At 40.9% G+C, this 60,961-nt stretch overlaps 2 protein-coding genes across 7 annotated transcripts; both read right to left on the bottom strand.

Annotated features, from left to right (window-relative positions):
• Nucleotides 1-16,986: 16,986 nt before the first annotated feature.
• Nucleotides 16,987-33,696, bottom strand: LOC139539008 (major histocompatibility complex class I-related gene protein-like). Of its 2 annotated transcripts, XR_011667848.1 has the most exons (14): nucleotides 33,461-33,696; nucleotides 30,123-30,374; nucleotides 29,744-30,022; nucleotides 29,103-29,408; nucleotides 28,680-28,754; nucleotides 28,423-28,452; nucleotides 24,816-24,848; nucleotides 24,619-24,657; nucleotides 24,375-24,404; nucleotides 23,968-24,013; nucleotides 23,460-23,545; nucleotides 23,192-23,268; nucleotides 23,001-23,020; nucleotides 16,987-22,864 (listed from the first exon to the last, which is right to left on the bottom strand). XR_011667848.1 is itself a non-coding variant. In XM_071341659.1 (13 exons), exons 1-11 carry the CDS (start codon nucleotides 33,516-33,518, stop codon nucleotides 23,208-23,210), a joined length of 1,209 nt encoding a protein of 402 aa, XP_071197760.1. In that variant the 5' UTR covers nucleotides 33,519-33,695; the 3' UTR covers nucleotides 16,987-22,864; nucleotides 23,001-23,020; nucleotides 23,192-23,207. The 2 variants fall into 2 exon arrangements, 1 of the variants encoding a protein (XP_071197760.1); XM_071341659.1 differs by lacking the exon at nucleotides 23,460-23,545 and having other exon boundaries at nucleotides 33,461-33,695.
• A 3,151-nt stretch (nucleotides 33,697-36,847) lies between these two features.
• Nucleotides 36,848-57,492, bottom strand: LOC139539007 (major histocompatibility complex class I-related gene protein-like). Of its 5 annotated transcripts, none has more exons than XM_071341656.1 (13): nucleotides 57,163-57,492; nucleotides 53,368-53,625; nucleotides 52,995-53,267; nucleotides 52,414-52,719; nucleotides 51,999-52,067; nucleotides 51,742-51,771; nucleotides 51,462-51,494; nucleotides 51,265-51,303; nucleotides 51,007-51,036; nucleotides 50,598-50,645; nucleotides 49,509-49,575; nucleotides 49,303-49,322; nucleotides 41,439-49,206 (listed from the first exon to the last, which is right to left on the bottom strand). In XM_071341656.1, exons 1-13 carry the CDS (start codon nucleotides 57,218-57,220, stop codon nucleotides 49,202-49,204), a joined length of 1,236 nt encoding a protein of 411 aa, XP_071197757.1. In that variant the 5' UTR covers nucleotides 57,221-57,492; the 3' UTR covers nucleotides 41,439-49,201. The 5 variants fall into 5 exon arrangements, 3 of the variants coding, with proteins under 3 accessions (XP_071197758.1, XP_071197757.1, XP_071197756.1); XM_071341655.1 differs by lacking the exon at nucleotides 57,163-57,492 and adding an exon at nucleotides 56,394-57,123; XR_011667847.1 differs by lacking the exons at nucleotides 41,439-49,206; nucleotides 49,303-49,322; nucleotides 49,509-49,575; nucleotides 57,163-57,492 and adding exons at nucleotides 36,848-38,392; nucleotides 56,394-57,131 and having other exon boundaries at nucleotides 52,509-52,719.
• Between the last annotated feature and the right edge of the window lie 3,469 nt (nucleotides 57,493-60,961).

Here is a 60,961-nt window from a genome sequence, read left to right as displayed (position 1 = left end):
CCCCCAGGTTAGTGGCTAAACAACATTCAATAATACTCCTACCCCCAGGTTAGTGACTAAACAACATTCCATAATACACCTACCCCCAGGTTAGTGACTAAGCAACATTCCATAATACTCCTACTCCCAGGTTAGTGACTAAGCAACATTCCATAATACTCCTACCCCCAGGTTAGTGGCTAAACAACATTCCATAATACTCCTTCCCCCAGGTTAGTGGCTAAACAACATTCCATAATACATCTACCCCCAGGTTAGTGGCTAAGCAACACTCCATAATACTCCTACCCCCAGGTTAGTGGCTAAGCAACATTCCATAATACTCCTACCCCCAGGTTAGTGGCTAAACAACATTCCATAATACTCCTTCCCCCAGGTTAGTGGCTAAACAACATTCCATAATACATCTACCCCCAGGTTAGTGGCTAAGCAACACTCCATAATACTCCTACCCCCAGGTTAGTGACTAAGCAACATTCCATAATACTCCTTCCCCCAGGTTAGTGACTAAACAACATTCCATAATACACCTACCCCCAGGTTAGTGACTAAACAACATTCCATAATACTCCTACCCCCAGGTTAGTGGCTAAGCAACATTCCATAATACCTCTACCCCCAGGTTAGTAGCTAAACAGCATTCCATAATACTCCTTCCCCCAGGTTAGTGGCTAAACAACATTCCATAATACTCCAACCCCCAGGTTAGTGACTAAGCAACATTCCATAATACTCCTACCCCCAGGTTAGTGACTAAACAGCATTCCATAATACTCCTTCCCCCAGGTTAGTGGCTAAACAACATTCCATAATACACCTACCCCCAGGTTAGTGACTAAGCAACATTCCATAATACTCCTTCCCCCAGGTTAGTGACTAAGCAACATTCCATAATACTCCTTCCCCCAGGTTAGTGACTAAGCAACATTCCATAATACTCCTACCCCCAGGTTAGTGACTAAACAACATTCCATAATACTCCTTCCCCCAGGTTAGTGGCTAAACAACATTCCATATTACACCTACCCCAGGTTAGTGACTAAACAACATTCCATAATACTCCTACCCCCAGGTTAGTGACTAAGCAACATTCCATAATACTCCTTCCCCCAGGTTAGTGACTAAGCAACATTCCATAATACTCCTACCCCCAGGTTAGTGACTAAACAACATTCCATAATACTCCTTCCTCCAGGTTAGTGGCTAAACAACATTCCATATTACACCTACCCCAGGTTAGTGACTAAACAACATTCCATAATACTCCTACCCCCAGGTTAGTGACTAAACAACATTCCATAATACACCTACCCCCAGGTTAGTGACTAAGAAACATTCCATAATACTCCTTCCCCCAGGTTAGTGACTAAGCAACATTCCATATTACTCTTTTCCCCCAGGTTAATGGCTAAACAACATTCCATAATACTCCTACCCCCAGGTTAGTGGCTAAGCAACATTCCATAATACTCCTTCCCCGAGATTAGTGGCTAAGCAACATTCCATAATACTCCTTCCCCCAGGTTAGTGACTAAACAACATTCCATAATACTCCTACCCCCAGGTTAGTGACTAAACAACATTCCATAATACTCCTTCCTCCAGGTTAGTGGCTAAACAACATTCCATATTACACCTACCCCAGGTTAGTGACTAAACAACATTCCATAATACTCCTACCCCCAGGTTAGTGACTAAACAACATTCCATAATACACCTACCCCCAGGTTAGTGACTAAGAAACATTCCATAATACTCCTTCCCCCAGGTTAGTGACTAAGCAACATTCCATATTACTCTTTTCCCCCAGGTTAATGGCTAAACAACATTCCATAATACACCTACCCCGAGGTTAGTGACTAAACAACATTCCATAATACTCCTACCCCCAGGTTAGTGGCTAAACAACATTCCATAATACTCCTACCCCCCCCCCAGGTTAGTGACTAAACAACATTCCATAATACTCCTACCCCCAGGTTAGTGACTAAACAACATTCCATAAAACTCCTACCCCCAGGTTAGTGACTAAGCAACATTCCATAATACTCCTTCCCCCAGGTTAGTGGCTAAACAACATTCCATAATACACCTACCCCGAGGTTAGTGACTAAACAACATTCCATAATACTCCTACCCCCAGGTTAGTGACTAAACAACATTGCATAATACTCCTACCCCCAGGTTAGTGGCTAAACAACATTCCATAATACACCTACCCCGAGGTTAGTGGCTAAGCAACATTCCATAACACTCCTACCCCCAGGTTAGTGACTAAACAGCATTCCATAATACACCTACCCCCAGGTTAGTGACTAAACAACATTCCATAATACTCCTACCCCCAGGTTAGTGGCTAAGCAACATTCCATAATACTCCTACCCCCAGGTTAGTAGCTAAACAGCATTCCATAATACTCCTTCCCCCAGGTTAGTGGCTAAACAACATTCCATAATACACCTACCCCCAGGTTAGTGACTAAGCAACATTCCATAATACTCCTTCCCCCAGGTTAGTGACTAAGCAACATTCCATAATACTCCTTCCCCCAGGTTAGTGACTAAGCAACATTCCATAATACTCCTACCCCCAGGTTAGTGACTAAACAACATTCCATAATACTCCTTCCCCCAGGTTAGTGGCTAAACAACATTCCATATTACACCTACCCCCAGATTAGTGACTAAGCAACATTCCATAATACTCCTACCCCCAGGTTAGTGACTAAACAACATTCCATAATACACCTACCCCCAGGTTAGTGACTAAATAACATTCCATAATACACCTAGCCCCAGGTTAGTGGCTAAACAACATTCCATATTACTCCTTCCCCCAGGTTAGTGACTAAGCAACATTCCATAATACTCCTTCCCCCAGGTTAGTGACTAAGCAACATTCCATAATACTCCTACCCCCAGGTTAGTGGCTAAACAACATTCCATAATACACCTACCCCCAGGTTAGTGGCTAAACAACATTCCATATTACTCCTTCCCCCAGGTTAGTGACTAAGCAACATTCCATAATACTCCTTCCCCCAGGTTAGTGACTAAGCAACATTCCATAATACTCTTTTCCCCCAGGTTAATGGCTAAACAACATTCCATAATACTCTTACCCCCAGGTCAGTGGCTAAGCAACATTCCATAATACTCCTACCCCCAGGTTAGTGGCTAAACAACATTCCATAATACTCCTACCCCCAGGTTAGTGGCTAAACAACATTCCATAATACTCCTACCCCCAGGTTAGTGACTAAACAACATTCCATAATACACCTACCCCCAGGTTAGTGACTAAGCAACATTCCATAATACACCTACCCCCAGGTTAGTGGCTAAACAACATTCCATATTACTCCTTCCCCCAGGTTAGTGACTAAGCAACATTCCATAATACTCCTTCCCCCAGGTTAGTGACTAAGCAACATTCCATAATACTCCTACCCCCAGGTTAGTGGCTAAACAACATTCCATAATACACCTACCCCCAGGTTAGTGGCTAAACAACATTCCATATTACTCCTTCCCCCAGGTTAGTGACTAAGCAACATTCCATAATACTCCTTCCCCCAGGTTAGTGACTAAGCAACATTCCATAATACACCTACCCCCAGGTTAGTGGCTAAACAACATTCCATATTACTCCTTCCCCCAGGTTAGTGACTAAGCAACATTCCATAATACTCCTTCCCCCAGGTTAGTGACTAAGCAACATTCCATAATACTCTTTTCCCCCAGGTTAATGGCTAAACAACATTCCATAATACTCTTACCCCCAGGTCAGTGGCTAAGCAACATTCCATAATACTCCTACCCCCAGGTTAGTGGCTAAACAACATTCCATAATACTCCTACCCCCAGGTTAGTGGCTAAACAACATTCAATAATACTCCTACCCCCAGGTTAGTGACTAAACAACATTCCATAATACACCTACCCCCAGGTTAGTGACTAAGCAACATTCCATAATACTCCTACTCCCAGGTTAGTGACAAAGCAACATTCCATAATACTCCTACCCCCAGGTTAGTGGCTAAACAACATTCCATAATACTCCTTCCCCCAGGTTAGTGGCTAAACAACATTCCATAATACATCTACCCCCAGGTTAGTGGCTAAGCAACACTCCATAATACTCCTACCCCCAGGTTAGTGGCTAAGCAACATTCCATAATACTCCTACCCCCAGGTTAGTGGCTAAACAACATTCCATAATACTCCTTCCCCCAGGTTAGTGGCTAAACAACATTCCATAATACATCTACCCCCAGGTTAGTGGCTAAGCAACACTCCATAATACTCCTACCCCCAGGTTAGTGACTAAGCAACATTCCATAATACTCCTTCCCCCAGGTTAGTGACTAAACAACATTCCATAATACACCTACCCCCAGGTTAGTGACTAAACAACATTCCATAATACTCCTACCCCCAGGTTAGTGGCTAAGCAACATTCCATAATACCTCTACCCCCAGGTTAGTAGCTAAACAGCATTCCATAATACTCCTACCCCCAGGTTAGTGGCTAAACAACATTCCATAATACACCTACCCCCAGGTTAGTGGCTAAACAACATTCCATATTACTCCTTCCCCCAGGTTAGTGACTAAGCAACATTCCATAATACTCCTTCCCCCAGGTTAGTGACTAAGCAACATTCCATAATACTCTTTTCCCCCAGGTTAATGGCTAAACAACATTCCATAATACTCTTACCCCCAGGTCAGTGGCTAAGCAACATTCCATAATACTCCTACCCCCAGGTTAGTGGCTAAACAACATTCCATAATACTCCTACCCCCAGGTTAGTGGCTAAACAACATTCCATAATACTCCTACCCCCAGGTTAGTGACTAAACAACATTCCATAATACACCTACCCCCAGGTTAGTGACTAAGCAACATTCCATAATACACCTACCCCCAGGTTAGTGGCTAAACAACATTCCATATTACTCCTTCCCCCAGGTTAGTGACTAAGCAACATTCCATAATACTCCTTCCCCCAGGTTAGTGACTAAGCAACATTCCATAATACTCCTACCCCCAGGTTAGTGGCTAAACAACATTCCATAATACACCTACCCCCAGGTTAGTGGCTAAACAACATTCCATATTACTCCTTCCCCCAGGTTAGTGACTAAGCAACATTCCATAATACTCCTTCCCCCAGGTTAGTGACTAAGCAACATTCCATAATACACCTACCCCCAGGTTAGTGGCTAAACAACATTCCATATTACTCCTTCCCCCAGGTTAGTGACTAAGCAACATTCCATAATACTCCTTCCCCCAGGTTAGTGACTAAGCAACATTCCATAATACTCTTTTCCCCCAGGTTAATGGCTAAACAACATTCCATAATACTCTTACCCCCAGGTCAGTGGCTAAGCAACATTCCATAATACTCCTACCCCCAGGTTAGTGGCTAAACAACATTCCATAATACTCCTACCCCCAGGTTAGTGGCTAAACAACATTCAATAATACTCCTACCCCCAGGTTAGTGACTAAACAACATTCCATAATACACCTACCCCCAGGTTAGTGACTAAGCAACATTCCATAATACTCCTACTCCCAGGTTAGTGACTAAGCAACATTCCATAATACTCCTACCCCCAGGTTAGTGGCTAAACAACATTCCATAATACTCCTTCCCCCAGGTTAGTGGCTAAACAACATTCCATAATACATCTACCCCCAGGTTAGTGGCTAAGCAACACTCCATAATACTCCTACCCCCAGGTTAGTGGCTAAGCAACATTCCATAATACTCCTACCCCCAGGTTAGTGGCTAAACAACATTCCATAATACTCCTTCCCCCAGGTTAGTGGCTAAACAACATTCCATAATACATCTACCCCCAGGTTAGTGGCTAAGCAACACTCCATAATACTCCTACCCCCAGGTTAGTGACTAAGCAACATTCCATAATACTCCTTCCCCCAGGTTAGTGACTAAACAACATTCCATAATACACCTACCCCCAGGTTAGTGACTAAACAACATTCCATAATACTCCTACCCCCAGGTTAGTGGCTAAGCAACATTCCATAATACCTCTACCCCCAGGTTAGTAGCTAAACAGCATTCCATAATACTCCTTCCCCCAGGTTAGTGGCTAAACAACATTCCATAATACTCCAACCCCCAGGTTAGTGACTAAGCAACATTCCATAATACTCCTACCCCCAGGTTAGTGACTAAACAGCATTCCATAATACTCCTTCCCCCAGGTTAGTGGCTAAACAACATTCCATAATACACCTACCCCCAGGTTAGTGACTAAGCAACATTCCATAATACTCCTTCCCCCAGGTTAGTGACTAAGCAACATTCCATAATACTCCTTCCCCCAGGTTAGTGACTAAGCAACATTCCATAATACTCCTACCCCCAGGTTAGTGACTAAACAACATTCCATAATACTCCTTCCCCCAGGTTAGTGGCTAAACAACATTCCATATTACACCTACCCCAGGTTAGTGACTAAACAACATTCCATAATACTCCTACCCCCAGGTTAGTGACTAAGCAACATTCCATAATACTCCTTCCCCCAGGTTAGTGACTAAGCAACATTCCATAATACTCCTACCCCCAGGTTAGTGACTAAACAACATTCCATAATACTCCTTCCTCCAGGTTAGTGGCTAAACAACATTCCATATTACACCTACCCCAGGTTAGTGACTAAACAACATTCCATAATACTCCTACCCCCAGGTTAGTGACTAAACAACATTCCATAATACACCTACCCCCAGGTTAGTGACTAAGAAACATTCCATAATACTCCTTCCCCCAGGTTAGTGACTAAGCAACATTCCATATTACTCTTTTCCCCCAGGTTAATGGCTAAACAACATTCCATAATACTCCTACCCCCAGGTTAGTGGCTAAGCAACATTCCATAATACTCCTTCCCCGAGATTAGTGGCTAAGCAACATTCCATAATACTCCTTCCCCCAGGTTAGTGGCTAAACAACATTCCATAATACTCCTACCCCCAGGTTAGTGGCTAAACAACATTCCATAATACTCCTACCCCCAGGTTAGTGACTAAACAACATTCCATAATACACCTACCCCCAGGTTAGTGACTAAGCAACATTCCATAATACACCTACCCCCAGGTTAGTGGCTAAACAACATTCCATATTACTCCTTCCCCCAGGTTAGTGACTAAGCAACATTCCATAATACTCCTTCCCCCAGGTTAGTGACTAAGCAACATTCCATAATACTCCTACCCCCAGGTTAGTGGCTAAACAACATTCCATAATACACCTACCCCCAGGTTAGTGGCTAAACAACATTCCATATTACTCCTTCCCCCAGGTTAGTGACTAAGCAACATTCCATAATACTCCTTCCCCCAGGTTAGTGACTAAGCAACATTCCATAATACACCTACCCCCAGGTTAGTGGCTAAACAACATTCCATATTACTCCTTCCCCCAGGTTAGTGACTAAGCAACATTCCATAATACTCCTTCCCCCAGGTTAGTGACTAAGCAACATTCCATAATACTCTTTTCCCCCAGGTTAATGGCTAAACAACATTCCATAATACTCTTACCCCCAGGTCAGTGGCTAAGCAACATTCCATAATACTCCTACCCCCAGGTTAGTGGCTAAACAACATTCCATAATACTCCTACCCCCAGGTTAGTGGCTAAACAACATTCAATAATACTCCTACCCCCAGGTTAGTGACTAAACAACATTCCATAATACACCTACCCCCAGGTTAGTGACTAAGCAACATTCCATAATACTCCTACTCCCAGGTTAGTGACTAAGCAACATTCCATAATACTCCTACCCCCAGGTTAGTGGCTAAACAACATTCCATAATACTCCTTCCCCCAGGTTAGTGGCTAAACAACATTCCATAATACATCTACCCCCAGGTTAGTGGCTAAGCAACACTCCATAATACTCCTACCCCCAGGTTAGTGGCTAAGCAACATTCCATAATACTCCTACCCCCAGGTTAGTGGCTAAACAACATTCCATAATACTCCTTCCCCCAGGTTAGTGGCTAAACAACATTCCATAATACATCTACCCCCAGGTTAGTGGCTAAGCAACACTCCATAATACTCCTACCCCCAGGTTAGTGACTAAGCAACATTCCATAATACTCCTTCCCCCAGGTTAGTGACTAAACAACATTCCATAATACACCTACCCCCAGGTTAGTGACTAAACAACATTCCATAATACTCCTACCCCCAGGTTAGTGGCTAAGCAACATTCCATAATACCTCTACCCCCAGGTTAGTAGCTAAACAGCATTCCATAATACTCCTACCCCCAGGTTAGTGGCTAAACAACATTCCATAATACACCTACCCCCAGGTTAGTGGCTAAACAACATTCCATATTACTCCTTCCCCCAGGTTAGTGACTAAGCAACATTCCATAATACTCCTTCCCCCAGGTTAGTGACTAAGCAACATTCCATAATACTCTTTTCCCCCAGGTTAATGGCTAAACAACATTCCATAATACTCTTACCCCCAGGTCAGTGGCTAAGCAACATTCCATAATACTCCTACCCCCAGGTTAGTGGCTAAACAACATTCCATAATACTCCTACCCCCAGGTTAGTGGCTAAACAACATTCCATAATACTCCTACCCCCAGGTTAGTGACTAAACAACATTCCATAATACACCTACCCCCAGGTTAGTGACTAAGCAACATTCCATAATACACCTACCCCCAGGTTAGTGGCTAAACAACATTCCATATTACTCCTTCCCCCAGGTTAGTGACTAAGCAACATTCCATAATACTCCTTCCCCCAGGTTAGTGACTAAGCAACATTCCATAATACTCCTACCCCCAGGTTAGTGGCTAAACAACATTCCATAATACACCTACCCCCAGGTTAGTGGCTAAACAACATTCCATATTACTCCTTCCCCCAGGTTAGTGACTAAGCAACATTCCATAATACTCCTTCCCCCAGGTTAGTGACTAAGCAACATTCCATAATACACCTACCCCCAGGTTAGTGGCTAAACAACATTCCATATTACTCCTTCCCCCAGGTTAGTGACTAAGCAACATTCCATAATACTCCTTCCCCCAGGTTAGTGACTAAGCAACATTCCATAATACTCTTTTCCCCCAGGTTAATGGCTAAACAACATTCCATAATACTCTTACCCCCAGGTCAGTGGCTAAGCAACATTCCATAATACTCCTACCCCCAGGTTAGTGGCTAAACAACATTCCATAATACTCCTACCCCCAGGTTAGTGGCTAAACAACATTCAATAATACTCCTACCCCCAGGTTAGTGACTAAACAACATTCCATAATACACCTACCCCCAGGTTAGTGACTAAGCAACATTCCATAATACTCCTACTCCCAGGTTAGTGACTAAGCAACATTCCATAATACTCCTACCCCCAGGTTAGTGGCTAAACAACATTCCATAATACTCCTTCCCCCAGGTTAGTGGCTAAACAACATTCCATAATACATCTACCCCCAGGTTAGTGGCTAAGCAACACTCCATAATACTCCTACCCCCAGGTTAGTGGCTAAGCAACATTCCATAATACTCCTACCCCCAGGTTAGTGGCTAAACAACATTCCATAATACTCCTTCCCCCAGGTTAGTGGCTAAACAACATTCCATAATACATCTACCCCCAGGTTAGTGGCTAAGCAACACTCCATAATACTCCTACCCCCAGGTTAGTGACTAAGCAACATTCCATAATACTCCTTCCCCCAGGTTAGTGACTAAACAACATTCCATAATACACCTACCCCCAGGTTAGTGACTAAACAACATTCCATAATACTCCTACCCCCAGGTTAGTGGCTAAGCAACATTCCATAATACCTCTACCCCCAGGTTAGTAGCTAAACAGCATTCCATAATACTCCTTCCCCCAGGTTAGTGGCTAAACAACATTCCATAATACTCCAACCCCCAGGTTAGTGACTAAGCAACATTCCATAATACTCCTACCCCCAGGTTAGTGACTAAACAGCATTCCATAATACTCCTTCCCCCAGGTTAGTGGCTAAACAACATTCCATAATACACCTACCCCCAGGTTAGTGACTAAGCAACATTCCATAATACTCCTTCCCCCAGGTTAGTGACTAAGCAACATTCCATAATACTCCTTCCCCCAGGTTAGTGACTAAGCAACATTCCATAATACTCCTACCCCCAGGTTAGTGACTAAACAACATTCCATAATACTCCTTCCCCCAGGTTAGTGGCTAAACAACATTCCATATTACACCTACCCCAGGTTAGTGACTAAACAACATTCCATAATACTCCTACCCCCAGGTTAGTGACTAAGCAACATTCCATAATACTCCTTCCCCCAGGTTAGTGACTAAGCAACATTCCATAATACTCCTACCCCCAGGTTAGTGACTAAACAACATTCCATAATACTCCTTCCTCCAGGTTAGTGGCTAAACAACATTCCATATTACACCTACCCCAGGTTAGTGACTAAACAACATTCCATAATACTCCTACCCCCAGGTTAGTGACTAAACAACATTCCATAATACACCTACCCCCAGGTTAGTGACTAAGAAACATTCCATAATACTCCTTCCCCCAGGTTAGTGACTAAGCAACATTCCATATTACTCTTTTCCCCCAGGTTAATGGCTAAACAACATTCCATAATACTCCTACCCCCAGGTTAGTGGCTAAGCAACATTCCATAATACTCCTTCCCCGAGATTAGTGGCTAAGCAACATTCCATAATACTCCTTCCCCCAGGTTAGTGGCTAAACAACATTCCATAATACTCCTACCCCCAGGTTAGTGGCTAAACAACATTCCATAATACTCCTACCCCCAGGTTAGTGACTAAACAACATTCCATAATACACCTACCCCCAGGTTAGTGACTAAGCAACATTCCATAATACACCTACCCCCAGGTTAGTGGCTAAACAACATTCCATATTACTCCTTCCCCCAGGTTAGTGACTAAGCAACATTCCATAATACTCCTTCCCCCAGGTTAGTGACTAAGCAACATTCCATAATACTCCTACCCCCAGGTTAGTGGCTAAACAACATTCCATAATACACCTACCCCCAGGTTAGTGGCTAAACAACATTCCATATTACTCCTTCCCCCAGGTTAGTGACTAAGCAACATTCCATAATACTCCTTCCCCCAGGTTAGTGACTAAGCAACATTCCATAATACACCTACCCCCAGGTTAGTGGCTAAACAACATTCCATATTACTCCTTCCCCCAGGTTAGTGACTAAGCAACATTCCATAATACTCCTTCCCCCAGGTTAGTGACTAAGCAACATTCCATAATACTCTTTTCCCCCAGGTTAATGGCTAAACAACATTCCATAATACTCTTACCCCCAGGTCAGTGGCTAAGCAACATTCCATAATACTCCTACCCCCAGGTTAGTGGCTAAACAACATTCCATAATACTCCTACCCCCAGGTTAGTGGCTAAACAACATTCAATAATACTCCTACCCCCAGGTTAGTGACTAAACAACATTCCATAATACACCTACCCCCAGGTTAGTGACTAAGCAACATTCCATAATACTCCTACTCCCAGGTTAGTGACTAAGCAACATTCCATAATACTCCTACCCCCAGGTTAGTGGCTAAACAACATTCCATAATACTCCTTCCCCCAGGTTAGTGGCTAAACAACATTCCATAATACATCTACCCCCAGGTTAGTGGCTAAGCAACACTCCATAATACTCCTACCCCCAGGTTAGTGGCTAAGCAACATTCCATAATACTCCTACCCCCAGGTTAGTGGCTAAACAACATTCCATAATACTCCTTCCCCCAGGTTAGTGGCTAAACAACATTCCATAATACATCTACCCCCAGGTTAGTGGCTAAGCAACACTCCATAATACTCCTACCCCCAGGTTAGTGACTAAGCAACATTCCATAATACTCCTTCCCCCAGGTTAGTGACTAAACAACATTCCATAATACACCTACCCCCAGGTTAGTGACTAAACAACATTCCATAATACTCCTACCCCCAGGTTAGTGGCTAAGCAACATTCCATAATACTCTTTTCCCCCAGGTTAATGGCTAAACAACATTCCATAATACTCTTACCCCCAGGTCAGTGGCTAAGCAACATTCCATAATACTCCTACCCCCAGGTTAGTGGCTAAACAACATTCCATAATACTCCTACCCCCAGGTTAGTGGCTAAACAACATTCCATAATACTCCTACCCCCAGGTTAGTGACTAAACAACATTCCATAATACACCTACCCCCAGGTTAGTGACTAAGCAACATTCCATAATACACCTACCCCCAGGTTAGTGGCTAAACAACATTCCATATTACTCCTTCCCCCAGGTTAGTGACTAAGCAACATTCCATAATACTCCTTCCCCCAGGTTAGTGACTAAGCAACATTCCATAATACTCCTACCCCCAGGTTAGTGGCTAAACAACATTCCATAATACACCTACCCCCAGGTTAGTGGCTAAACAACATTCCATATTACTCCTTCCCCCAGGTTAGTGACTAAGCAACATTCCATAATACTCCTTCCCCCAGGTTAGTGACTAAGCAACATTCCATAATACACCTACCCCCAGGTTAGTGGCTAAACAACATTCCATATTACTCCTTCCCCCAGGTTAGTGACTAAGCAACATTCCATAATACTCCTTCCCCCAGGTTAGTGACTAAGCAACATTCCATAATACTCTTTTCCCCCAGGTTAATGGCTAAACAACATTCCATAATACTCTTACCCCCAGGTCAGTGGCTAAGCAACATTCCATAATACTCCTACCCCCAGGTTAGTGGCTAAACAACATTCCATAATACTCCTACCCCCAGGTTAGTGGCTAAACAACATTCAATAATACTCCTACCCCCAGGTTAGTGACTAAACAACATTCCATAATACACCTACCCCCAGGTTAGTGACTAAGCAACATTCCATAATACTCCTACTCCCAGGTTAGTGACTAAGCAACATTCCATAATACTCCTACCCCCAGGTTAGTGGCTAAACAACATTCCATAATACTCCTTCCCCCAGGTTAGTGGCTAAACAACATTCCATAATACATCTACCCCCAGGTTAGTGGCTAAGCAACACTCCATAATACTCCTACCCCCAGGTTAGTGGCTAAGCAACATTCCATAATACTCCTACCCCCAGGTTAGTGGCTAAACAACATTCCATAATACTCCTTCCCCCAGGTTAGTGGCTAAACAACATTCCATAATACATCTACCCCCAGGTTAGTGGCTAAGCAACACTCCATAATACTCCTACCCCCAGGTTAGTGACTAAGCAACATTCCATAATACTCCTTCCCCCAGGTTAGTGACTAAACAACATTCCATAATACACCTACCCCCAGGTTAGTGACTAAACAACATTCCATAATACTCCTACCCCCAGGTTAGTGGCTAAGCAACATTCCATAATACCTCTACCCCCAGGTTAGTAGCTAAACAGCATTCCATAATACTCCTTCCCCCAGGTTAGTGGCTAAACAACATTCCATAATACTCCAACCCCCAGGTTAGTGACTAAGCAACATTCCATAATACTCCTACCCCCAGGTTAGTGACTAAACAGCATTCCATAATACTCCTTCCCCCAGGTTAGTGGCTAAACAACATTCCATAATACACCTACCCCCAGGTTAGTGACTAAGCAACATTCCATAATACTCCTTCCCCCAGGTTAGTGACTAAGCAACATTCCATAATACTCCTTCCCCCAGGTTAGTGACTAAGCAACATTCCATAATACTCCTACCCCCAGGTTAGTGACTAAACAACATTCCATAATACTCCTTCCCCCAGGTTAGTGGCTAAACAACATTCCATATTACACCTACCCCAGGTTAGTGACTAAACAACATTCCATAATACTCCTACCCCCAGGTTAGTGACTAAGCAACATTCCATAATACTCCTTCCCCCAGGTTAGTGACTAAGCAACATTCCATAATACTCCTACCCCCAGGTTAGTGACTAAACAACATTCCATAATACTCCTTCCTCCAGGTTAGTGGCTAAACAACATTCCATATTACACCTACCCCAGGTTAGTGACTAAACAACATTCCATAATACTCCTACCCCCAGGTTAGTGACTAAACAACATTCCATAATACACCTACCCCCAGGTTAGTGACTAAGAAACATTCCATAATACTCCTTCCCCCAGGTTAGTGACTAAGCAACATTCCATATTACTCTTTTCCCCCAGGTTAATGGCTAAACAACATTCCATAATACTCCTACCCCCAGGTTAGTGGCTAAGCAACATTCCATAATACTCCTTCCCCGAGATTAGTGGCTAAGCAACATTCCATAATACTCCTTCCCCCAGGTTAGTGACTAAACAACATTCCATAATACTCCTACCCCCAGGTTAGTGACTAAACAACATTCCATAATACTCCTTCCTCCAGGTTAGTGGCTAAACAACATTCCATATTACACCTACCCCAGGTTAGTGACTAAACAACATTCCATAATACTCCTACCCCCAGGTTAGTGACTAAACAACATTCCATAATACACCTACCCCCAGGTTAGTGACTAAGAAACATTCCATAATACTCCTTCCCCCAGGTTAGTGACTAAGCAACATTCCATATTACTCTTTTCCCCCAGGTTAATGGCTAAACAACATTCCATAATACTCCTACCCCCAGGTTAGTGGCTAAGCAACATTCCATAATACTCCTTCCCCGAGATTAGTGGCTAAGCAACATTCCATAATACTCCTTCCCCCAGGTTAGTGACTAAACAACATTCCATAATACTCCTACCCCCAGGTTAGTGACTAAACAACATTCCATAATACTCCTACCCCCAGGTTAGTGACTAAGCAACATTCCATAATACTCCTACCCCCAGGTTAGTAGCTAAACAGCATTCCATAATACTCCTACCCCCAGGTTAGTGACTAAGCAACATTCCATAATACTCCTACCCCCAGGTTAGTGACTAAGCAACATTCCATAATACTCCTACCCCCAGGTTAGTGGCTAAACAACATTCCATAATACACCTACCCCCAGGTTAGTGACTAAACAACATTCCATAATACTCCTACCCCCAGGTTAGTGACTAAGCAACATTCCATAATACTCCTACCCCCAGGTTAGTGCCTAAACAACATTCCATAATACTCCTTCCCCCAGGTTACTGGCTAAACAACATTCCATAATACACCTACCCCCAGGTTAGTGACTAAACAACATTCCATAATACTCCTACCCCCAGGTTAGTGGCTAAGCAACATTCCATAATACTCCTACCCCCAGGTTAGTAGCTAAACGGCATTCCATAATACTCCTTCCCCCAGGTTAGTGACTAAGCAACACTCCATAATACGATTTTTCCCCAAGTTAGTGCACTTCCTAAGGCTTCCACTAGATGTCAACAGTCTTTATAACGTTGTTTCAGGCGTCTACTGTGAAGGGGGGCTGAATGAGAGGGGAATGAGTCAGAGGTCTGCGAGCAGCCACGGGCTCGTGATGCGCGGTCATGAGAAAGTTACCTCTCGTTCCATTGCTTTTCTACAGACAAATGAATTCTCCAGTTGAGACATTATTGAACATTTATGATAAAAACATCCTAAAGATTGATTCTATACACCGTTTGATATGTGTCTACGACCAGTAATATAACTTTTGGGAATTTTTGTCCGACATTTCCGCTGGACTTGCCCGCGCCTCGTGTGTTTCGATTTGTTTACTAAACGCCCTAACAAAAGGAGGAATTTGGACATAAATGATAGCCTTTATGGAACAAATCAAACATTTATTGTGGAACTGGGATTCCTGGGAGTGCATTCTGACGAAGATCATCAAAGGTAAGTGAATATTTATAATGCTATTTCTGACTTATGTTGACTCCAACATGGCGGATATCTATCTGTATGTCTGAGCGCCGTACTCAGATTATTGCATGGTTTGCATTTTCCGTAATAAAAAATAAATAATCTGACAGCGGTTGCATTAAGGAGAAGTACATCTTTAAATCACACTTGTATCTTTTATTAATGTTTATTACGAGTATTTCTGTGATTTGATGTGGCTCTGTGCAAATTCACGGGATGTTTTGGAGGCAAAGCCAAATGTAAACTGACGTTTTTGGATATAAATATGAACTTGATCGAACAAAACATACATGTATTGTGTAACATGTTGTCCCGGGAGTGTCATCTGATGAAGAATATCAAAGGTTAGTGATTCATTTTATCAATATTTCTGCATTTTGTGACTGCTCTCTTTGCTTGGAAAATCGCTGTATGCTTTCTGTGACTAGTTGCTGACCTAACATAAAGATATGTTCTGCTTTCGCCTAAAAGCTTTTTTGAAATCGGACACTGTGGTTGGATTAACGAGAATGTTATCTTAAAAAATGGTGCCTAATACTTGTATGTTTGAGAAAATTGAATTATGAGATTTCTGTTGATTGAATTTGGCGCCCTGCAATTTCATTGGCTGTTGGCGAGGGGTTCTGCTAGTGGAACCCAAGTCCTAGACAGGTTAACTGACTTGCCTAGTTGAATAAAGGTTATACACACACACCAAAATGTTACTATGTTGGCATTTACGTATGTCCCCATTACTAGTAAAACATAATCAAAACCTATTTCTTTCACTTACTTGCTGTGCTGTTTCATTGTTGAATTGTCCAGTCGTTTCATTCTCAACCAGGATTTCTATGGAACGCCGTTACGGTCTTTGCATGTCATCAAATAAGCTTGTTGACCAATCAGGACCTGAATATGACTGCACATCACATAAAAATTGAACGCATTCATTATTTTTTACGTTACACATTGATTACACCATCACTCGTATTTCATATGTCACAACGATTCATCGATACGCATGTTATGATGCTGGTAAGGTTGTTCCGCGCAACTACAGTGCTGGTATAAAAAAAAAAAAGCAAGCTACATCATGGACGCAAGCAATGCTCTTCCCCAAAAACATAGCAAAACGACATAATCTGTTTCAGTAGCTATAGTTAGCTAGCTAACTATATAGCTAGGTGTCATCATCTAAAATAACCCTAATTTATAAGACAGTTCTTATTTGATTAATGGTGCTCGAACCAATCTATGTGAAGCTAGCCACAATAAGGATTAGCCACAATAGTGGACTTTGCGTTTAGCCTTCAAAATGAAAGTCTGTCATTGACAGCGATTATTTTTTACGTTACACATTTACACGTTACACCTAAATGAATACAAATAGTAGAACTATGCAATAATTGAAAAACATCATGCTAAACAAGGTAGGAATGTTGTTATATAAAATCAACAAAAGACAATAATTTGTTAATTTGACAAAAATCTGTTGAAACCACACCGGATGTATTATACGCCAAGTCTAGACCCAAAAGCCTCCTCAACAGCTTCTACCCCCAAGCCATACGACTGCTGAACAATTAATAAAATCTCCAACGGACAATTTACACTGCCCCCCCACACACACTTTTATTTTTTTAAATATTTTATTTTTGCATTTTCCAATTAAGAACATTCAAGACAAAAGTGAAAAGATATTAGATAACAATAGGACAAAGTGACAGTAACAGACGAGCGTAACAAAGAAAAAATACAACTAATTATATATACAAACATACAATAAAAAGAATTATGAGACATTGGATCATATTATATAATGTTTCACACGTAATGTATAATATGTAGCCTACCTGCCGTAGGCTACATATTATACATTACGTGTGAAACATTATATAAGTATTATATAGAGATTCAATCAATGTGATGTTTGAGTTTGAGTTTATTTTATTTTTACAGGGACAGTGCACATTAATCAACGTTTCAGTAAAAGTGCCGGTTTTAGCCAGCCGGCTAATTTTCAACCGCAGTCCCTGGGCAGGTTATTAAAAACAATTACAATATGGACAATAGCAACATAGAACAAGACATAGCATACAGACATAGCAACATAGGACAAGCAAGACGTAGCATACAGACAGAGCAACATAGAAGAAAAAGCAGCAAGACAAAATTCATAAAAGCAACAAAGTGTTTCCACACCTCACAAGTTAGACAACAGACATGGAAAACGGCAACACACAGCTAGGGACCATGTTCACAAATCTGATTGACCTTAAAACTTCTTCAGGCTGCAAGCCCGACATCGGGATCAATATGACAACAGCCACTGCAAGTGCAGGGCGCGAAATTCAAAATCTATTTTTGTAAAATATTTAACTTTCACACATTAACAAGTCCAATACAGCATTTGAAAGATAAACATCTTGTCAATCCAGCCAACATGTCCGATTTTTTAAATGTTTTACAGAGAAAACACCACATATATTTATGTTAGCTCACCACCAAATAAAAAAGAGGACAGACATTTTTCACAGCACAAGTAGGATGAAGTAGCATGCACAAGCCAACCTAACTAACCTAAAACCAACCTAAATAACCTAGAAAAAACTACCTCAGATGACAGTCCTATAACATGTTACACAATAAATCTATGTTTTGTTCAAAAAAAATTCATATTTTAGCTATAAATCAGTTTTACATTACTGCTACCATCTTAGCCACCATCATAGCTACAGTCAGAAATCGCACGGCAGTAGCCAGAGAAAACAGACACCAACGTCAACTACTAATTTCACATCAGAAAAGATTTCAGAGAAATATATGGTGGATAGCTAATGAAAGAGAAAGATCTTGTGAATACAGACAATATTTCAGATTCTTTAAATGTTTTACAGCGAAAACACCACATATATTCATGTTAGCTCACCACCAAATACAAAAAGAGAGACAGATATTTTTCACAGCACCGGTAGCATGCAGCTAGCATGCAGCTAGCATGCAAAGCCAACCTAACTAACCTAGAACTAACCTAAATAACCTAGAAAAAACTCCCTCAGATGACAGTCCTATAACATGTTACACAATAAATCTATGTTTTGTTCGAAAAAGTTGAATATTTTAGCTATAAATCAGTTTTACATTACTGCTACCATCTTAGCCACCATCATAGCTACAGTCAGAAATCGCACGGCAGTAGCCAGAGAAAACAGACACCAACGTCAACTACTAATTTCACATCAGAAAAGATTTCAGAAAAATATATGGTGGATAGCTAATGAAAGAGAAAGATCTTGTGAATACAGACAATATTTCCGATTTCTGAAGTGTTTTACAGCGAAAACACAATATATCGTTATATTAGCTTACTACAATAGCTAACACACAGCAGCATTGATTCTAGTCAAACGCTAGCGATAGCACAGTTCGACAGATATATGAAAAAGCATCCCAAATTGGGTCCTTATCTTTGTTGATTTTCCATCAGAATGTTCTCCAAAGGGTCCTTTGTTCAGAACCGTGTTCATTTGGACCTAGAACGAACGATGTCCCTGTTGAATTAGCATGGCACACTGGCCATGCCGTGCTAACCTCTCCGTCTTGACAAAATTCTTGCGTCGCATCACGTCTAAAGTCCAGAATAAATTTCAATAATATAATTAAAGTATATTCAAAAAACATACTTTAGGATGAGATTGTGACATGTATCAAAGAAAATCGAAGCTGGAGGTCATATTCACCTATAACGAGTGTTTTCCAGGAGCGCGGTCCAGTTCCTACTTCGCGCCCAGAAAAAAATATAAAGTGCGCACTTATCACTCAAAGAGGTTCCTTTCAGTCCCTGACAGAGATAATCAAGTCATTTTTTCTCTCACTTCCGCATGACAACCAGGGGAAGATGTGTGACGTGTTTGTACAGTCCTAAGTGCCAAGGCCTTTTATAGAGAGTATCTTGAAGAGAGACATAGCTTCTTGGAAATAAAATGCAAATTAATTACTTAAAAATCATACAATGTGATTTTCTGGATTTTTGTTTTAGATTCCGTCTCTCATAGTTGAAGTGTACCTATGATAAAAATTACAGACCTCTACATGCTTTGTAAGTAGGAAAACCTGCAAAATCGGCAGTGTATCAAATACTTGTTCTCCCCACTGTATGTCAGGGCACGTTCTAATAGCCTCAGCCAACGGTTCGATGGCGAGGGCAAAGAAGTGGGGGCTAATTGGGCAACCTTGTCTGTTCCCCCTATAGAGGGAAAGAGGAGGAAGTAATCCCGTTGGTAGCAATTCTAGCTTTAGGAGATTTGTAGAGTGATTTAATCAAATACCTAAACCAAACTTTTCCAAGACGTGAAAGAGGTATGGCCATTCAACCCTATCAAAGGCCTTTTCAGCGTCGAGGGAGACTGCGACACTAGGTATTTTGTTTTTGTTAGCAAGGTGAATTATATCAAAGAACCTTCTGGAGATTATTGGAGGACAATCTATTAATTATGAAGCCAGTCTGATCTGGGTTGACCAACAGGGGAAGACATGACTCCAGTCTCTTAGATAGCATCTTGGTGACCAGTTTACAATCTGTGTTAAGGAGAGAGATTGGTCTATAGGAGGCGCACTTTAGCGGGTTTTTCCCTTTCTTGTGGATTACAGTAATCACTGCTTGAGAAAAAGACTCTGGAAAGCAGTTGTCTTCCCTGGCTTTTTTAAGTACCTCCATAAGGTAGGGGACCAACAGCTCCCTAAATTCTTTATAGAACTCTGGAGGGAAGCCATCCTCCCCAGGAGATGTATTAGAAGGTAACGATTTAATGGCCTCCAACAATTCAGGAACTGAGAAGTGTTCACTCAGGCGCTCGCTGTCTTCCCCTGACAGGCATGGGAGGTTGAGAGAAGAGAAAGGAGTCGATCTCTGATAAATCATCGCTTGATTGGGAAGTGTAGAGGTCTTCATAGTATTTCTTGAAAGTATTATTAATTTCAGTAGGGTCGAAAGATCTTATTAGTAAGAGTTTCTATAGCATTAATTGTCCTTACTTTCCTCTGCTTTCAGTTGCCATGCCAATACTTTGTGAGCTTTCTCTCCAAGCTCATAATAACGCAGTTTTGATTTAGTGATGGCCCTCTCAGCTTGATATGTGTTCAGAATATATTTCAATTTTTTATTTACCAAAAGCCTGTATAGATTTTTAGTCGGGCCTCTTTGGTAGGTTTTCTCTAGCTCGGAGATTTCAGATTCAAGGGTACTCAGTTCCGCACCGTGTTTTCTCTTCAGCCCTTTAGTATAGGAAATGATCTGTCCCCTCAGATAGGCCTTCAATGTGTCCCAAAGAATGAAACTGTCAGGAGCGGAGGGTTTGTTTGTCAAAGTAAAAATATTGATCTGCTCTTTGATGACTGCACAAAATTCAGGTTGTTTTAGGAGTGTAGAATTTAGTCTCCATCTATATGCTCCATTTACCTTGTTAGGAATGGAGATTGATAATACCAGAGGAGAATGGTCACTAAGCAATATGGGGAGATACTCGACATCTAACACTCTATGAAACAGTTGTGTCGATAGTAAAAAGTTATCTATGCGTGTGTGTGTCTTGTGTGGGTGTGAATAAAAAGAGTAGTCCCTATCCTGTGGGTGCAACTGTCTCCAGATGTCTAGTAAATTGAGATCTTTCATGAATGACATGGTGAGCTTGCCGGCTTTGGTAAGAAGTGAGGGTTTATCAGAGGACCTATCAAGAACTGTATCTAAACAAAAATTTAAATCTCCTCCAACCAGTAGCCATCCTGGTGGTGCTTGAGCGACCTGAAGGAAGACATTCTGAATAAACATATGGTCATCGAAGTTATGAGCATAAATATTCAATAGGGTCCAAGACTCTGAAAACATATGCCCCTGCACCAAAACAAACCTGCCAGAGGGATCAGAGATGGTGTTGTTGATGCAGAAGGGGATGTGTCTACTTATCAAAATTGCAGTTCCTCTTGCTTTGGAGTTAAAAGAGGACGCAAAAACTTGTCCTACCCATTCCCTCTTCAATTTCTTGTGTTCACTGGCTTCACTGGGTCAGTCCGGATAAGAGAAAACAAACAAACTGCATCTTATCCCCCAGAGAGACCGTCCTGGCTCAGACGTTGTTCAGTTCTTTGAGAAAAGTGTACACTTCTCCCGGTGTGTTGAAGAGATGGCTTCGGCCTTTGTACTGAACTTTCCTCCACGCAGGGTGGATGAGGTAGCCGGTGAGATCTTCTCCTTCAGTGCTTTGGCGGCAGGTCTGGACTGCTTGCGACGTCTGGCGAGATCCGCTCTCATATCCGGGAAAAGGCTGACCCTCTTGCCATCGATGGTGATGTCGCCTTTGGCTCTTGCGAGTTGCAGTATCTTCTCTCTGTCTTGGAAACGGAGGAACCTGATCAGGACGGCCCGTGGGGGCTCATCTGGACGGGGTTTCGGCGCTGATGTTCTGTGGGCGCGTTCGATTTCCAGTGGCTTGGTGAAGTTGATTATGCCTAGGACATCCGGAATCCATTGAGTGAAGAAACGGACCGGGTCACGGCCCTCGCTGTCCTCTTTCAATCCCACCACACGGATATTACTACGTCTGCTCTGGTTCTCCATCTGATCTACCTTGTTTTTGAGGTAGGCATTGTCCTTTTGCAGTTGTATCAAGACCTGGTCATGTTGAGCGATGGTATCTTCAACTGTGCTAATGCGCGACTCTGCCTCAGTCGTTCTCAAAAGGAGATCATTCATGGAGGATTTCAGGTCGTCAATGGAAGAATGGAGTTCAGCCGATTTCTTATTAATTTTCATAGAAATACCTTTGTTACCATCCTGAATTTCCCGGAGGAGAGTAGCCAGCATGTCGGCAGGCTCGCAAGAGGCTTTTGTAACTCCACGGATAATTCAGGTGTCCAAGATCACAAAAGAAGACACCCCTCCAACTGCAGTCAACTTAAACTAAAAACATAGGAAAGAGAACATACTATCAGCACTATTAGCAGATATGTTATTAAAGCAGATTCATGTAATTAAAGAATATTAAAACTATTCAAGAACATACAGCAAATAAGATGTTAAACCGATCCCAACTTACGTGTCTTGACAAGAGGAGTTCTAGGGGGAAAGCAAAGATACAATAAAAAAAAAATTATATCATAACAAAGCACAGCACTTCGAAAGTTATATCCATGTACAAAATCAATGCACAAGTTCATCTGTCACACAGGATCCAAAACATGTACTTTACATGCTGATATTATTCAACACAATATAATGGATACTTACGTATAGTCTCCAGTCATCAGAGACCTTTGAAGAGCTTGAGGAAATTGTACCGCTTCTGTTGGACGATCTGTCGTAACCTTAAATATGAAAACATTCATCCTGAACTTTCCTGAACAAAATTCACCTTAAAACAACAGAAGATTATTTTTTTCAAAAATGGATTGCACTACAATATTAGCGGGAATAATATTTTTCATGGCATATAAAATGCATACCCCATAAATGACCATAATCTATTGACAATAATCACAGTATTATGTGCACGTACATTTGAATAAGATCCCTGCCACAAGCTATCAGATTTTTTCTCCCTCTGCATTCTAGTCCTGTAGCAGACACTCTTCTCCAGACCACCTAAAAGTAGTGAGTACATTCATTTTCATAATTTTTCCCCTACTAGTCCCCTGTGGGAAACAAACCCACAACAGTGGCGTTGCAACCGCCATGCTCTACCAACGGAGCTACATTTGTACATGTGACGTGTGGATAAATAAACAACAAACTGAAAATAATTTATGGGGAAGGAGAGGCCACCATCCAGACATGGGTTTGTTTAAGAACCTATAAGAGGTCTGGATGACTAATAAACTCATAACTTGACAGTGTCTTCAGGTCCACAAAATACCTTGAAGGAGAGTCTGCGTCAAGTCATTGGTGCATTTAAAGTGACATTTAGATTCATTTGCATTCATTGACTGGTTTCAGATTGTTCATTGAAGAACCTGTTTTCAACTCCAAATATGAAGCTATACAAATACAGGAATAAATATTCTTACCAGTCGTCTTGATTCGGGCACTGGAGAGTATCAGCTGGATGGCTCACTGAAAAGCAGCATATTTCTTTATTTTAACATGTCAACATTAAACTGTGAAAATCACGTCGTTTTCTACTTTCCGTACTGATACCGGGGACATTTAAACAAAAATGCATTAATGTAAGACTTAGCGATAGGACATCACCAGAATAGTTGGGGGACTTATGAAGTCTCTCCACCACAGACCATCTAGGCTCCCCACCGTGTATGGCGATGTCATATTGCTGAGTCTGGACTTCAAACATCCCTACTTCAATTTCCCAGGTTTCAGTACGGAAAGTACATTGAAGACATACAATTGAGTGGGGTCACTTATCAATATGAAATGTACTATCACTGACAATAACTCTCCACGTGGCAGTACTCACTTTTTGGTTTCTCCATTTCAGCAGGTTTTGCTAGGGGGAAATACATGTTGTTTTTATTTCAATTAGTAATGGAGGAAATGCCTTGACGGATTATATACATAATTTTTTGCAAAGATCTTTAATCTTCAACTCCTCAAATTATACTCTGAATGAAAAGGAAAACAACTACCAGACTGAATTCCTTTATTGCCGAAGGGTCATATTTGAGTCCAAGTTTGAGTAAAATAGAAATCTGAATACTCACCATCGTTGAGCAGAAGAACATTCTTCTCCGGGAGACTTGCTGAGAATTGGGAAAAAGGAACATTTCACAATAACTTCCACCTCAACTTTTCAGTAAGGAAAGTTGAGTATAGTTGAGTATGTTACTGATTGATATGAAATCCTTCATAAAGGATTCACTCCTCTATTGCATACAGCACATTACAGTTCAGTACTCACTTGGACACTGTTTTTCCTTTCCAGCTGTTGGATCTAGAAGGAAACAGTAGAAAGATTAACGCTATAATAGCCTCCAGAATTTCAAAACCGACTAATCTTTCCCTGTGTAATACTGAAAATGAATGCTATTCCAATAAACAAAGAGTTCAAATGTCAGAATATTTGTTAAACACAATATAATGTTTAGTAGACACTGCAGCAATTGAGTGTAGTTAGAACTGTAGCCAGCGACACTCTCAAACAAAGTCAACAACGCAGCCACTGCTAGCTAGCCCACTTCCGCAGTACTGTATCATTTTAATAATTTTGGTCAATAAGATTTCTGCAACGCAAGCTTAACTTTCTGAACATTCGAAACGTGTAGTTCACTTGTCATTCCAATCTCCTTTGTCATTCCAATCTCCTTTGCATTAGCGTAGCCTCTTCTGTAGCCTGTCAACTATGTGTCTGTCTATCCCTGTTCTCTCCTCTCTGCACAGACCATACAAACGCTTCACACCGCGTGGCCGCGGCCACCCTAACCTGGTGGTCCCAGCGCGCACCACCCACGTGGAGTCCCAGGTCTCCGGCAGCCTCTGGAACTGCCGATCTGCGGCCAACAAGGCAGAGTTCATCTCAGCCTATGCTTCCCTCCAGTCCCTCGACTTCTTGGCACTGACGGAAACATGGATCACCACAGATAACACTGCTACTCCTACTGCTCTCTCCTCGTCTGCCCACGTGTTCTCGCACACCCCGAGAGCTTCTGGTCAGCGGGGTGGCGGCACCGGGATCCTCATCTCTCCCAAGTGGTCTTTCTCCCTTTCTCCCCTTACCCATCTGTCTATCGCCTCCTTTGAATTCCATGCTGTCACAGTTACCAGCCCTTTCAAGCTTAACATCCTTATCATTTATCGCCCTCCAGGTTCCCTTGGAGAGTTCATCAATGAGCTTGATGCCCTGATAAGCTCCTTTCCTGAGGACGGCTCACCTCTCACAGTTCTGGGTGACTTTAACCTCCCCACGTCTACCTTTGACTCATTCCTCTCTGCCTCCTTCTTTCCACTCCTCTCCTCTTTTGACCTCACCCTCTCACCTTCCCCCCCTACTCACAAGGCAGGCAATACGCTTGACCTCATCTTTACTAGATGCTGTTCTTCCACTAACCTCATTGCAACTCCCCTCCAAGTCTCCGACCACTACCTTGTATCCTTTTCCCTCTCGCTCTCATCCATCACTTCCCACACTGCCCCTACGCGGATGGTATCGCGCCGTCCCAACCTTCGCTCTCTCTCCCCCGCTACTCTCTCCTCTTCCATCCTATCATCTCTTCCCTCTGCTCAAACCTTCTCCAACCTATCTCCTGATTCTGCCTCCTCAACCCTCCTCTCCTCCCTTTCTGCATCCTTTGACTCTCTATGTCCCCTATCCTCCAGGCCGGCTCGGTCCTCCCCTCCTGCTCCGTGGCTCGACGACTCATTGCGAGCTCACAGAACAGGGCTCCGGGCAGCCGAGCGGAAATGGAGGAAAACTCGCCTCCCTGCGGACCTGGCATCCTTTCACTCCCTCCTCTCTACATTTTCCTCTTCTGTCTCTGCTGCTAAAGCCACTTTCTACCACTCTAAATTCCAAGCATCTGCCTCTAACCCTAGGAAGCTCTTTGCCACCTTCTCCTCCCTCCTGAATCCTCCTCCCCCTCCTCCCCCCTCCTCCCTCTCTGCAGATGACTTCGTCAACCATTTTGAAAAGAAGGTCGACGACATCCGATCCTCGTTTGCTAAGTCAAACGACACCGCTGGTTCTGCTCACACTGCCCTACCCTGTGCTCTGACCTCTTTCTCCCCTCTCTCTCCAGATGAAATCTCGCGTCTTGTGACGGCCGGCCGCCCAACAACCTGCCCGCTTGACCCTATCCCCTCCTCTCTTCTCCAGACCATTTCCGGAGACCTTCTCCCTTACCTCACCTCGCTCATCAACTCATCCTTGACCGCTGGCTACGTCCCTTCCGTCTTCAAGAGAGCGAGAGTTGCACCCCTGCTGAAAAAACCTACACTCGATCCCTCCGATGTCAACAACTACAGACCAGTATCCCTTCTTTCTTTTCTCTCCAAAACTCTCGAACGTGCCGTCCTTGGCCAGCTCTCCCGCTATCTCTCTCAGAATGACCTTCTTGATCCAAATCAGTCAGGTTTCAAGACTAGTCATTCAACTGAGACTGCTCTTCTCTGTATCACGGAGGCGCTCCGCACTGCTAAAGCTAACTCTCTCTCCTCTGCTCTCATCCTCCTAGACCTATCGGCTGCCTTCGATACTGTGAACCATCAGATCCTCCTCTCCACCCTCTCCGAGTTGGGCATCTCCGGCGCGGCCCACGCTTGGATTGCGTCCTACCTGACAGGTCGCTCCTACCAGGTGGCGTGGCGAGAATCTGTCTCCTCACCACGTGCTCTCACCACTGGTGTCCCCCAGGGCTCTGTTCTAGGCCCTCTCCTATTCTCGCTATACACCAAGTCACTTGGCTCTGTCATAACCTCACATGGTCTCTCCTATCATTGCTATGCAGACGACACACAATTAATCTTCTCCTTTCCCCCTTCTGATGACCAGGTGGCGAATCGCATCTCTGCATGTCTGGCAGACATATCAGTGTGGATGACGGACCACCACCTCAAGCTGAACCTCGGCAAGACGGAGCTGCTCTTCCTCCCGGGGAAGGACTGCCCGTTCCATGATCTCGCCATCACGGTTGACAACTCCATTGTGTCCTCCTCCCAGAGCGCTAAGAACCTTGGCGTGATCCTGGACAACACCCTGTCGTTCTCAACTAACATCAAGGCGGTGGCCCGTTCCTGTAGGTTCATGCTCTACAACATCCGCAGAGTACGACCCTGCCTCACACAGGAAGCGGCGCAGGTCCTAATCCAGGCACTTGTCATCTCCCGTCTGGATTACTGCAACTCGCTGTTGGCTGGGCTCCCTGCCTGTGCCATTAAACCCCTACAACTCATCCAGAACGCCGCAGCCCGTCTGGTGTTCAACCTTCCCAAGTTCTCTCACGTCACCCCGCTCCTCCGCTCTCTCCACTGGCTTCCAGTTGAAGCTCGCATCCGCTACAAGACCATGGTGCATGCCTACGGAGCTGTGAGGGGAACGGCACCTCAGTACCTTCAGGCTCTGATCAGGCCCTACACCCAAACAAGGGCACTGCGTTCATCCACCTCTGGCCTGCTCGCCTCCCTACCACTGAGGAAGTACAGTTCCCGCTCAGCCCAGTCAAAACTGTTCGCTGCTCTGGCACCCCAATGGTGGAACAAACTCCCTCACGACGCCAGGACAGCGGAGTCAATCACCACCTTCCGGAGACACCTGAAACCCCACCTCTTCAAGGAATACCTAGGATAGGATAAAGTAATCCTTCTGACCCCCCCCCCCCCCTTAAAAGATTTAGATGCACTATTGTAAAGTGGTTGTTCCACTGGATGTCATAAGGTGAATGCACCAATTTGTAAGTCGCTCTGGATAAGAGCGTCTGCTAAATGACTTAAATGTAAATGTAAATGTTAGAAACCTCTCATTTTGCAGTATTATCAACAGGGACATAGTGGCTAAAAGAATAGGTGGAACTTACCTCTTCCTTTCCAGACCTTTCTCTTTATTACTTGGATAAATGGAGAAAAAGATGTGGCAATTAGTTTTCCTTCTCTCATCATCATTGGTAATCTAAATCAAACTGTTTCAATCATTTCAATGACAAAACAAAATACATGTAACACTATGGTGTTGTGTATTATTGACGTTCACATGTACATGATGCACTGGATGTTTTAAATCGTTGACACATTTGTGTCTGTTGGTGTCTATAGTGGTGAAGAGGGCTTGACGTACCAATAACACCGAAGGCCAATGTGACCAATACAAAGACCATGGACATGAACATGGTGGTAATGATGATGGCGAGCCCTGAGATCAAAGAAGAATTGCTCAATGTGAATTCATTTGATTTCATTACAAACATAACTCTATAAGTTAAGACATTAACTAGACATTGATTAGATAATGAATCATGTTTAGTGTTAAATCGTGATCAAAACTGATCAGACTCTAGGGGCAAAGGATCACAACATCACTTTTCACAGTGGCCAATAAGAATGCACGTTTGAAAAGAGGCTGCCATACACAACTGGTTTGCTAATAGATGAATGACATATAGAAGTCGAGAACAAAACATTTAGATGTAATATTTAGAAACAAAAACGTGAATTCCGAGGGTCCTTGAGAACTGATTTGGATAATAGGAGAACTACTAACCCTGACGATTCCTGCTGTTGCTGTAAATGCTGTCCCTGTTAGCATACAGAACCACATCACCTCTAATGTGTTGGACAGTGCATGTGTAGTCGTACTTCTGTAGGTCTTCAGGGGACACAGTGAGATGGGTTCTCTTCTGATACGTCCCATCCCCGTTAGGCAGGGTCTCTTCATGCACCACATCATCATGGATCTCTACTCCATCTCTTCTCCAAAATATCATGATTGCTTTCGGGTAGAAGCCTGTTGCATGGCAGGTCACAGGATAGGAGGGTTCTTTCTGAAGCAAAGTTACCTGCGGTGGGACTGTGTAAAGCAAATACACAAACATCAGGATATTGTTAAAATATACAAACATCAAGATATTGATTAAATATAAAGACATCAGAATATTGATCAAATGTACAAACATCAGGATATTGATCAAATATATACATCTCTATAGTGTTTATGTTGTTCTTCAGATGACAGCATCTGGCTGTACACTATTCCAGAGGAAGGCTACTGGACAAGTCAACAAAAAGGACTACTTGTTTGAAAAATCTAACTGTATGTACACATGTAATTAGAATCTCCAAGACAGAAATAGTAAAGCTACTTAAATTGTGTAAAAACGAATTAAGTCTTAATAATAATAATACCTGTCCTCTCCAGCATGCTTCTCTGATAGAAAACATATTTTTTCAGCCATTCAATACACGTATGGGTTAGATAGTGAATTTTGGCTTCAAGTTTAGGAACATTAGCATCCCACTTTATTTTGGTGACGAGTCCCTGCCGAACAGGTGCAATCCATCTTTCATTCTTCATATCAAATAACAGGAAGTCCTCTCCTCCATATCCATACTGTTCATGTCCATCTGTAGCACCGGTTTCCTCATCCCACTCACACTTGTACAGTTTCTGCAATACTAGGGCACCTAAAAGGGAACAACACATTGTAACATCGATCCTTCAATCTTCAATGAGTGTTTACGGTTAGCTATCTATCAAAACATGCTCTGATGACGGCTTACTAACTTGTCTGGTTGAAGCGAGCTCTTGCAGTGTCCATGTTGTCTTTGAACACGTTCTCAGTCTCCATAAGAATGTGTGTACTTCTTCCCCAGAAGTCTGGATCCACAGCTCCTTTAACCCACTCCTGTCGAGCTACCACTTCCTTTGTAGAACTGTCATAGAAATATATTGGTTCCTCATCCAAATACGCAACAGCGCTGAACTCTGGAAGGCCAGTAGATTGTGAGAGCGCTCTGTAAAAATACCTCAGGGCAACTAGAAAAAAATCACATGTACCGGTATAAATTAATGGATGGAAACAGAAGCAATACTGTCACATAAACAGGCACAATTACTTACTGAAATCATGGTAGCACTAGCATCATAATAGTATAATAATCTTGGTAGCACTAGTAACATAACAGTATAATAATCATGGTAGCACTAGCATCATAACAGTATAATAATCATGGTAGCACTAGTAGCATAACAGTATAATAATCATGCTAGCACTAGTAGCGTAACAGTATAATAATCATGGTAGCAATAGTAACATAACAGTATAACACTTATGGTAGCACTAGTAACATAACAGTGAAATGGCCATTTATGACATAACTGTTCAACTGTTAAAACCTTGGACATTGATATCAGGTATACATTGTAGAGGTCGACCGATTATGATTTTTTTAACGCCGATACCGATTATTGGAGGACCAAAAAAGCCGATGCCGATAAATCGGACGATTTTTTAAATTTAATTTATTTATTTGTAATAATGACAATTACAACAATACTGAATGAACACTTTTATTTTAACTTAATATAATACATCAATAAATCAATTTAGCCTCAAATAAATAATGAAACATGTTCAATTTGGTTTAAATAATGCAAAAACAAAGTGTAGGAGAAGAAAGTAAAAGTGCAATATGTGCCATGTAAAAAAGCCTTTAAGTTCCTTGCTCAGAACATATGAAATCTGGTGATTCCTTTTAACAAGAGTCTTCAATATTCCCAGGTAAGAAGTTTTAGGTTGTAGTTATTATAGGAATTATAGGACTATTTCTCTCTATACCATTTGTATTTCATATACCTTTGACTATTGGATGTTCTTAAAGGCACTTTAGTATTGCCAGTGTAACAGTATAGCTTCCGTCCCTCTCCTCGCCCCAACCTGTGCTCGAACCAGGAACACATCGACAACAGCCATCCTCGAAGCATCGTTACCCATTGCTCCACAAAAGCCGCGGCCCTTGCAGAGCAAGGGGAACAACTGCTTCAAGGTCTCAGAGCGAGTGACATCACCGATTGAAACGCTATTAGTGCGCACCCCGCTAACTAGCTAGCCATTTCACATCGGTTACACCAGCCTAATCTCGGGAGTTGATAGGCTTGAAGTCATAAACAGCTCAATGCTTGAAGCACAGCGAAGAGCTGCTGGCAAACGCACAAAAGTGCTGTTTGAATGAATGCTTACGAGCCAACTGCTGCCTATCACCGCTCAGTCAGACTGCTCTATCCAATATCAAATCATAGACTTAATTATAACATAATCACACAGAAATACGAGCCTTAGGTCATTAATATGGTCAAATCCGGAAACTATCATTTCGAAAACAAAACGTTTATTCTTTCAGTGAAATACAGAACCGTTCCGTATTTTATCTAACGGGTGGCATCCCTAAGTCTAAATATTGCTGTTACATTGTACAACTTGCAATGTTATGTCATAATTACGTACAATTCTGGCAAATTAATTACGGTCTTTATTTGGAAGAAATGGTCCTCACACAGTTCGCAACGAGCCAGGCGGCCCAAACTGCTGCATATACCCTGACTGCTTGCACAGAACGCAAGAGAAGTGACACAATTTCCCTAGTTAAAAGACATTCATGTTAGCAGGCAATATTAACTAAATATGCAGGTTTAAAATTATATACTTGTGTATTGATTTTAAAGAAAGGCATTGATGTTTATGGTTAGGTACACATTGGTGCAACGACAGTGCTTTTTTCGCAAATGCACTTGTTAATTCATCACCCGTTCGGCGAAGTATGCTGTGATTCGATGAGAAATTAACAGGCACCGCATCGATTATATGCAACGCAGGACAAGCTAGATAAACTAGTAATATCATCAACCATGTGTAGTTAACTAGTGATTATGTTAAGATTGATTGTTTTTTATAAGATAAGTTTAATGCTAGCTAGCAACTTACCTTGGCTTCTTGCTGCATTCGCGTAACAAGTAGTCAACCTGCCGCGCAGGCTCCTCGTGGAGTGCAATGTAATCGGCCACAATCGTGTCGAAAAACGCAGATTATCGATTGCTATGAAAACTTGAAATCAGCCCTAATTAATCCTCCATTCCGATTAATTGGTCGACCTCTAATACATTGACTGACTCTCTTACACACACTCACACCCACCACTTATGCTGCTGATTTAGCAGTGTGATGTGTTCCCCTAGATTATGCACCAAATTGCACACAAGGACCAGTTCAAATAGGCCAGGTCAAGAGGGGATGTTAATCATTTGATGATAATAATAATAATAATTATTATTATTATTCTCCAGTAATTTAGTAAGATATCCATGGCAGGTGATTGTAGCCTAGTGTAAGAGATTAGCTATAACTCCCATAGGGCGGTGCACAATTGGCCCAGGTTAGGGTTTGGCCAGGGGTAGGCCGTCGTTGTAAATAAGAATTTGTTCATAACTGACTTGCCTAGTTAAATAAAGGTTAAATAAAAAAATAAAACAAGATGAAGTAATTGTCTTTAAAACACTGAGTGTGCTTGCCTTAGAAGTCTAAAGTAGCCTGTTTTGTGTACGTGTAACAGTATAACTTTAAACCGTCCCCTCGCCCAGACACGGGCGCGAACCAGGGACCCTCTGCACACATCGACAACAGTCACCCACGAAGCGTCGTTACCCATCGCTCCACAAAAGCCACGGCCCTTGGAGAGCAAGGAGCAACACTACTTCTAGGTTTCAGAGCAAGTGACGTAACTGATTGAAACGCTACTAGCGCGTACCCGCTAACTAGCTAGCCATTTCACATCCGTTACATACGCTCCACAATTGTTTTGCCTCCTAGAAAATATAAATAATGCCAAATCTGTTTCTCTATTTGGGACAGAAGATATAACGTTAGGCTATACAATCAACCCTTCCCAGGCCGCTGAGACAGACACTCAGTTTGGGCAATAATTTCAGAACTCAACCTACATTACCATATTCAAGTCTATAAGAAATTGCGTTGTTGGATTGTTGTTATTTTACTTCAAAAACAGCATTTGAGTTAAGGCAATGAACGAACCGCTTTAAGCCTAAGCAAACAACAGAAAGGTTCTCACCTGAGGATACTGTAGGCAGACTGAGACACACCCATAACACAAGGATTTGGCCTAACATGTTGATTAACGGTAGCCGATTTCTGTCAATTTCGATCAATTTGAAATAACAGAAAACGGATAATGAGTGGTGAAATCATTATCCATCATCCTGGTTAATGTAGTCATTACCAATAACTATCTTGGTACTCGAGGCAGGCTCTTCTGCACTAAAACCAGGAAGAAGAGTAGACCAGTTTCTCGTGTTTTCTAAATGATATTTGAGCGCATACACATTTAGCGAATGATTAATACGGGATAAGACGGTCACGTGTAACTAAGCAGAAATCAGAAGGCAAGTCTTTGCCATGCCTATACACATTAGCTTCATCGCCGCCTACAAGCATAAAATCAAATCCTGATGGATTTATTTTTCAACTCCTTTACTAGAAACGAAACACAGTTTCCAACTGCTTACTTGAAATGAAACTATTTTTTCAAGTAATTAATAAAAATGAAACATGTTTTGAATTGTTTTAATTGAAAGTAATTAATGGCTTGACTTACTTTTTATATTACCCTAATAAAGTTTAGAAATGTTTGGTATGGTATGGTGTGGCTATTATTAAGCTTTAGCTACTGCAGGCCTATGATATGAAGGCAGTGCGCCCCCGGCTCTCCAACAGTTGAACTTGAGGTGAGGAAGACTGTTTCAGATCTACCAGACGTAGTCCTATAATCTAACAATATAATGCTCATCTTTATATGAAATATTCAGCTAGAAAATGTACAAATTACCCTCCTTTTCTGCACGTCTATATCTGTGTATAGCAGACGCAGTAACCATCTAACATAAAGAGATGCATGTCGGTGTCGTAGCATGTCGGTGTCGTAGCATGCCACCGACATATCTCTATCTTTCTGGGGTTAGGCCTAAACGTCTATATATATCTTCCTTTATATATATATAGATATATTGAACCAAAATATAAATGCAACATGTAAATTGTTGGTTCCATGTTTCATGAGCTGAAATAAAAGATCCCAGAAATTTCCATAAGCACAAAAAGCGTATTTCTCTCAAATTGTGTGCACAAATGTGTTTACATCCCTGGTGAGTGAGCGTTTCTCCTTTGCCAAGATAATCCATCCCACCTGACAGGTGTGGCATATCAAGAAGCTGATTAAACAGCATGATCGTTACACTGGTGCACCTTGTGCTGTGGACAATAAAAGGCCACTCTAAAATGTGCAGTTTTGTCACACGACACAATGCCACACAGATGTCTCAAGTTTTGAGGGCGTGTGCAATTGACATGCTGACTGCAGAAATGTCCACCAGAGCTGTTTCCAGAGAATTGAATGTTAATTTCTCTACCATAAGCCACCTCCAACATTGTTTAAGAGAATTTGTCAGTACGTCCTCCCGGAAAACTGATGAAACTGAGGAGTATTTCTGTCTGTAATGAAGTCCTTTTGTGCTGAAAAAACGAATTCTGATTGGCTGGGCATGGCTCCCCAGTGGGTGGACTGGGCTCCCAAGTGGGTGGGCCTATGCCTTCCTAGGCCCATTCATGTGAAATCCATAGATTAGGGCCTAATGAATTCATTGAAAATTGACTGATTTCCCTATATGATGTAACTCTGATTTTTTTTTGAAATTGTTGTATGTTGCGTTTCTATTTTTGCTCAGAATACAGTACCAGTCAAAAGTTTGGACACACCGAAACATTCAAGGGTTTTTCTTTATTTAAAAAAAAATCTACATTGTAGAATAATAATGAAGACATCAAAACTATGAAAAAACACATATGGAATCATGTAGTAACCAAAAAAGCATTAAACAAATCAAAATACATTTTATATTTTAGATTATTCAAAGTAGCGACCCTTTGCCTTGATAACAGCTTTGCACACTCTTATCATTCTCTCAAGCAGCTTCATGAGGAATGCTTTTCCAACAGTCTTGAAAGAGTTCCCACATATGCTGAGCTGCTTTTCCTTCACTCTGTGATCGAGTGATTGTGGAGGCCAGGTCATCTGATGCAGCACTCCATCACTCTCCTTGGTCAAATAGCCCTTACACAGCCTGGAGTTGTGTTTTGGGTCATTGTCCTGTTGAAAAAGAAATGATAGTCCCACTAAGCACAAACCAGATGGGTTGGAGTATCGCTGCAGAATGCTGTGGTAGCCATGCTGGTTAAGCGTACCTTGAATTCTAAATAAATCACAATGTCACCAGCCAAGCACCCCCACACCATCACACCTCCTCCTCCATATTTCACAGTGGGAACCACACATGCGGAGATCATCCGTTCACCTACTCTACGTCTCATAAATACACGGAGGTTAGAACAAAAAATCTCAAATTTGGAATCATCAGACCAAAGGACAGATTTCCACCAGTCTAATTTCCATTGCTCGTGTTTCTTGGCCCAAGCAAGTCTCTTATTATTATTGGTGTCCTTTAGTAGTGGATTCTTTGCAGCAATTCGACCATGAAGGCCTGATTCACACAGTCTCTGAACAGTTGATGTTGTGATGTGTCTGTTACTTGAACTCTGTGAAGTATTTATTTGGGCTGCAATTTCTGAGGCTGGTAACTCTAATGAACTTATTCTCTGCAGCAGAGTTAACTCTGGGTTTTCCTTTCCTGTGGCGGTCCTCATGAGAGACAGTTTCATCATAGCGATTGATGGTTTTTGCGACTACACTTGAAGAAACTTTCAAAGTTCTGGAAATTTTCCGGACTGACCTTCATGTCTTAAAGTAATGTTGGACGGTCTTATTTGAGCTGTTCTTGCCATAATATGGACTTGGTCTTTTACCAAATAGGGCTATCTTCTGTATACCACCCATACCTTGTCACAACACAACTGATTGTCTCAAACACATTAAGAAAAAAAAAACACTTTCAACAAAGCACACCTGTTAATTGAAATACATTCCAGGTGCCTACCTCATGAAGATGGTTGAGAGAATACCAAGTGCGCAAAGCTGTCATCAAGGTAAAGGGTGGCTACTTTGAAGAATCTCAAATATATTTTGGTTACTGCATGATTCCATGTGTTATTTTATAGTTTTGATGTCTTCACTATTATTCTACCAGGTAGAAAATAGTAAACATAAGAAAAAACCCTGGAATGAGTAGGTGTGTCCAAACTTCTGACTGGTATATGTAAAGGTGATTTTTCAAACCTGTTTTTACTGTCATTATGGGTTATTGTGTGTAGATTGACGAGGAAAAATAACAATTTAGTCCATTTTAGAATAAGGCTGTACAGTATGTGGAAAAAGTCAAGGGGTCTGAATACTTTCCAAATACACTGTACATGTACTCTCTCATGTCACAAAAAAGGTTGGACTCTTCTGATATTCCAAATTGGTGCCATACTACTGAAATTCAATTAATTTAACATATTGAGAACTTTATTTTGATCTTTTACTCAGTCACATTGAGTTTCATTAACATGCCAACAGGAACAGATGTAGTTATGAGATACATTTTGACCCATGGCCTTTGACTGCTTGTTTCAAATGTATTATTTTGGTCCTTTGAAATAAAGCATTTTTGCAATCACATTGATACTTTAATATTATTTGACAAATGTGTTCAAGCCAGTTTTGTCTTTAATAAAGGTTTTTGGCATACAGATATAGGATCTTCATTTGACCAGTTACTCACAGCAGGAAAATATTCCTGCAGCAACAGGAAATGTTAATTATTGTGGATTATAATTGATACATTTTTTTAGGCCAAATCAAGTCTGACATTTTAAAGTTTGAATACAAGTTTGCATGGTAGGCGTCTTTGGGTCCATGAAAAGCGCTATATAAATCCCATGTATTATTATAATATTCAGTGAGTCATCTGAAAGATAACTACTGTGTCCAATGGAGACAAATATGAAAAGCATGAATCACATGAAATAGGTAGACTAAATATCTCTTTATGATGGTTTGAACTTTGGCCCTTGCTCTACTGCAGCAGTACTTTAGAAGTATTCAGACAGGCTTTTAAAGGCATGGCCTGTTCAGTGTCCTCTTCCCTCCATACTCATACTGCTATTTGGGATTTCAGAGTTGGCCAGGGCTGCTTTTTTCCCATCATATCCCTGCCTAAAACCAGACATGGTAAGGCTGAGTAAACCCCTTCTTATTTGAGAAGAACGGCTCTAGTCCTCTTTAATTATTTTGGTAAAATAAGAGTTTTTACTAGATGTCACCGACAGAGGGAAAACTGACTACAGTATTTGAGCATGATGCTTTCTGTTGTGTGTTTGTTGCATCTTTCTGTGCCCAGTAGCCCTTGGCTTGGTCGGGGCTTTTCAAAAGACAAAAGATACATTTGGGTTCGCTGACGAGGCTTCTTTTGTCGTTGTCGTTTCAGCTTTAATAGTGACCCAGACTGAGGAGCCTCGTCTCGGCCCACAGTACTCACCATGATGCTTTGTGATCAGCGGGCCGCCAGAGGGGAACAAAGGCCATGTGGGTGGAGTGGGAAGGAGTTTTAGTTTAGAGTTTGTTAGTCACATGCACAGGGTCACAGATGTAATTGCAAGATACAGTGAATTTCTTAAGCTCCGAGCTCCACCTGTGCAGGTCAAGAGAAGTGAATGGGACAATAATAAAAATAATAATATATACATATTTACAACTGTAACAATGATAAATGTTCACTGGGGGGTGGGAGCAGGGGAAATGTCCGCTGAGGGGGAGGGGAGTAAAATGTCCATATGGGGAGCAGCGTCAGGTAGTTTGGGGAGCCGGAGGGAGACGGGGAACAGATTGCTGACTAGTGGTGGCTATTCAGCAGCCTGATGGTCTGGGGGAAGAAGCTATTGATCTGACAGTTTTTGCCATGATGCTCCTATATTGCCCCCGTCTGAGTGATGGAGGCGGGGAGAACAGGCCATGGATCGGGTTGCTGGGGTTCCTGATGATCTTATTGCCTTCCTGCGACAAGAAGGGGGCGGAAGAGCAGTCACAATATTGTGATGGTCCATACACCATGGTTACGCTTCTGGCTATCTCCATAATAATCCTACCCCCAGGTTAGTGACTAAGCAACATTCCATAATACTCCTACCTCCAGGTTAGTGACTAAACAACATTCCATAATACTCCTACCTCCAGGTTAGTGACTAAACAACATTCCATAATACTCTTTTCCCCAGATGAGTGACTAAGCAACATTCCATAATACTCCTACCCCCAGGTTAGTGACTAAACAACATTCCATAATACTCCTTCCCCCAGGTTAGTGACTAAGCAACATTCCATAATACTCCTACCCCCAGGTTAGTGACTAAGCAACATTCCATAATACACCTACCTCCAGGTTAGTGACTAAACAACATTCCATAATACTCCTTCCCCCAGGTTAGTGACTAAGCAACATTCCATAATACTCCTACCCCCAGGTTAGTGACTAAACAACATTCCATAATACTCCTACCTCCAGGTTAGTGACTAAACAACATTCCATAATACACCTACCTCCAGGTTAGTGACTAAACAACATTCCATAATACTCCTTCCCCCAGGTTAGTGACTAAGCAACATTCCATAATACTCCTACCCCCAGGTTAGTGACTAAACAACATTTCATAATACTCCTACCCCCAGGTTAGTGGCTCAGCAACACTCCATAATACTATTTTCCCCCAAGTTAGTGGCTAAGCAGAGACCATATGGGGCTCATGACCCATTACAGCCTTGAGTGGCGATTACAGCCTTGAGTCTTCCTGGGTATGACGCAACAAGCTTGGCACACCTGTATTTGGTGAGTTTCTCCCATTCTGCTCTGCAGATCCTCTCAAGCTCTGTCAGGTTGGATGGGGAGAGTAGCTGCACAGCTATTTTCAGTTCTCTCCAGAGATGTTCGATCAGGTTCATGTCCGGGCTTTGGCTGGGCCACTCAAGGACATTCAGAGACTTCTGCGTTGTCTTGGCTGTGTGCTTAGGGTTGTTGTCCTGTTGGAAGGTGAACCTTCGCCCCAGTCTGAGGTCCTCTGAGTGCTCTGGAGCAGGTTTTCATCAAGGATCTCTTGGTACTTTGCTCCGTTCATCTTTCGATTCTGACTAGTCTGCTGAAAAACATCCCCACAGCACAATGCTACCACCACCATGCTTCACCGTAGGGATGGTGCCAGGTTTCCTCCAGTCATGACGCTTGGCATTTAGGCCAAAGAGTTCAATCTTGGTTTCATCAGACCAAAGAATCTTGTTTCTCATGGTCAGAGAGTCCTTTAGGTGCCTTTTGGCAAACTCCAAGTGGGCTGTCATGTGCCTTTACTGAGGAGTGGCTTCCGTCTGGCCACTCTACCATAAAGGCCTGATTGGTGGAGTGCTGCAGAGATGGTTGTCCTTCTGGAAGGTTCTCCCATCCCCACAGAGGAACTCTGGAGCTCTGTCAGAGTGACCATCAGGTTCTTGGTCACCTCCCTGACCAAGGCACTTCTCCCCCGTTTGCTCAGGTTGGCCCGGGCGGCCAGCTCTAGGAAGAGACTTGGTGGTTCCAAACTTCTTCCATTTAAGAATGATGGATGCAACTGTGTTCTTGGGGACCTTCAATGCTGCAGAAACATTTTGGTACCCTTCCCCAGATCTGTCCTTAGACACAATCTTGTCTCCCAGCTCTACGTACAATTCCATTGACCTCATGGCTTGGTTACATGTCAACTGTGGGATCTTATGGGATGTTATATAGACAGGTGTGTGCCTTTCCAAATCATATCCAATCACTTGAATTTACATCAGGTGGACTCCAATAAAGGTTGTAGAAACATCCCAAGGATGATCAATGGAAACAGGATGCACCTGAGCTCAATTTCGAGTCTCATAGCAAAGGGTCTGAATACTTATGTAAATAAGGTATTTCTGTATTTATTGAATTTTTTTATACATATATATAATTTATATATATGTCATTTATAATATATATATATGTATATATATATATAATTTCTAAAAACCTGTTTTCGCTTTGTCACTATGGGGTATTGTGTGTAGATTGATGAGAGGAAAAAAGTATTTAATACATTTTAGAAAAAGGCTGTAACGTACAGTAACAAAATGTGGAAAAGGGGTCTGAATACTTTCAGAATGTACTGTATGTCAACGAGAGGTGGAGTGGACCTCACTTTGGATCTGATGACGACTAGGGGAGGGGAGATGGGTCTTTCTGCTCTTGACCTACAAGACAGGAATCATTCAGACATCACCCATCTCAACCTATACTGAAATAACAAGGGAAAAAAGCAGCCAACAACACCAAGTGTGCCCAAGGGACATTGTTATGGATATAATGCTCCATTTAGAGACGTGATCTTCGTCTCAGCTTTATGAGATAATGACCGCCCAATTAGCTGTGTGTCCTACAGACTGGAGGGGGAAAGCAGAGGGGGCTGGGACGAGTGAATCATCACCCAAATACATCCCGTTCTCTGTTCTGTTCCCACTCACTACTGGGCTGGAGACTGTCGTTCTGGTGGGATTATTACGCCATTGATTCCCATTCCCATTATTGATTCCCATTGATTCCCAGCACGAGAAGACAAACGGGGCCTTAGAACTGGAACATGATGCACTGTAACGTAGATATCATGGAATCAACTTGATGTCATTGGAGGGTATTCAACAGATATTTATCATGGAATCAACTTGATGTCTTTGGAGGGTATTCAACAGATATTTATCATGGAATCAACTTGATGTCATTGGAGGGTATTCAACAGATATTTATCATGGAATCAACTTGATGTCATTGGAGGGTATTCAACAGATATTTATCATGGAATCAACTTGATGTCATTGGAGGGTATTCAACAGATATTTATCATGGAATCAACTTGATGTCATTGGAGGGTATTCAACAGATATTTATCATGGAATCAACTTGATGTCATTGGAGGGTATTCAACAGATATTTATCATGGAATCAACTTGATGTCATTGGAGGGTATTCAACAGATATTTATCATGGAATCAACTTGCTTTCTTTTCTTAGTCAGAAAATCCCTTGAAGGGTTCGAGTTTTTCCCCAGAACTGCCCACGTAGTCTGTATTCAATTACAGCGGTGTTGTTGTGGCTGCGTTGACGTCGCCAATGTAAATATATAGTCATCCAGTCATCATCGTGACCTTTCATCATAGTTGACCTCTGGCGGTTGTCTCCCTCATTCCTTCTTTTCCTCCAGTAGGCCATCTACTCCTCCTGCACTGAATCATGGGTCTCGTTACTCATTCAGAGCTGCTATTCCTCGAGTGAGACCCAGTACAGTTAAAATTAATCAACCATTCACGTCCTATTCACTTAGCTCTCACAGTCTGTTGAAACCGAGATGATAATTCTTCCCTCTCCATCTGAAATGGTTCACTTCACTGTAGCTATAGATGTATTGCTATGCACTGTGCACCCGACACCTCTAACAAAACAACTGCTAATACATCACAAGTCATGCATCTTTCTGATATTGGCTTGTAAATATCTTCCTCATCCCTACGAGCTGAGTTGACCTACCCTCAAGACACAGAGAAGAGTTGATGGGTATCAAACAGTTACAGAGCCATCTGGTGGGCAAAGTGGAGTTTCTATTTATAGAAAAAAATACTTTTGTATAGGTTACATACACTGCACAAAAATATAAACACAACATGTAAAGTGTTGGTCCCATGTTTCATGAGCTGAAATAAAAGATTGCAGAAATGTTTCATATGTACAAAAAGCTAATTTCTCTCAAATTTTGTGAACAAATCTGTTTACATCCCTGTTGGGATAAATGCAGAAGACACATTTCAGTTGAATGCATTCAGTTGTACAACTGACTAGATATCCCCGTCCCTTGTGAGAATTTTTCATTTGCCAAGATAATCCATCCACCTGACAGGTGTGACATATCAAGAAGCTGATTAAACGCCATGATTATTACACAGGTACACCTTGTGCTGGGGAAAATAAAATGCCATTAAAATGTGCAGTTATCACACAACACAATGTCACAGATGTCTCAAGTTGAGGGAGCATGCAATTGGCATGTTGACTGCAGGAATGTCCACCAAACCTCTTCCAACCTCGTTTTAGAGAATTTGGCAGTACATACAACCTCACAACAGCAGACCACGTTTATGGCATCTTGTGTGCTAGTGGTTTGCTGATGTCAACGTTGTAAACAGAGTGCCCCATGGTGGCAGTGGGGTTATGGTATGCGCAGAAACACAATTGCATTTTATCGATGGCAATTTAAATGCAGATACTGTGACGAGATCTGAGGCCCATTGTTGTGCCATTCATCTGCCACCATCACTTCATGTTTCAGCATGATTATGCACGGCCCCATGTCGCAAGAATCACTACACAATTCTTAAAAGCTGAAAATGTCCCAGTTCTTCCATGGCCTGCATACTCACCAGACATGTCACTCATTGAGCATGTTTGAGATGCCCTGGATCGATGTGTGCGGCAGCGTGTTCCAGTTCCCGCTAACATCCAGCAACTTCACACAGCCATTGTGTTCTTAACTGACTTGTTAAAAGGTTAAAAAAAATGTAAAATGTAAAGGCTGTGGAAAGGTATGCCTTTCTCCATTCAAATCAAAATGTCATATTAAACAATTTTTATGAAATAATGCACATTAATTTAGTTCTGAGATTCTCATATAATCACTTGTAATCATTAACCATGCGTAGTGTCCCTATTTTAATTTGGTTCTCATTCCAATATGTTGGTGGAAATGTGTTAGGGAAATCCTGCAGTGTAGAGGGCTCATCACTCCCCAAATAAGAACACTCAGGCAATCCCCTAGTTTGCCCTAAACAGCCATCTAATGTAACATCCATATTGGTGCAGTGTGGTGACAGTGCAGACAATCCCACATCATTGCCCATAAATCAAAAGGAGTCAGTGCAGATAGAAAGTCACAATCAAAAATGAGAAAAGTTAATTTCCTGAAGAAAATGTGGTGTGCATGCTATCTTGTGAAGGATTGATTCATTGATAGGATAGCCTGACTGATAACACAGTACACTCTATTTTACCTATACAGGCATATTAGGCAAGTAGCCTAGTGGTTAGAGCTTTGGCCCAGTAACCGAAAGGTTGCTGGATCAAATCCCTGAGCTGACAAGGTAAAAAATCTGTCTTTCTGCTGCTAAACAAGGCAGTTAACACACTGTTCCCCGGTAGGCTGTCATTGCAAATAAGAGTTTGTTCTTAACTGACTTGACTAGTTACATTTAAAAATAAATAAAAAATTACTGTAAGACAGTACACCCTCTTACATACACAGGTATATTACTGTAAGACATACAGTACACCCTCTCTTACATACACAGGTATATTACTATAAGACATACAGTACACCCTCTCTTCCCTCCACAGGTACAGTGGGGCAAAAAAGTATTTAGTCAGCCACCAATTGTGCAAGTTCTCCCATTTAAGAAGATGAGGCCTGTAATTTTCATCATAGGTACACTTCAACTATGACAGACAAAATGAGAAAAGAAATCCAGAAAATCACATTGTAGGATTTTTTATGAATTTATTTGCAAATTATGGTGGAAAATAAGTATTTGGTCACCTACAAACAAGCAAGATTTCTGGCTCTCACAGACCTGTAACTTCTTCTTTAAGAGGCTCCTCTGTCCTCCACTCGTTACCTGTATTAATGGCACCGGTTTGAACTTGTTATCAGTATAAAAGACACCTGTCCACAACCTCTAACAGTCACACTCCAAAATCCACTATGGCCAAGACCAAAGAGCTGTCAAAGGACACCAGAAACAAAATTGTAGACCTGCACCAGGCTGAGAAGACTGAATCTGCAATAGGTAAGCAGCTTGGTTTGAAGAAATCAACTGTGGGAGCAATTAGGAAATGGAAGACATACAAGACCACTGATAATCTCCCTCGATCTGGGGCTCCACGCAAGATCTCACCTCGTGGGGTCAAAATGATCACAAGAACGGTGAGCAAAAATCCCAGAACCACACGGGGGTACCTAGTGAATGACCTGCAGAGAGCTGGGACCAAAGCCTACCATCAGCAAGGGCATTGAAGATGAAACATGGCTGGGTCTTTCAGCATGACAATGATCCCAAACACACCGCCCGGGCAACGAAGGAGTGGCTTCGTAAGAAGCATTTCAAGGTCCTGGACAGTCTCCAGATCTCAACCCCATAGAAAATCTTTGGAGGGAGTTGAAAGTCCGTGTTGCCCAGCAACAGCCCCAAAACATCACTGCTCTAGAGGAGATCTGCATGGAGGAATGGGCCAAAATACCAGCAACAGTGTGTTAAAACCTTGTGAAGACTTACAGAAAACGTTTGACCTCTGTCATTGCCAACAAAGGGTATATTACAAAGTATTGAGATAAACTTTTGTTATTGACCAAATTATCCACCATAATTTTCAAATAAATTCATTAAAATCCTACAATGTGATTTTCTGGATTTTTGTCCCTCATTGTCTGTCATAATTGAAACCATAATTTTTTTTATTTTATTGTTGTATCATCATCTTTAAAATGAACAAGACAAAACAAACATTCAGATAGGATAATTTCAGTGAAAAACATAAGGGGGCAACAGTACTTGTGCAAAGTTTCAGAATGATAACTTCCAAAATGAGTGTGCTACATGACATTTATCATGAAGTCACCCAGGTGTCCCACACAAGTAGCCCAAATGTACCCAAGTGGCCAAATTGGTGAAGGTATACATTTTGAAACAAATAACTATATACAAAATACCAAAATGGTATTCTAACACACCCCCCCCCAAAAAATTGAGAAAAATAATATTTACAAAATAACATGGGTAACTATATACACACTTTCAATATTTGGAAGACCCTCAGTCCTCTACACAATATTGTGCTGCTGATGCCAGGTGCCATAGCAGTCTCTTTCTTCTGTTACATTCTACTCCATTCCATTTATATATACATATATATACACACACACAAACATAGGCTGTGTGTCATTCACATACATACAAACCCCCACCCACAATGTATAGCCAATGTGTACTTTACACATTTCATTACATTTTTATATATTGCAAATAAAATGTTTGTTTTTTAAAATCACAAATAATATTTTATATTATTAATTTCAAACAACGGCATTAGCATGAGAAGAACTTACCAGTCCAAAACAATGTCCTCTCTGTTCAAAAAATATTCTTCCATTTTGGAGTCATAGCTATGGTCGCTAACTGAATTGTCCTCCAAAAGCATATCCGTTTCACTATCACGATCAATTTCTTCTACAATTTTGTCTACATTTGTATATCTAGTCTTAGATTTAGCTTTCCCTGACTTATTCGCCATAATGTTTGATATATAAACAGCTGAAGATGCGCTTTACCGAAATTGTGCTGTGCATAACAAGCGTGGCTCCTTCCAGTATGAATCTTCAATGGCGAATGACCATCTTTACGCCGGAGTTTACTACATGGGTTGGTCTTCCAACACATATCCATTACATATTGCCGTTTACCTCAGCTCATTGGCTATCTACCCAGCTAGATTTCAAGACGATCAGTGGTCATACCTTCAGGCTCTGATCAGGCCCTACACCCAAACAAGGGCACTGCGTTCATCCACCTCTGGCCTGCTCGCCTCCCTACCTCTGAGGAAGTACAGTTCCCGCTCAGCCCAGTCAAAACTGTTCGCTGCTCTGGCACCCCAATGGTGGAACAAACTCCCTCACGACGCCAGGTCAGCGGAGTCAATCACCACCTTCCGGAGACACCTGAAACCCCACCTCTTTAAGGAATACCTAGGATAGGATAAAGTAATCCTTCTAACCCCCCCCCCCTTAAAAGAGTTAGATGCACTATTGTAAAGTGGTTGTTCCACTGGATATCATAAGGTGAATGCACCAATTTGTAAGTCGCTCTGGATAAGCGCGTCCGCTAAATGACTTAAATGTAAATGTAATGTAATGTCATTTGGGTTAAAATACAGTCAATCAACGAAACAGAGGTCATATAATTGGTGAACAATGAGGTCATTACTTGTCTTCAAATCGGTTTCTTTTGGTCAATATGTCCCGCGAAATGACCCATCAAGTTTGGTTGTGTTACAAACAACCAGTTGATTGCAATGAAACCAAACATGACTGGATAAAGTCCCGTTTAGTGTGTGTATTTACATCGAATGTCTCGTCAAAAATTGAATGAGACGGAATTCACGACACAAGCGGTTCACAAAATGTTTTGTGTTAGGCTATAAAAATAGATTTTATCAAACAAAAGACCATTCATTCTGTAACAATGAGCCTTGGGATTGCAAACAGAGGAAGATCGTCAAAGGTAAACGATTTATTTTATTGCAATTTGTGATTTTGTTACGCCTGTGCTGGTTGAAATAGTATTTTGGTATGGGGCTGTCCTCAAATAATCCCATCGTATTCTTTCGCAGTAAATCCTTTTTTTAAATCTGACAACGCAGTTGGATTAGCAAGATTCTAGGCTTTTGAACCATGTGAGACACTTGTATTTTCAGGAATGTTTAATATGACTATTTATGTAGCGCTCACCGTATGTTGTCGAATTTAATCCCGGTAACGGGATCTGTGCACAGAGAAGTTAAGAAGAAGTATATCTTTAAATCTGGGAATTACACTTGTATCTTTTATTAATGTTTATTACGAGTATTTCTGTGATTTGATGTGGCTCTGTGCAAATTCACAGGATGTTTTGGTGGCAAAGCCAAATGTAAACTGAGGTTTTTGGATATAAATATGAACTTGATCGAACAAAACATACATGTATTGTGTAACATGTTGTCCCGGGAGTGTCATCTGATGAAGAATATCAAAGGTTTGTGATTCATTTTATCAATATTTCTGCTTTTTGTGACTCCTCTCTTGCTTGGAAAATCGCTGTACAGTTTCTGTGACTAGTTGCTGACCTAACATAATGATATGTTCTGCTTCGCCGAAAAGCTTTTTTGAAATCGGACACTGTGGTTGGATTAATGAGAATTTTATCTTTAAAATGGTGTCTAATACTTGTAGGTTTGAGAAAATTGAATTATGAGATTTCTGTTGATTGAATTTGGCGCCCTGCAATTTCATTGGCGAGGGGTTCGCTAGTGGAACCCAAGTCCTAGACAGGTTAACTGACTTGCCTAGTTGAATAAAGGTTATACGTACCAAAAAGTTACTTTGTTGGCATTAACGTATGTCCCCATTACTAGTAAAACATAATCAAAACCTATTTCTTTCACTTACTTGCTGTGCTGTTTCATTGTTGAATTGTCCAGTCGTTTCATTCTCAACCAGGATGTCTATGGAACGCCGTTACGGTCTTTGCGTGTCATCAAATAAGCTTGTTGACCAATCAGGACCTGAATATGACTGCACATCACATAATAATTGAACGCATTCATTATTTTTTATGTCACAACGATTCATCGATACGCATGTTATGATGCTGGTAAAGTTGTTCCGCGCAACTACAGTGCTTATATAAAAAAAAAGCGAGCTAGCTCATGGACGCAAACAATGCTCTTCCCCAAAAACATAGCAAAACGACATAATCTGTTTCAGTAGCTATAGTTAGCTAGCTAACTATATAGCTAGGTGTCATCTAAAATAACCCTAATTTATAAAGACAGTTCTTATTTGATTAATGGTGCTCGAACCAATCTATGTGAAGCTAGCCACAATAAGGATTAGCCACAATAGTGGACTTTGCGTTTAGCCTTCAAAATGAAAGTATGTCATTGACAGCGATTATTTGTGTTGTTGATGCAGAAGGGGATGTGTCTACTTATAAAAATTGCAGTTCCTCTTGCTTTGGAGTTAAAAGAGGACGCAAAAACTTGTCCTACCCATTCCCTCTTCAATTTCTTGTTTTCACTGGCTTCACTGGTTCAGTCCGGATAAGAGAAAACAAACAAACTGCATCTTATCCCCCAGAGAGACCGTCCTGGCTCAGACATTGTTCAGTTCTTTGAGAAAAGTGTACACTTCTCCCGGTGTGTTGAAGAGATGGCTTCGGCCTTTGTACTGAACTTTCCTCCACGCAGGGTGGATGAGGTAGCCGGTGAGATCTTCTCCTTCAGTGCTTTGGCGGCAGGTCTGGACTGCTTGCAACGTCTGGCGAGATCCGCTCTCATATCCGGGAAAAGGCTGACCCTCTTGCCATCGATGGTGATGTCGCCTTTGGCTCTTGCGAGTTGCAGTATCTTCTCTCGGTCTTGGAAACGGAGGAACCTGATCAGGACGGCCCGTGGGGGCTCATCTGGACGGGGTTTCGGCGCTGATGTTCTGTGGGCGCGTTCGATTTCCAGTGGCTTGGTGAAGTTGATTATGCCTAGGACATCCGGAATCCATTGAGTGAAGAAACGGACCGGGTCACGGCCCTCGCTGTCCTCTTTCAATCCCACCACACGGATATTACTACGTCTGCTCTGGTTCTCCATCTGATCTACCTTGTTTTTGAGGTAGGCATTGTCTTTTTGCAGTTGTATCAAGACCTGGTCATGTTGAGCGATGGTATCTTCAACTGTGCTAATGTGCAACTCTGCCTCAGTCGTTCTCAAAAGGAGATCATTCATGGAGGATTTCAGGTCGTCAATGGAAGAATGGAGTTCAGCCAATTTCTTATTAATTTTCATAGAAATACCTTTGTTCCCATCCTGAATTTCCCGGAGGAGAGTAGCAAACATGTCGGCAGGCTCGCAAGAGGCTTTTGTAACTCTATGGATAATTCAGGTGTCCAAGATCACAAAAGACACCCCTCCAACTGCAGTCAACCTAAAAACATAGGAAAGAGAACAACATGTAATTAAAGAATATTAAAACTATTAAAGAACATACAGCAAATAAGATGTTAAACAGATCCCAACTTACGTGTCTTGACAAGAGGAGTTCTAGGGGGAAAGCAAAGATACAATAAAAAATTAAAAAATTAAATCAGAGAACAAAGCACAGCACTTCGAAAGTTATATCCATGTACAAAATCAATGCACAAGTTCATCTGTCACACAGGATTCAAAACATGTACTTTACATGCTGATATTATTCAATAAAAGGATCACAATATAATGGATACTTACATAGAGTCTCCAGAGTCATCAGAGCCACTAGAACAGCTTGAGGAAATTGTTCTGCTTCTGTCGGAACCTTAAATATGAAAACATTCATCTTGAACATTCCTGAACAAAAGTCACCTTAAAACAGCGGAAGATTAATTACTTCAATGGATTGCACTACAATATTAGTTGGATAATATTTTTCATAGCATGTAAACAGCATATCCTGTAAATTAACATAATCTATTGACAAATAATCACAGTATTGTGTGAATTTGAGTAAGATTCCTCCCACAAGCTATCTGATTTTTATCTCCCTCACCCGCCATGATTATGCTTCACATTTTAGTCCTTTAGCAGACACTCTTATCCAGACCGACTAACAGTAGTGAGTGCACTCATTTTCATAATTTCTTCCTACTACTCCCCCGTGGGAATCAAACCCACAACAACGGCATTGCAACCGCCATGCTCAACCAACTAACATGCCCCAGGGCAGTGATTGGGGACACTGCCCTGTGTAGGGTGTAGTCTTTTGGATGGGACGTTAAACTGGTGTCCTGACTCTGAGGTCAGTAAAGATCCCATGGCACTTATCGTAAGAGTAGGGGTGTTAACCCCGGTGTCCTGGCTAAATTCCATCACGGTCACCTAATCATCCCCAGCTTACAATTGGCTCATTCATTCATCCCCCTCCTCTCCCCTGTAACTATTCCCCAGGTCTTTGCTGTAAATGAGAACGTGTTCAGTCAACTTTCCTGGTAAAACAACGGTAAAATAAAAATAAATAAAACAGAGCTACATTTGTACATGTGATGTGTGGATAAATAAACAACAAACTGAAAATAATTTATGGGGAAGGAGAGGCCACCATCCAGACATGGGTTTGTTTAAGAACCTATAAGAGGTCTGGATGACTAATAAACTCATAACTTGACAGTGTCTTCAGGTCCACAAAATACCTTGAAGGAGAGTCTGCGTCAAGTCTTTGGTGCATTTAAAGTGACATTTAGATTCATTTGCATTCATTGACTGGTTTCAGATTGTTCATTGAAGAACCCGTTTTCAACTCCAACTATGAAGCTATACAAATACAGGAATAAATATTCTTACCAGTCGTATCTTGAGTCGGGCTCTGGAGAGTATCAGCTGGATGGCTCACTGAAAAGCAGCATATTTCTTTATTTTAACATGTCAACATTAAACTGTGAAAATGACGTAGTTTTCTACTTTCCGTACTGATACCGGGGACATTTAAACAAGAATGCATTAATGGAAGACTTAGCGATAGGACATCACCAGAATAGTTAGGGGACTTATGAAGTCTCTCCACCACAGACCATCTAGGCTCCCCACCGTGTATGGTGATGTCATATTGCTGAGTCTGGACTTCAAACATCCCTGCTTCAATTTCCCAGGTTTCAGTAGGGAAAATACATTGAAGACATACAAGTGAGTGGGGTCACTTATCAATATGAAATGTACTATCACTGACAATAACTCTCCACGTGGCAGTACTCACTTTTTGGTTTCTCCATTTCAGCAGGTTTTGCTAGGGGGAAATACATGTTTTTTTATTTCAATCAGTAATGGAGGAAATGCCTTGACGGATTATATACATAATTTGCAAAGATCTTTAATGTTCAACTCCTCAAATTATACTCTTAATGAAAAGGGAAACAACTACCAGACTGAATTTCTTTACTGCCGAAGGGTCATATTTGAGTCCAAGTTTGAGTAAAATAGAAATCTGAATACTCACTGAAATCTGAATACTCACCATCGTTGAGCAGAAGAACATTCTTCTCCAGGAGACTTGCTGAGAATTGGGAAAAAGGAACATTTCACAATAACTTCCACCTCACCTTTTCAGTAAGGAAAGTTGAGTATAGTTGAGTAGGTTACTGATTGATATGAAATCCTTCGTAAAGGATTCACTCCTCTATTGCATACAGCACAACACAGTTCAGTACTCACTTGGACACTGTTTTTCCTTTCCAGCTGTTGGATCTAGAAGGAAACAGTAGAAAGATTAACGCTATAATAGCCTCCAGAATTTCAAAACCGACTAATCTTTCCCTGTGTAATACTGAAAATGAATGCTATTCCAATAAACAAAGAGTTCAAATGTCAGAATATTTGTTAAACACAATATAATGTTTAGTAGACACTGCAGCAATTGAGTGTAGTTAGAAACCTCTCATTTTGCAGTATTATCAACAAGGACATAGTGGCTAAAAGAATAGGTGGAACTTACCTCTTCCTTTCCAGACCTTTCTCTTTATTACTTGGATAAATGGAGAAAAAGATGTGGCAATTAGTTTTCCTTCTCTCATCATCATTGGTAATCTAAATCAAACTGTTTCAATCATTTCAATGACAAAACAAAATACATGTAACACTATGGTGTTGTGTATTATTGACGTTCACATGTACATGATGCACTGGATGTTTTAAATCGTTGCCACATTTGTGTCTGTTGGTGTCTATAGTGGTGAAGAGGGCTTGACGTACCAATAACACCGAAGGCGAATGTGACCAATAAAAAGACCATGAACATGGTGGTAGTGATGATGGCGAGCCCTGAGATCAAAGAGGAATTGCTCAATGGGAATTCATTTGATTTCATTACAAACATAACTCTATAAGTGAAGACATTAACTAGACATTGATTAGATAATTAATCATGTTTTGTGTTAGATCGTGATCAAAACTGATCAGACTCTAGGGGCAGAGGATCACAACATCAATTCACAGAGTCCCCTAAGAATGCACATTTGCAAAGAGGCTGTCATACACAACTGGTTTGCTAATAGATGAATGACATATAGAAGTCTAGAACATAACATTTAGATGTAATATTTAGAAACAAAAACCTGAATTCCGAGGGTCCTTGAGAACTGATTTGGATAATAGGAGAACTACTAACCCGGAGTATTCCTGCTGTTGCTGTGAATGCTGTCCCTGTTAGCAGACAGAACCACATCACCTCTAATGTGTTGGACAGTGCATGTGTAGTCGTACTTCTGTAGGTCTTCAGGGGACACAGTGAGATGGGTTCTCTTCTGATACGTCCCATCCCCGTTAGGCAGGGTCTCTTCATGCACCACATCATCATGGATCTCTACTCCATCTCTTCTCCAAAATATCATGATTGCTTTCGGGTAGAAGCCTGTTGCATGGCAGGTCACAGGACAGGAGAGGATTTTCTGAAGCAAAGATACCTGCGGTGGGACTGTGGAAAACAAATATACAAATATTAGAATATTGATCAAATATACAATCAGGATATTGATTAAACATACAAACATCAGGATATTGATCAAATATATACATCTCTAGTGTTATTATGTTCTTCAGATGACAGCATCTGGCTGTACACTATTCCAGAGGAAGGCTACTGGACAAGTCAACAAAAAGGACTACTTGTTTAAAAAATTGAAACGTATGCACACATGTAATTAGAATCTCCAAGACATAGAAATAGTAAAGCTACTTAAATTGTAATACCTGTCCTCTCCAGCATGCTTCTCTGATAGAAAACATTCAGCCATTCAATACACGTATGGGTTAGATAGTGAATTTTGGCTTCAAGTTTAGGAACATTAGCATCCCACTTTATTTTGGTGACGAGTCCCTGCCGAACAGGTGCAATCCATCTTTCATTCTTCATATCAAATAACAGGAAGTCCTCTCCTCCATATCCATACTGTTCATGTCCATCTGTAGCACCGGTTTCCTCATCCCACTCACACTTGTACAGTTTCTGCAATACTAGGGCACCTAAAAGGGAACAACACATTGTAACATCGATCCTTCAATCTTCAATGAGTGTTTACGGTTAGCTATTTATCAAAACATGCTCTGATGATGGCCTACTAACTTGTCTGGTTGAAGCGATCTCTTGCAGTGTTAATGTTGTCTTTGAACACCTTCTCAGTCTCCATAAGAATGTCTGTATTTTTTCCCCAGAAGTCTCGATCCACGGCTCCTTCAACCCACTCCTGTCGAGCTACCACTTCCTTTGTAGAACTGTCATAGGAATATATTGGTTCCTCATCCAAATACGCAACAGCGCTGAACTCTGGAAGACCAGTAGGTTGTGGGAGTGCTGTGTAGAAATACTTCAGGGAATGGATAGCTAGAAAAAAAAAATGGCAAACACAGGTATAAATTAATGGATGGGAACCGAAGCAATACTGTTACATAAACACACACAATTACTTGCTGAAATCATGGTAGCACTAGTAAAATAGCAGTATAATAATCATGGTAGGATTAGTAACATAACAGTATAATAATCATAGTAACACTAGTAGCATAACCAGTATAATAATCATGGTAGCACTAGTAACATAACAGTATAATAATCATGGTAGCACTAGTAACATAACAGTATAATAATAATGGTAGCACTAGTAACATAACAGTATAATAATCATGGTAGGATTAGTAGCATAACAGTATAATAATAATGGTAGCACTAGTGACATAACAGTATAAAAATCATGGTAGCACTAGTAACATAACAGTATAATAATCATGGTAGCAATAGTGACATAACAGTATAATAATCATGGTAGCAATAGTAACATAACAGTATAATAATCATGGTAGCAATAGTGACATAACAGTATAATAATCATGGTAGCAATAGTGACATAACAGTATAATAATCATGGTAGCAATAGTGACATAACAGTATAATAATCATGGTAGCACTAGTGACATAACAGTATAATAATCATGGTAGCAATAGTGACATAACAGTATAATAATCATGGTAGCAATAGTGACATAACAGTATAATAATCATGGTAGCAATAGTGACATAACAGTATAATAATCATGGTAGCACTAGTAACATAACAGTGAACAGGCCATTTATAACCTACCTGTTCAACTGTTAAAACCTGGGACATTGATATCCAAAATGTGCAAAAGGCTTCTCAACAGCTTCTACCCCCAAGCCATAAGACTCTTGAACAGATAATCAAATGGCTACCCAGACTATTTACATGCCTTCTCTTTTATGCTGCTGCTATTCTCTGTTTATTATCTATGTAGTCACTTTAACTCTACCTACATGTACATATTACCTCAACTAACATGTGCCCCCCTCACATTGTACATTGACCCAGTACCGGTACCCCCTGTATATAGCCTTGCTATTGTTATTTTACTGCTGCTCTTAAATTATTTTTTACTTTTATTTATTTTTTACTTATCAATTTTTTTACTTAACGCATATTTTTCTTAAAACTACATTTTTGGTTAAGGGCTTGTAAGTAAGTAAGGCTACAACTACCTGTTGTATTCGACACATGTGACAAACATTAGATTTGATCAGGTATACATTGACTGACTCTCTTACACACAATCCCTCACACCACTTATACTGCTGCCATACTATTTATTATAATATTATTATTTATCCTGCTACCAGTCACTTTCTCCTAATCCCTGCCTACATGTACATATTTACCTCAATACTCCAGTATCCCTGCACATTGTTCATTTGGTACTGGCATTGACCCTGTATGTACTGTAGCTGCCTCTTATTTATCTCATGTTTTTATGTTCATTTTCCTATTATACTTTTTATTTAATTTTTTATATTGAATACTCCACTGTTGGGAAGGGATTGCTAGTTAGGTGTTTCACTGTACTGGTGCATGTGACAAATAAAACTTGACCTTGAACATTGTGTGTTTACAAAAACAAATGGAAACAATGGAGGACCTTATATTTAGGTACAGTCTAATGGGGTAAGGCAGTTGTACTTACGAGGCATGTGTTCAAGAATCAATGATTAAATACTATTAATTTAAATGTCTATTAGACTGTAGTTCTAGGCGTATTGCACATACCGTGGTATCCTATTTATATGTCACATTATTTTAAATCAATGAGTAGGCTATATATATTTTAATATTTTATGTACCCTTTGAGTAAAGAAAAGAAACTCACCTGCGCATGTCATGGGAATACCAATAATGGTAAAATATGAACAATCATATTTGAAACTATTAGAAATAGCCTAGTTTTAGCAGTCATTTAAAATCTGAAGTCGATGCAAAACAATCCAATTTCCAGGAAACTAGATGAATAAACATCGGACACACATGATTGGCTGAAAACTCCAGTTGTACACATCATCACTTATATCCAGGCAGACTGTACTGGTGCAGGTTGTAAATGAAAGTAATTCGACAGATTATGTTGACACAACAGGCAATACTGACCCTGAAGATCAACAAAAGGTTACATTGAATTAGAAATTGAGTAATATTGTGCTCCAGTAATTTAGTAAGATATTTAGGGTAAGTTATTGTAGACTAGTGGGAGATTTAGAAAACAAATGCAATGAGTGTGCTTGCCTTAGAAGTCTAAAGTAATTTAGCCTGTTTTGTGTATGCTCCATTTTTTTGCCTCCTAGAAAACATAAATAATGCCAAATCTGTTTCTCTATTTGGACACAAAACGTACAATTAGGTTTTATAATTTAATGGGTGTAAACACACACGCATACTTACTTATTTAAATCATGTTAGCACTAGTAGCATAACAGTGAAGATGGTAAGCCTTTTGACAACCGAGTCCTACTTTGATATCAGGTATGTTTGTTTACAAAAACAAATGGAAACAATGGACCAAAGCCTTGAAATACAGGTATAGCCAGTCTGGGTAAGACGGTAACGTTAACTAACTTTATGAAGAATTGTATTCTTCAAGAATCAATGATTATATATAATTAATTGAAATGTCCACTGGGCATAACGGCTAGGCCTATTGCACATTCAGTACCTTGGTACCGTAAATATATTATTTCAAATCAAGGGATAGGTTAAATATTTATATTTTATGTAACGTTACGACCTACCCTCTGAGTGAAAAAAAATGACTCACCTGCGCATGTCACGGGAATCAAATACGTTACCAATAAAGTAGAAATATGAACAATCCTATTTGAAACGGTATACATATTTAAAACAATCAGACATAGCCTTCCAGTAACTTCTTGATACCTCAATAGAAACAAAACAATCTAAGGGAACAATATCAACTTTGGACAAGCGCGATTGGCTGAAAAATCTAGTTGTACACATCATCACTTATATCCAGGCAAACTGTACTGGTTCAGGTTGTAAATGAAAGTAACTTCGAGATCACTGACGAGACACAATACGCCATACTGACCCTGAATAATAAAAAGGTTACATTGACTTTTAAACTGAGTAATATTGTGCTCCGGTAATTTAGTAAGATATTCAGGGAAGGTGATTGTAGTCTAGTGTTAGAGATTTAGCTACAAGAAAGGTTGCATTTCTTTAAACAATGAGTGTGCTTGCCTTAGAAGTCTAACTTAATGCTTTGTGTACGCTCCACATTTGCTTTGCCTCATAGAAAATATTGTTTCTCTATTTGGGACAGAACACATATAGACTACGATTAGGTTTGTTTATTTTTGAAATACATAATCATCAACCCTTCCCTGGCTGCAGAGCCCGACACTCAGTTTGGCAATAATCTCAGAACTCCAACCTACATTACCACATTCAAGTTTAAAAGAAAATAGCGTTGTTGGATGGTTTTTATTTTACTTCCGAAACGGCGTTTGATTTAGGACAATCATTTAGCCTCTTTAAGGCTAACCAAACAAAAGAAAGGCTCTCACCTGAGTTTGCTGTAGGCAGGTTGAGACACAGCCATAACACCAGGATTTTGCCTACCATGTTTAATGTTAAACAACGGTTAGTAGCAACGTTGCCAGTAAACGCTGGTGTACGCTCGGTAGACTTTCCTGCACCAAATCAATAAAGTGTAGACTGTAAAGGGTTGCGTCAATCGAATCTGGTATCAGGATAAAATGTGATTCAGAGTCACCGAATATACTTTAAGTATTTTAATATTTAACATAAGCGATAAATGGTAAATGCAATTTTCGTATTTACGGGTTCATTGTATTACTACGCAGGGTAAAGCAGAGATCTGACTGAAATAGTAGACATCTTCTTTTATACTGTGACAGAGGTAAGTTCTCGCTTCTGAGCTGGCCTGTCACAGTAGAGGCTTGACGTGGTTTAAACTTGCTAGCCTATCGGTGGTGCCCAGGCTCGTCCCAGCCTCACAGCACACAGGATCCAGATATCAGGAAGTGTTTGTTGTGAAGTTTGAGCTGAGTTGTCGGTGGCTACACATTCCTCAGTTCCTGAATTTTCTGGACTTTACTACTTAAAATAATACTTTTAAGATCAATTGGATAAAACAATTCCTAAGAAGACCTACTTCTATCTGGAATTTTATTCCTCATCATGTCTTCTCTACTTTTGGTGGCCTTAACTTCATGTTGTTGTCAATTATAATATTGACAAAATTCCAGTGAAACTTTCTGCTTTTCATCGGCAGGTTTTCTTGTCATGGTCCTTAATTTATAAACACAATTTTTCTCCACACAGATATTATATATGGAATAATCGGGATATATTGTATAAAAATACTTCTTTGTTTTTAGAATATTGGTTCCGAAATAATATCCTATTGGTGAGCCAACTGGTAAATGCAGAGGGTCTTTTACTCAGTTATAAGGAATTCTTATCTCTTTACAAGGTCCCTGTAACACCTAAAGATTTTGCAATTGTTTTAGACGCCATTCCCTCAGGTGTTGCTCTGTTATTCAGGAACGTGTCAAGACCTGACCCTCAGAGCCTACCTTCTATTGACCCTGTTGACTCATCAGTAGAAAAGATTTGTTTCTCTTTTGGCCCATTCAACAACAGAGCGATACAAACCTTGTTTCAGCAGGATGTTGTATCTATACCTTATGTCATGCCTTATTGGAATGGATTTATTGATAATATCTGTTGGGAAAAAGTTTGGATGTTGCCACACACATACCTACTTGTTAACAAAATTAAGGAGGTTTCCTTTAAAATTATTCATAAATATTATCCTGCCAACCACTATATGAAGAAGTTTAAGGAAAACATCAATTCAAATTGCTCCTTTTGTAATGACCACCCAGAAACAGTGTTGCATCTTTTTTGGCATTGTATACATGTAAGAAAACTGTGGCAAGACATCAGTAGATAAATAATTGAAAACATTTATGAAGATTTTACACTATTGTGGAGAGATGTACTGCTTGGATTCTTTACATACGATAAAAATAAGCTGAAACATTTTTATGTAATTAATTTCATTATTCTTTTGGCCAAATTTCATATACACAAATGTAAATTTACTAACAAAAAAACACATTTTCTTACCCTACAAAAAGAAATTGAACTGTATTTTAAGACAGTTAAATACTCTACTAACAAAAAAGCTGTTAGAATTGTAAGTGTATGTATGTCCTTTAAGGTCCTTGTGTAATTGTAACGTGATATTGTACCCCCTAGCTCGATTGTCCATTATATATAATCTATATATACTTGTGTTCCCTTATGTACTTTCTGTATTGATTTGTTGTTAATAAAAAACTAAAAAGTTGTTTTGACAAATAAAAAAATAAATAAACACATTCCTCAGTTCCTGTTTTCTTGTTATTCAGCATTTTTCCATCTTGTCTCAACCTTCTGGTTAGCACAGTCGACACCCTAGATTAGAAACAGCTTTTCTGCAGTCACGCTATGTTTTGTGATTAACATGTCCTATTTCTATAAGGCATATATTTTTGTTAAAAGGAGAACAAAACCATCATTCACAAGATCCGTTTCCTTATCGTTTCTTATAAAATAGTGTAATGAAACAGCAGGGAGCAGGTCTCGAACCCTCGACAACCTAGCCCGAGGTCCGGTGTGCTATCGACTGTGCTGAGCAGAGTCTATTTCCGCGGTTATAAACCCAGGGTCGTTACAATAGATTTGGGCGCATACAAATTTAGCGAATGATTAATACGGGCTTAACACTGTCACATGTAACTAGGCAGAGTCTGCAATGTCCATAAACATTCACTCTGTCACGGCCTAGCAAATCCTGCAGGACTTGTTTTTCATCTCTTTTACTAGAAACGAAACACATTTTCCAAACGCTTACTTGAAATGAAACGCGTTTTTCAACTACTTTAATAAAAAATAAAGCATGTTTTCAATTGCTTTACTTGAAAGTAATTAATGCAAAATGTTCAAGTAATTTCAATTCATTCGAAGCAAAACAATCTTGGGAAACAATATCAATTTTGGACAAGCGCGATTGGCTGAAAAATCTAGACAGATTGAAATTTACTAGGGGTGGTCCAAAATAGGGGAGGGTTGTCAAAGTTGTATATATATATATATATATATATAGTACCAGTCAAAAGTGGAATATGGAATCATGCAGTAACCTAAAAAGTGTTAAAGAAAACAAAATATATTTTATATTTGAGATTCTTCAAAGTAGCCACCCTTTGCCTTGATGACAGCTTTGCATACTCTTGGCATTCTCTCAACCAGCTTCATGAGGTAGTCACCTGGATAGCATTTAAATGAACAGGTGTGCCTTGTTAATTTGTAGAATTTCTTTCCTTCCTAATGTGTTTGAGCCAATCAGTTGTGTTGTGACAAGATAGGGGTGGTATACAGAAGATAGCCCTATTTGGTAAAAGATCAAGTCCATATTATGGCAAGAACAGCTCAAATAAGCAAAGAGAAATGACAGTCCATCATTACTTTAAGACATGAAGGTCAGTCAATCCGGAAAATCTCAAGAACTTTGAAAGTTTCTTAAAGTGCAGTCGCAAAAACCATCAATCGCTCTCATGAGGACCACCACAGGAAAGGAAGACCCAGAGTTACCTCTGCTGCAGAGGATAAGTTCATTAGAGTTACCGGCCTCAGAAATTGCAGCCCAAATAAACGATTCACAGAGTTCAAGTGACAGACACATCTCAACATCAACTGTTCAGAGGAGACTGCATGAATCAGGCCTTCGTGGTTGAATTGCTGCAAAGAAACCACTACTAAAGGACACCAATAAGAAGAAGAGACTTGCTTGGGCTAAGAAACATGAGCAATGGACATTAGACCAGTGGAAATCTGTCCATTGGATCAAGTCTGGCCTGCTGAAGAGTGACAAACTCCATCCTAGTTGGAGGGGTGCTCTCATCTTATCTACGAACATAGACAGGGCTCTAACTCCCCTAGCTCCACAATGAGATAAGGTGCAGGCCAGGCAGCAGGCTGTTAGCCAGCCTGCCAGCTTAGTGGAGTCTGCCACTAGCACAGTCAGTGTAGTTAGCTCAGCTATCCCCATTGAAACCGTGTCTGTGCCTCGATCTAGGTTGGGCAAAACTAAACATGGCGGTGTTCGCCTTAGCAATCTCACTGGAATAAAGACCTCCTCCATTCCTGTCATTTTTGAAAGAGATTTTTACAGGCCTCCTGGGTCATATACAGCGTTCCTCACTGAGTTCCCTGAATTCCTATTGGACCTTGTAGTCATGGCAGATAATATTGACATTTTTGGTGACTTTAATATTCACATATATCCACAGA

This window comes from Salvelinus alpinus, chromosome 14, assembly GCF_045679555.1.
Source record: "Salvelinus alpinus chromosome 14, SLU_Salpinus.1, whole genome shotgun sequence".
Lineage (NCBI taxonomy): Eukaryota > Metazoa > Chordata > Actinopteri > Salmoniformes > Salmonidae > Salvelinus > Salvelinus alpinus.
The sequence above is the reverse complement of the archived record's forward strand: the minus strand, read 5'-3'. Positions and strand labels throughout refer to the sequence as shown.

What these genes read in the sequence shown, in the direction of transcription:
- LOC139539007 (XM_071341655.1), bottom strand. Translation starts at nt 56,469, where the DNA reads ATGTATACCGTTTCAAATAGGATTGTTCATATTTCTACTTTATTGGTA. An exon ending in AAAGGTCTGGAAAGGAAGAG is followed by an intron (nt 51,495 to 51,741) that starts GTAAGTTCCACC and finishes GTTTCCTTCTAG; the next exon opens with ATCCAACAGCTGGAAAGGAA. An exon ending in TGAAATGGAGAAACCAAAAA is followed by an intron (nt 50,646 to 51,006) that starts GTGAGTACTGCC and finishes GCTGCTTTTCAG; the next exon opens with TGAGCCATCCAGCTGATACT.
- LOC139539008 (XM_071341659.1), bottom strand. Translation starts at nt 33,518, where the DNA reads ATGTTAGGCCAAATCCTTGTGTTATGGGTGTGTCTCAGTCTGCCTACA. An exon ending in AAAGGTCTGGAAAGGAAGAG is followed by an intron (nt 24,849 to 28,422) that starts GTAAGTTCCACC and finishes GTTTCCTTCTAG; the next exon opens with ATCCAACAGCTGGAAAGGAA. An exon ending in TGTTCTTCTGCTCAACGATG is followed by an intron (nt 24,405 to 24,618) that starts GTGAGTATTCAG and finishes ATTTCCCCCTAG; the next exon opens with CAAAACCTGCTGAAATGGAG.